The sequence below is a fragment of the Erpetoichthys calabaricus genome, chromosome 3, assembly GCF_900747795.2.
Source record: "Erpetoichthys calabaricus chromosome 3, fErpCal1.3, whole genome shotgun sequence".
Taxonomy (NCBI): Eukaryota; Metazoa; Chordata; class Cladistia; order Polypteriformes; family Polypteridae; genus Erpetoichthys; species Erpetoichthys calabaricus.
Window position 1 is genome coordinate 310243835 of NC_041396.2, and position 72089 is coordinate 310315923.

The window sequence follows — 72089 nt, forward strand, 5'->3', positions numbered from 1 at the left end:
AGATGGCGCATCACAAACATTAGCACTACTTTTATGTGTCCCATACCAAATGTCTTATAGCAGAGATATAGCAACCTGACAGACTGACAGAAAAATTATCTGTTTGAATGACTAATGTGATGCATTGTATTTCTATAAATGCTTTTGAAGCACCATATGTTGGAATGACAGAGAAATAGTAACTGGATAAATAGAACAGATAGAAACTTTTATTAAGGTGGAGAATATGGCCTGTGCTGTTCTGTGCACAGAAAAAATTTTGTATGGACTGGTGCTGATCTGTGGACTGACAGTTTGTAAATCTGCTCTACACATCAGGGTGCTATATAACCTGACATTCTCTTAGCCATCTTAATGCCTTCTGGACACGGTCTGGAAGTTGATAGTGATGAGTCCATTATAACACCCAAGTCTTTCTCATAAGCAGTTTGATGATTTAAGAAAAGAAAGACGTCCAGAAAATCAGACAAAGACAATCAGCACAACGTCAGACTGACAGAGAGCAACGGGGGGAATACTGTTTGGAATTTAATGTGAGGGTCTGGAAAAGACAAAAACACAGAGCTGTTACTGTACACTGTATGTGTGTGTGTGTGTGGGGGGGGGGGGGGTTCTGGGGGGCCTCTCATGAGCACAGGGTGGTCCAGCACACTCCATGCAGGGTCAGCTCACAGGAGTCAGAGGGGCTCTGAGCAGCACAGGACAGCATGGAGTGTCAGAACACCACTGGGCACAACCTCAGCTCATCTGAACCTGCTGATTTAATGTGCTGCTCGCTGTGATGAGGAAAGAAAGTCAAAGTGACTGAGAACAAAAAAAACAAAAACAGCAGACAGAGGAGAAGAAGGAAACTGCAGAGAGCCAGCAGCTGGACCACTGTGGAGCTGTGAGGAGAGACCACCGCAGCCCTGAGCGGCTCCTGACAAACAAATATAATGAAGACATCTGAGATTTGATGAACTCATTAGTGAGTAAGAACTGAAATGAACAAACAAACATCCTGAGAGAATTTGTGAAGCACACACAGCAGAGAGACGCCTCATGTGAATTACGTCAGCAGAGAGAATATGGCAGTCGCAGGGCCTCAGTGTATAAACATCTCAGTGTGCAGGCAGGACGGCTCAGTCAGGGACAGACATGGAGTTTAACAGAGTGAAACGTGGCCGTTGCTTTCCATACAGTAATGCATCTTGTCATTTTTATAAACTGATTTATGAAACTGAAGTTTATGGACTTTATTACACTTTCTCGTGTCTTTTGCTTTTATCGACAGTCTTTGGAAATCTTCTTGTCATCATTTCTATTTCTCATTTTGTTCAGCTGCACACGCCGACTAATCTTCTGATCCTTTCACTCGCAGCAGCTGATTTCTTAACAGGTTTCTTTGTGATGCCCTTCTCTTTGGTTCTCCTGTTTGACACCTGCTGGTACTTTGGTGTTATTTATTGTTATTTGTATCAGGCACTTGCAAATATTCTTAGCATATCTGTGATATATAATGTGGTTTTAATATCCATTGATCGCTACATTGCTGTCTGCCATCCTTTCTTTTACAGCTCAAAAATAACTTTGATTGTTGCAAAGATCAGCATTGCTGTAGTGTGGCTGTTTGCACTTTTCATTACACTCATACTTTTATGTCTTAGTGATATTGTTACAGAGCTATGTGACGGAACTTGTGCTGCATACACTTATTATGAAATTATCATTTTTCTTTTACTCATTACTTTTTTTATCCCTTATTCACTGATGATTGGTTTTTATATCAAAATATTTGTAGTTGCAAGAAGCCATTCAAGAGCCATCAACTGTATGATAGAAAAGAGGCAAACTGTGAAGGTGAGTGACAGTAAAATATCAAAACCGTCTGAAAGAAAAGCCGCAAAAACATTAGGAGTAGTCGTGGGGGCTTTTATTATCTGTTGGCTGCCTATCGATATCTACAATCTGCTTACTGATAGCAGTAACCCAATCACAGTTATCATCAGGAATGTCTTTGTGTTGGTCAGTGAAGTGAACTTCGGAGTTAATCCAATTCTTTATGCTTTTCTTTATTCCTGGTTCAGAAAAGCACTGAAAATCATCCTGACATTTAAAATATTTAGTCCAGCTTCTTCAGTGCTCAATTTGCTGTAAATGTTAAAGAAAAAAATGCAAAAATATCTGTGTTTAGACATTTTAAATTACTTTTACAATATTCCTTTGCTCTTTTTCCTTATTAGCAATGCAATTTGTGGACATATTTCTTAACCATACAATCATTTTATATATTGATTTGATGGCTGTTTTTGTTAAAATTGTAATCTATTCATGTAGATTATGGACAGTTTATCAATATTGCTTATTTGATAAAAACATCTTCTTATTTGAATGTGTAATAAACAGTTCTGAAAATGTAGGAGTCTCCTGGCAATTCATACAAACACTTCATGGTTTCTTGGTGTCTTATAAAATAATTATTGTATTTTCCATTATTTTGGGACAGAATTATTTATTTTATCATAAATTCTTAAGTAATGTGTTGCATTTTATGTAAAATCTGTAAATATAAATATCTTTTAACATCTGGAGTTACAATTTACAGAGACTTTCAGATTTCACAGCTCAAAACCCCACAGCAGAGCTCAGATGACAGCTGACATTCTGTTCAGCAACAAAACTGTGATGTGTTTAATAATCAAATCCTACACAATACTTGTTCTTTTATTATTTTAGTTTTCATTTCAATCTTGAAGTTAATGTTTCCTCTTTCTGCACTTTAATCTGCACTCCTCCTCACTAAGGCAGCAGATGACAGATGAGTGCAGACGGAGCAGTCGGCCTTCACTCCTCACACTGCTGGCTCACTAAATGACACTGAGGTGAATGTGAAGAGCTGAAATGGACGACTGAGAAGGTCAAATGAGGTTTGATGTCCACAATTAAATGTAGGATTTGCTGCTTTAGACTGACATTTGTTAATATTTGTGAAGTCTCATTAGCCGTAGCTGCTCACCTCATACAGAACACAATTAATACTTCAGGAAACAGCATTGTGCTCAATTCTATAAAAGAGTGAAACTTAAACCTTTAATAAAGGAATTAGAGTTGGATCTGAAAAACTCTCTACCATCACTGATTAATAATATTTTAAATAATTGTTACAAAGTTCTTACTTCTCTTTATAATCCTCACTGCTCTTCTGTCTAGTAGGGTTACTGCACTCAAGTATTTGTGTACAAAGTTAGCACAAAATATTCATGCAGACATTTCTTCTTTACAGTGATCCCTCACTATATCGCGCTTCGCCTTTCGCGGCTTCACTCCATCGCGGATTTTATATGTAAGCATATTTAAATATATATCGCGGATTTTTTGCTGGTTCGCGGATTTCTGCGGACAATGGGTCTTTTAATTTCTGGTACATGCTTCCTCAGTTGGTTTGCCCAGTTGATTTCATACAAGGGACGCTATTGGCAGATGGCTGAGAAGCTACCCAGCTTACTTTTCTCTTTCTCTTGCGCTGACTTTCTCTGATCCTGACGTAGGGGGACTGAGCAGGGGGGCTGTTTGCACACCTAGACGATACGGACGCTCGTCTAAAAATGCTGAAAGATTATCTTCACGTTGCTATCTTTTGTGCAGCTGCTTCCTGAAATGACATGCTGCACGGTGCTTCACATCTTCACATACTTAAAAGCTCGAAGGGCACGTATTGATTTTTGATTGAAAAACAAACTCTGTCTGTCTCTCTCTCTCTCTCTCTCTCTCTCTCTCTCTCTCTCTCTCTCTGCTCCTGACGGAGGGGGTGTGAGCTGCCGCCTTCAACAGCTTTGTGCCGCGGTGCTTCGCATACTTAAAAGCCAAACAGCCCTATTGATTTGTTTGCTTTTCTCTATCTCTGTGACAGTCACTGCTCCTGATGCGCACTCCTTTGAAGAGGAAGATATGTTTGCATTCTTTTAATTGTGAGATGGAACTGTCATCTCTGTCTTGTCATGGAGCACAGTTTAAACTTTTGAAAAAGAGACAAATGTTTGTTTGCAGTGTTTGAATAACGTTCCTGTCTCTCTACAACCTCCTGTGTTTCTGCGCAAATCTGTGACCCAAGCATGACAATATAAAAATAACCATAAATAAACATATGGTTTCTACTTCGCGGATTTTCTTATTTCGCGGGTGACTCTGGAACGCAACCCCCGCAATGTAGGAGGGATTACTGTATTTTATTATCGTGGTTCAAGTTGTCTCTTTAGCAGTTTTTAATGATTTTACAATGGTGTAAGATTCCCTGTTATCAGATTGTCATTATCAGTAAATAATAAAAGCTATTGTGATTTATTCTTTAAGATATTTACCAGCACCCCACTCTGGGTGTCCCGTTTAGTCAATAAAACACAAGCAGGAAAAAAGCGTCAGTCAGTCTTCTTTCTTATCTCCGTCTCTCAGTAGGAGCACAAGCACCTTATTAGCGAGTGTTACAAAGGAGAGGCGCCTGTCTCACTCTATTTATACTCTTCATTGATTAGATCACAATGCCAAGGAGTTCATTACATAATCACAAATCCTTTAACCTGATTGGTTTATCCAGTTGCTAACAGGACGTCACTAAACATCGAGACCTTAGATGGTCACGCAGCCCACTCGGCTGATTGACCGTCCTGTTAACTCAGGAGTCTGTGACTATTTAGGTGTTTTTAAAAGTTCACTCCGCACATGACAGGCACGTCCATGTCATTCTCAGCCCTTTGGGTGACTTTATGTTTCCTTCTGTTCAGGCAGGTCTGTCAACAGGAAACAGCCTGAGCAGAACAACAGAGCAAGCAGCACACTTTAAAGATGACTTTTTCTTCTTTTATCAAGGCTTGCTTTTTTCTTTTCTTGCTATAAAGTCACTTAAAATGCCTTTTCTTAAAAATTCAAACGTTTATCATATAAAATATCAAAATAACACCTTCAGCCTGTAAGCATAAGCTCAGCAGAATATGAGACTCGGCACAGACCCGGCAAATCATGAAGCTGAGTTCCTTTGAAAATCACATACTAGGAGCACCTCGAACCAGGGTTCAAGTTCAACTCCTACAATATAACAATCCACACCACTTAATTAAACATCTCAATAATCCATGAAGACATAAAGCCAGCGCTGAGAATCAAAAGGCCGCTGAGCGACTGCCCATTCAATGTGTCCATGCAGAGCCTTCACGGCGGCCTCTCCATTCCAAAGCAGCCTGATAAATGTCTGCAGTTCTCAAATACAGTATGTTTTGTAAAATAAAAACAACTATTTTATATAAAGATAAGTTTATTTCTATTTTCATATGAGGTATGAGTACACCAGTAAACCTGACCCATAAATTGTGTTTGAAGGTATTATGGTCTGCACTGTATAAGACGATTCCTGACGGACTCTCAGCTCCTTTATTTCTGCTCTGCTCAGCTGACGCTTTACTTGTTCCACTTTAAGAGTTGCCCCCTCATTTCAGACCCCCTTGTGTGTTTATACAGGAGGTATTATGATGTGGTGGTCCGCACTTCTGCCTTTTGATTTAGTGTTCTTGTTCCAGTCCTTTGCCCGGTCACTGCCAGTGTTGAATCTCCATGTTCTCTCTTTGCATGTGTGGCTTTTACTCTTCAGGACAGCAGAAGACTTTTATTATCCCAGAAGACAGAGAAAAGTCCAGCAAAATGACACCATTTATTGGCTAACTAAAAAGTTTACAATATGCAAGCTTTCGAGGCAACTCAGGCCCCTTCTTCAGGCAAGATGTTTCCTTGAAAGCTGGCATATTGTAATTTTTTTTAGTTAGCCAATAAATGGTGTCATTTTGCTTGACTTTTCTCTACATTCATAATGGCTAACACGGTACAACACCATAAGACTTCTACAAATCAGAATAACGATTCTTGAACAATAATAACAAAGAGCACACAATAATAACTCAGAAGTTCGCAGGACTCCTGCAGCTACTAGAATTCAGAAGGCTGAGAGCTCTGAGATAAAAGAGGACTTCAGTCTGGGGGTCTTCACGCTTGAGACCCTAAATCAGCAGAGTGATGGCCACAAGTGACATTTTGGTGACAGAAGATGGCTGCTGTGTGATAGAATTGAATTGGCCTTCTTTACCACTTGTTTGTGATGGCGGTCAGTGAGAGAAGGCTACTCCGGACCCCCGCTTTCACTGCTTATTTTAATGCTGTTACTCACACAGTTTTTCTTCTTATACTAAGATTTACAGAACAACATTTCATCATCCATCTTCTTAAACTGCTTATCCAGTGCAGTGTGACGGGGCAGCAGGTGCCATTCCCAGCAAGCATTGGTCCATCGCTGGGTAAACACACACACACAGAGGCCAGTTATCCATTACCAGTCCTCTGCTGCACTCCTCCATTATTTTCTGTGAAGGGTATAAATTGTGACATTCTGTTGGTGAAATCTTCTAATATTCACATGAATGAACCAAAATGAAACAGAGAATGACAGTTTATTATAAACATTTCAATGTCTGGTTGGCTCTACGTTCTTCAACTGAATTATTAATTTACATTCCCTCCATAAACAGTGGATGGATTGGAGGCTTCTGGGAACCACAGAATAACACAGGCATTAATTGCTGGTAAATCTCATATAAACCTCCATGTGCCTATCTCTGCTTTCTGGACAGGGAAGATGGGGTGTTGCAATGAAGTTTATATGAAACTATAATTCTTTCTTAATCAGCAGCGTTATCACAAGATGCATGTCCTCTTTTTCTTCAGGTTTCAGAGGATATTAGTGGACATGAGGAGGGGGTTTATAAGACTACGCTGTAATATGGACAGGCTCCACAGAGAGCATCTCACTTTTAACACAACACTTTCATTGCCCAAACAAAAAGGCAAATAAAATGAATTGTGACGTTTCCTTCAAAAGTGCAGCAAAGAAGTATTTGGCGTCCAGGTGTGCTTTAACCCCCCCCCCAAAGTAAGTGGCAGTTTAAGGGTTAAGAAGTATCTAAGGGTGACACTGGGACAGATTAGCCATTTGCTAATGCAATGAATAGTCTCTCAAATTTGTCACATTTCTTATTTTCTCAGATCTTGTGCCCTGTGGCAAAGGCGCTATTTAGGCGTCGACACAACACAGACTCACACCAGAAACACATGAAAAATAAACAAAAAGATTTATTTTTCTTCACCTGTGCGACACGTTCTCCCTGTGTCCCACAGGCCCAACACAGTCCCAAAAGAACATACAAAGTAAATCACCCCAAACCACACTCTTCTTCCTCCACTACTCCTCCAAGGCCAGCTTCGTCCTCCTACTCCTGACTCTGGCGCCCTGAGTAGTGGCTGCAGGCTCCTCTTATAGCCCACCCGGAAGTGCTGTAGGTGCTTGTTGACCGAATTCAGGCTGCACTTCCAGGTGTGGCTGCGGTCCCGCCCAGACGGGCTCAGTAACCCATGAAGCTGTATGCAGCTCCCCCTGGCGGAGGCCACGGAGCCCAACCAGGATGAGCTCCGGTGTTCCACGAAAGTGGCCCCAACGCAACCCGGGGGGCTACCAACGAAGGTTCTGAGGGACATAGCATCGCTCCCATGGCTGCTTCCACGGATTTAGTGACAAAGGGGCGAGTAGTATAATGCAGGGACTTTCTGTCAAAATGATTGATGACCTTAAGCCCCACCCCCTTTTCTCTGATTGGTGGATTTGAATGTTGTCGCCGCCCCCTTTCGACTGATGACCGTAAGCCCCGCCACTTTCCTCTGATTGGTGGCTGGGAAGGATGCATCCCACCCCCTCAACCACCTGTTTACCCCAGGAAACTGTCAAGGGCCTTTTGATGGATGTCTGCCCCTTCCTTGAACCTGTTCCCACCCCACCCACCTGTTTGCCCCAGGAAACTGTCAAGAGCAGACTTGATGGATGTCTGCCCCTCCTTCACCCCGGCCCCCCTCTCCCGAGGACAAGTCCAGGCATGTTAGGGAAGGACCCTGCCATCCACACCTATTGGTGGCCCCTTCCATTTCCTTACCCACTTCTACCGAGGATATTTTATTATTTAAAATATCTATTACTTTAAATATCTAAACTTTGCGTTATCACTTGTAAACCGTATTTATTATTTTATCTAAGTCAAGCAGATCTATCTATCTATCTATCTAAAGACCCCAGACAGTCTCTGCACTGACAAGATATCCTGCTGTTAGCAGCCCATGCTCTCTACACAGTTGACACATGAGAGCTGAGCAGACAGCCTCTGCGTACGCCCCCCGAGATGACCAGATCTGAAGCTCTAAGCGTGTAGTTCGAAATACAAGCTGGCAGGATCTCTGTCTACACAGAGATTCTCAGAGCTGACAACCTCTGCGCGCCCCCGCTAGATCCAGCCAGTGTCAGCCACAGGCCTGGAAACTGACAGCCCCCTGCTGCGTTCTGCGCACGCACGTTTCTCAACAGTTGTGCATAAGTTCCCCCCACCCTACCCCCCGGAACGGGAGTGTGCACTAAGTTCGCTCGCGCACAGCACCTCAGTCCGGGAGAACAAGTTATGTGTGTAACTTTTAAAGTTAAGGGATTTTAAAAATCACACCCACACAGTTAAATAGTAGGCAACAGGGACCTTTTAAATCACGTCTGAGAAGTCTAAAAAAGATATCCACGAATGTATAATTTGTAATTATAATAATTAATATAATTATAATTTGTATATCTAAAACAATCCCATTTCTATCAAGCACCTCACATTTTAAATAATCAGCTGCCCTAAGGAAACACATTGCGAATAGTTTTCTAAACGTTAGAAGTGTACTCTGATAATCCCGAAGTGAACAGAACGCGTTTCTCGTCAGTCCATGAGACGCACGGAGTATGTTTCACTTATCTAGGTAAAACACGAGATAACTAGTTCGACATAAGACTTGTAAAAGTCACACACAGTTAAATAATAGGCATCAGCACCCTTTTAAAGAACGTTTGAGACGTATAAAATTCTAACCTTGGGTTTATAATTTGTATAAAAATCGATCTAAAACCTTTTTTCAAACCCTTTTAAATATAGTTCGATATAAGCCTTGCAAAAATCACACAGACTTTTGCAACAGTTCTTTTAAATTACATATAAAAAGCTATCCTCGGGTGTATAATTTATTTAAAAAGTATTTCCAATACATATATCAGCTGGTCCTAAGGAAACATATTCTGGAAGCAAGCGTTTAATTGTCTAAACGTTAGATTGCCTTCAACATGCAGTCATTCTGGGGATAGAGAAAGGTGCTTTAAAACAATCGCCACCAGCTCAGGCAGCCTAAAGCTAAGGGGAGATGGGGGGTGTGATTCAGCTGCTCAATCCTTATGCTGACACAAAAGATGTTCACACATAATTACTTTAACATAAGTTCGTACCTTCCAGGTTCAGTTTAAAACGAACTTAAAGTGAGGCCAGACATTTGCTAAAAGAAATCTACGCATAACAAAGGCTCCTTTTTTAAAAATACCGGACTTCTCGGTGTCCGCCCAAAGGTTTAGATGTAATTATTGTTCATGCAGACCATTCTGCACAGAGCACCGACAACCAGGATCACGGTAGGGCCTATGTTTGATTATTATAAACGTTAAAAGTCCGGATGATTTTTAGACATATCAAGTGTATTGTTGAATAATGGGGTAAATGAATAGTATAAGATTATACTATTAAGATTAAGATTATATCTTAATACACAGGGAACCTGAGACCTGGCTGTCTGTTTTAGTTATGTCTTTAGACTTTAAAAAGTTTGTATGTATACATTTTTCTGTGGTACCTGTTTCTTTATCCGCTTTTTTCACAAAGGTCGGGTATCTTTGCAAGACTGTCATATAAAGTTTTACTTTTGCATCGGAGGTCAAGCCACCACGTTCAAGTATGAATTTCATTTGTTTATTCAGTTCAATTTCCGTAGCGTTTAAAAGGTCGCTGGAAGCTGGAGCTTACATAATATCTATTATATGTGTTAACATAAGGATTAAAATTTTACTAAAACTGTGAGGTTTATTCTTTCTTTTATGTAGTCCAGGTTACATAGGACAGTTATCCTTGAAAACTGCTTTTCCCCTCTGTTTGTGAAAAAGCACCCTTTGTTTTAGTAGCATTCAGGGTGAAGGAGATGTAAGTTTGAACTGTGATTCCAAGAGTCAACAAGTGTCTGCAATCTTCTTGAATACGAGTCAAAGGACCAGGGTTTGTGTGGTGATCACAGTCAAGGGCAGAGTTAAGCTAGACATTATTATTCCAAAATGGGATATGGGCGAGTCAATGTTTCAAATATAAGATAGTAAAAACTAAAATTTACAAATACTAAGTCACAGAGGAGATTAAAAAACATATTAAGACCGGATCAACATGGGATCACCCCAAGCTCACATCACACTACAACAGAACCTACGTGTTCTGCGGTATATTATCAGTTAAACTGTCACCTGTTTAGGCAGTTCCACGGGGTTGCAAAGAGTTGGGGAAAACATTATTTAACATCTGCTAGTATGATGCTAATTAACATTAGCCTGTTATTGTTAGAATCTTATCTGGCACTAAAAGTGAGGCTTGTGTTCCTCCTGATTCAGGAAGAACATTAAATATTGGAGTTTAGAATATTAACTAGACCGGTAGTCTTGATGGTAAGGACATTTGTGCCAAAACAATTAAATAAATAAAATTAATTATGAAGTAAATAATCACATGAAAAAGTGGAGTTATAAAGGAGTTATTACAATTTGAAAAACTGCCGTGATGTATAAAAAACATTAATAGATGACAAAACCAGCATGAAAAGAAACCTTTTGAAATAAATAATAAAATGACATGTGCAGTCTGGAATAGTCTGAATATGTCTTAAAGAGTTATTTTTTAAATAAAACATATTAAAAATATTAAATATTAAAACTGAATAAAGCACAGAAGTAGCCTTTAGTGATATCCATTAGTGTTAAGTATTATCAAGCACTGGGTTCTGTTTATAAGATTTATTTAATTTAGTTATAAGCAAAATGATTGGCTGCATTTTCTTTGAAATTAACAATAGTTTGATACAGCTTTAAGAATCAGAATGCAAGACGAACCTATACACTTAATAACAAATGTTGCTGTTTCAACAGGGATATTTTGGATCTCTGATTTATTTTAACCTTTTGACAAGAAACCCCTGGACAGGGACATATACCACATATATTGAAAGTGAACAGGGCCGACATGCTAACTAAATAGATATAATCTAAGATATTTTAGAATAAAAAAAAAATCCCTTAACTTTAAAAGTTACACACATAACTTGTTCTCCCAGACTGAGGTGCTGCGCGCGAGCGAACTTAGTGCGCACCTCCCGTTCCGGGGGTAGGGTGGGGGGGAACTTACACACAGCTGTTAACAAACACGCGTGCGCAGAACGCAGCAGGGGGCTGTCCGTTTCCAGGCCTGTGGCTGACACTGGCTGGATCTAGCGGGGGCGCGCAGAGGTTGTCAGCTCCGAGAGTCTCTGTGTAGACAGAGATCCTGTCAGCTTGTATTTCGAACTACACGCTTAGAGCTTCAGATCTGGTCATCTCGGGGGGCGTACGCAGAGGCTGTCTGCTCAGTTCTCATGTGTCAACTGTGTAGAGAGCATGGGCTGCTAACAGCAGGATAACTTGTCAGCGCAGAGACATTCTGGGGTCTTTCTCTGCTTGACTTAGATAAAATAATAAATACGGTTTACAAGTGATAACTCAAAGTTTAGATAATAATAATATAGATAATAATATCTATTATTTAAAGTAATAGATATTTTAAATAATAGATACAGGATTTCTTACCCCAAAACAGTAGAGGCAAGAACGGCTATAAGGCAGATCGCTCCGGCTGAAACTTGTTCTGGGCCTGTCCTCAGTAGAAGTGGGTAAGGAAATAGAAGGGGCCACCAATAGGTGTGGACAGCAGGGTCCTTCCCTAACATGCCTGGACTTGTCCTCGGGAGAGGGGGGCCGGGGTGAAGGAGGGGCAGACATCCATCAAGTCTGCTCTTGACAGTTTCCTGGGGCAAACAGGTGGGTGGGGGTGGGGTAAATAGGTGGTTGGGGGCGGGGGCAGGACACATCCTTCCCAGCCATCAATCAAAGAATAGGGGCGGGGCTTAGGTCTTCAGTCAAAAGGGGGCGGGACAGCATTCAAATCCACCAATCAGAGAAAATGGGGCGGGGCTTAAGGTAATCAATCATTTTGACAGAAAGTTCCTGCATTATACTACTGGGGCGTACTGACCGGGCACGGGTCCCGGCCATCCGACACAGCCCAGAAATGTGCAGGATCTTGAACTAAGTGATCATGAGGTAAAAAGGGGCACACAAGAGCCGTGACTAATGTCCTCTCTGTAATTTGAGCCTTGGGTGCCAGAAATATTCAATCCAGACAAATGAACTGATTCTTGGTTTAGGATTTCTTAAATCATTTTAAGGTAGGGCGGCATGGTGGAGCAGTGGGTAGCACTGCTGCCTAGCAGTTAGGAGACCCGGGTCCTCCCAGCGTGGAGTTTGCATGTTCTCCCCATGTCTGTGTGGGTTTCCTCCTGGTACTCTGGTTTCCTCCCACAGACCAAAGACATGCAGGTTAGGTGCATTGGCGGTTCTAAATTGTCCTTGGAGTGTGTGCGTGCGGGCGGGCGCCCTGCCCAGGGTTTGTTTGCTGCCTTGCACCCTGTGTTGGCTGGGATTGGCTGCAGCAGACCCCGATGACCCTGTAGATAGGATATAGCAGGTTGGATAATGGATGGATGGATTTTAAGGTAACCCTCCGGGGTTCCTAATTAGATGTCATCAAAAGTAAATTTTTAAAATACATCTCCATTTACAAAGCAGGTCACTTCCTAACAGATTTGTGTTCCTGTGGAAAGTAAGAAGTCACATCTGTCTTTCAAAGCCCTCCACTAAACATGTCAGTCTGAAGCAGCTGGAGTCGAGTGCCTTGAACCCGTGTTACTGTGAAATGCTCATCTGATACTGGAACATCTTGTAAATCAGCTGCTCTGATAGAAGATTTCGTAGCCACTATGTAGAAATGGAAAACATGGGGCAGTGTGACCAACACTCAGCCAGCTCTCTTAACCTGAACTCCATTTCTTTGTACGTCTCCCTGTAAGCTTAGAGCAGCCATTGACCGCTGGCAGCTCCAGTGGATGTGCTCAGACACATAATTTTCAAAGGCTTTGTCCAGCCTCAAATGTGCAAGTTTCTCCATCACCGTTGATTTAAAGGCCAACAGATGTCTTTATGACAGAATATTTAGGACTTGCTACTCACAGCGCCTGGTTTCTCTTCTGAGTTTGATTGAGTCAGGAACTTAGGAGTTTAATTGATCATTTTAGAAATACATGGAAATCATTCAATCTCAAAATTACATGAAGGTGTCCTTGAAGTATTTTAAGAACTCGCTAATTATCTTAAGGTTTGTTTAAATGATTTAAAGATATTTTTAATTAAATTACAAATATCTATTAATGAATTATAGGCATATTTCAAATGCTTCTTTTTTGAATCAGATCTTTAAAGGAGTAACAGATATGTGTATATAAATCAGAGATATCTTTTTGCCATCTTCTCTTTAAATATATAAAGATAAATTATGGAGGAGAAGAATCTACTCCACGAAATGCTGTGACTATCACATACTCTCTCTTTCTTTCTTAGGACACGAAGTGGAAGAGGAAGTGAACAATGGCAAACGGTGAGATGCAGCACATTGTTGAAGAACTCCAGGCCCTTCAGAACCAAATTCAGCAACTCCTTAATAGATGGACACAGGTGATTGAACTGAAGGCTTGCCTGTTGAAAGAATCCTCTTCGGCAGCTGAAATCATCAGAGCTCATCCTGATTCAGCAATTTCGACTCCACGCCGTGCCACTCACTTTCAGGGCTAATTGAGTTTTACTCTTTCACCCTTTCGAAGCGATAACGAAGACAACGAGGCAATCGGCCTGTTTTAGCCATAAGGCTAGATCACCTCCATCGGCTCATGCAAGCATCTCCATCCAGAGCCGTTTTAACACTCTCCGCTCCCCCAGTGTGTCAGCAGCCCCACTTGATGTATTTATTATTGGGGATTCCACTGTACGAAATCTCAGTTGTTCTTTCCCTAAACAAAGATCTTTTGCTTCTTGTTTTCCGGGTATCTGTGTATGAGATATTACGAGAAGAGAGCAGACAGTTGTTGAGAGGCACAAGGAAAGGGCAGAGGGATCCATCATAATACATGTGGGAGTAAACGACATGCAATACCGACAGTCGGTGGTTCTTAAAGAGGGTTTCACAGCACTTATTAATGCCATGAAGGAGAGGACCCTTGCTGAGAGAATCTGCATTTCAGGTCCATTACCTCTGGCTAGAAGATCAGATGAATAATACAGTTGTCTGCTGGTATTAAACAACTAGATGAAAAGCTTCTGTGATGGAGAAAACATCAGGTTTGTGGACAACTGGAATCTCTTCTGGGATAGGTCCTGTTTCTTCAGCATCCTAATAGATTCAGCACCCGGATCCACTCCAAAAACATCTCAAAGGTAATTTGTCTCTCCTGACTATGTAATTCTAATCCAAATTCATTCCATAATTGCTTGCTAGAATAAGATAACTCTGTAGCCAGCTCTTCCTCAAAGGTGCACTGCATTAACACTATAATAATCAACCTCAGTCTAAGTAAAAAACCCAGACAGAGCATCATAAATGCGAAAAATTACCATTTCACCTCTAGATGATAGACTGTACTAAACTGTATTAAAACTTTAACAACAGACTATAGATTAAATTAAAAAACCTATGCAAAGAGGCATTAATATGAATAGATGGTTAGATAAACTGATATTCATTATCTGTCTCAAATCAACTTTAAATCCTTTAGTAATAACTAAATCCAACTTATGACCCTCGTTTGTTGACTGCCTAACTAGCTGGCTCAGATCAAAAGAGTGTAGGAGGTTCATGAATTCTTTTGCTTTCGAGTCACACTGTTTATCGATATGAAAATTAAAGTCGCCAATAATTAGGAACCCGTCATAGTTAGTAATTATAATTGATATTAAGTCTGACAATTCCTCAATGAAAGACACAACAGTATTTATTATATATATTATAGTATATATTTATTATATATAAACTCCTTGAATAACAATGAAAGATACTCAAAAGATGCAAACGTACCAAAGCTGGCATCTTTATACTTTAACCACCTTGAGTAAATTCTTGCTAAGCCACCACCTTTTTTACTTTGGCGAACCAAATAAGTAAAGTTGTAATTCAGAGGTGCCGATTCAATTTAAACACTGCACTATTCGCTTAATGTAAGAAAGTCAATTTTCCTATGACTAATAAGATCGTTGATGTGAAAAGTCTTGTTGGTTAATGCTCTAACATTTAATAAGAGCATATTTAAGGTCTTGGAAGAATGGTAATTAAGTTATTTGTGTTAAAGTAGAATGTCATACACTTCATCTTAAAATCGTTTAATTTACTAGTTTGTCAAACCCTATCGTAACTAAAGTAGCACATTAAATGCTTTTCGTATTGTATATGTTCTTCTATGTAGTCTATGTGTGTGAATCACTATGTGCTTCTTAATTGGGCTTTCTCTTCCTCCAACAGGACACAGAATGACTTGCATTACATGATATTATAGCTCTCTGAACAATTTAAATACTAAGATGTATACTTTATATCATTTTCATAATGATAGGAATTAAAGCATGTATTAAACATAGGGACACTGTGGCACAGTGATAGTGACAAGCTGGCGCCCTGCCCAGAGATTGTTCCTGCCTCCTGCAAGATGCTTGCTGCACCGTGCGCGACCTTCGATTAAATAATTTATTAATAATTTAATTTATTAACAGTTCCTGTCCTTCCTTTTCTTTCTCCAAGTAACCAATCACCACACGATCAGTAATGGATGCCAAGCCATCTGTATGCTTAGAATGCCGATTCTTCAAAACTTTTTTGGAACATTGAAACATTTTCGTAGTACATGTTGTGGAACATGACCCGGACACAGACAGGCAGACACGTTTGAATCACCCCACACATGTTTATTATATAAGTGCTCCATTATTTACAAGTGCTCACAGTCCCCAAGTCCCCAAAGTCCTGGCCAACACACACAATGCCTTTTCTTCAGGCCGCCTCCTTCTCTCCTCCAGAGACCTCGTCCTCTCTTCACTCCCGACTCAAGTCCAACGTATGAAGGGAGGTGGCCCCTTTTTATATGCACCTGGATATGCTCCAGGTGCTTCCCGGCAATCTTCCACCGGCACTCCCCAGTGTGGCGAAAGTGCCGGCTGCATACCCGGAAGCATTCCGGGTGTCCCTGCTCCTCTTCCCCCCAGCACTTCCGGGTGCCCCCCCAGCCACCTGCGACAATGTTTAATTATTCCATCCATCTATCCATCCAGTGTCGTGCCAGTCCCGGCTAGGCAGGAAGAATCATTAAGCTCGTCACTACCACTCTCCATCGTGTCCTCACATTTTTAATTATTAACAATATACATTATTTTAATGAAGTTTAAAACTTATCTGTATCAGTATTTCATTGTGAACTATCAATTTAGTTTTTCTCCATTTATGCTCAGCTCTCCAGCATGTTTGATTTAAATCAGACACTCTTTGGGTCTCCCATAGTGTAAAAGTGCTAGAGGATTTTTTTACTGTCTTTTCAGGAGAGACTATGTCAGTGGCAGCTCTCACTTTAGCATTAAAGTTTTCAACATTACTATATAAATTATTATCATTATTTTATTTACCATTACAAATGTACTGGTTGTTTAGATTGCTAGCAAACTTTGAAGCTGCAGATGTATCAAAATAGAGTTTTTTAACAATATGCTCCTTATTAGTTGTAGCTATCAGTATTTCTACATTAATTAATTCTTTTAGGGCGGATGTCAACTTTTGTCGACAGGAGGGGTTGAGGGCGCATGTCGACAAAAGTCGACATCCAGGGATATCAGCTGTTAATTGCGACAAATCTCACTGTCACGTCACAGGCATTCCCTCTGTGCTCGGAGGAATGCTAGGCTCATTGACTCTGCAACTAATCCTTGCGTGTGTGTGAGTTGCGAAATGTAAACAATGGCAAGATGGCATCGACATGTGACAAGGGAGCGAGGCGAGTGCAGAAAAGAAAACACTCGGCAGACGATGTTTTGCGCATTATCGCGGAGTTGGACTCAGAATCGGATTTTATTGACAGTGATCAGGAGATCGAGCAAGAGAGTGAGAAGCCAGCATCAGCTGATCAAACACCAGCCGATGCCGTGCCAGCGGATCTGCTGCCAGTTGAGCTCCTTCGCGCAGCCGATGCAACTAGGGCAAGGTTCGCATGGGATAAATACACAGACATTGATCCGTTGAGAGCCGATCTGGCTACAGGACTTCACAAGACGGCATGGCTTGCTGTTGGACACGACAGATCACCAGCTGCTGTACTTCAGGCTGCTCTCTCCTGATGCTGCTTTTCAGCTACTGTCAGACGAGACAAACAGGTAGGCAGAGAAATTTTTTGAATCGCGGGCTGCGGTTGCATCGCATTCTCGTTTTTCAAAGTGGAAACCCACAACAAAAGACGAGATGAAGCGTGCTGTGGCATTACAAATAGAGATGGGACAGAACTGGTGATATAACTTCAGAGAGCATTGGTCCAAATGTGCTTTGTCCCCTGGTGGCTTTGGACAGGTTATGCAGCGTGGTGATGCAAAGTTTTATTCACTTCTGTAATAAACAGAAGCAAATCCCATGGGGTGAGCCAGGCTATAATGCCATACATAAAGTTCATAAAGTTTCAGAAGATGAAAGAGGTGACAATATGGTTTTCATGCAGGCAGAAAACTTGGTGGCAGTGGCATGGCACGATGGCAGATGGGTCTCTTGTCTCTCTACAGAACACACTAACAATATATGTGAGAAAGTGCAGCAACAGACAATTGAAAAATAGGCACCAAAGCAACACATATTGTAAGGAGTGCAATGTGGCAATGACTGAAATTGGCTGCTTTGAGCGAGATCAGACTTTGCAGGACTTTGCTGTGTAAAATGTATGTGATATGTATGTAAAATCATAGAGTATGCAGGCTCATACAACATGCAAGACAGTAACATTTGTCAAAAGGAAATATTTTTTGTTGATTTGATATGTTAAAATATTGCTTTGTGTTCTTTTTTAAAAAATGTTAGTTTTTGGAAAAATATTCAGCCCTGGGAGAAAAGAAACAAAAAAAAAATTAGCCCTAAAAGAGTTAATGACAAAATAAACTATGTGATTAAAGTGGAAATTTCGAGATTAAAGTTGACATTTGGACATTTTTTTCAACTCTGTCCCTATTTTGTTTTTCTTTTCTCTTCACCCTAATACGATTCCATATGACGCTCAGACGGTGGGCTACGACTTGCCTTTTCGCGGTGATTTTGATACCTGACCACTTCTTATTTATTTCGGGCACTTTGCAACTTTCTGAACTTGAACTTATGAATTACTCTGCCACTGTGTCACTCGAAATAATTCCTTTTGTTGATTATATCACTGCTATTGCTGTATTTTTCAATCAAAAAATTAATGATATTAGAAATAACATAGTAATCTCCCCAACACTAAGGATCCTCCTAAACCCCAGTATTCCGTTATAAACAAATTAAACTCTTTCACTAGGCTAGATTTACCTGATTTACATAAAATAATTTCTCAAATAAAACCCTCCACCTGCGTCCTTGACTCAATACCAACAAATTTTTTCAAAGAGGTATCGGGCGTGCTAATTGATAATGTTCTTGACATAGTAAATTCGTCATTAGATACAGGGGTCTTCCCAGACTGTCCTAAGACTGCTGTAGTTAAACCCCTACTCAAGAAAAATAATCTCGACCCCTCTGCTCTTGAAAATTTTAGACTCATCTCTAACCTGCCTTTCTTAAGTAAAATTCTGGAGAAGGCAGTCATTATGCAGTTAAATGAGCACCTCAATAAACCTGCTATTCTTGATAAATTTCAGTCAGGTTTTAGAACAAATCACAGCACAGAAACTGCACTTGTTAAAGTAGTAAATGACTTGCGGGTAAATGCAGACAGAGGCCATTTATCTGTTCTCATCCTCTTAGATCTGAGTGCCACATTTGACACCATCGATCATGATATTCTTAGAAATCGCCTTAGTCAATGGGTGGGCCTCTCTGGCAGGGTCTTAAATTGGTTTGAATCCTACCTGGCAGGGAGAAAATTCTTTGTTAGTTGTGGTAATTACAACTCAAAGACACATGATATCCGATATGGTGTTCCACAAGGCTCTATCCTGGGTCCGCTGCTCTTCTCAATCTACATGCTTCCATTAAGTCAGATTATCTCAGGGCACAACGTGAGCTACCACAGCTATGCTGATGACACACAGCTGTATTTATCAATAGCACCTGGTGACCCCGATTCTCTTGATTCACTAACACAATGTCTAACTTGTATCTCAGAATGGATGAATAGTAACTTTCTCAAGTTAAATAAAGAGAAAACTGAAATCTTAGTGATTGGCAATAATGGATACAATGAGGCTATTAGAAATAAACCGGTTACATTTGGACTAAAAGTCAAAACGGAGGTAAAAAGCTTAGGGGTAACTGTTGACTATAATCTAAATTATAAATCGCATATTAATCAAATCACTAGGACAGCATTTTTTCACTTAAGAAACATAGCAAAAGTTAGACCTCTTATATCATTGAAAGATGCTGAGAAATTAGTTCACGCGTTTGTTTTCAGTCGGCTAGATTACTGTAACGCACTCCTCTCAGGACTACCCAAAAAAGACATAAATCGTTTGCAACTAGTACAGAATGCTGCTGCTAGAATCCTAACCAGGAAAAGAAAATCAGAGCACATTTCTCAAGTTTTGATGTCACTACACTGGTTACCTGTGTCATTCAGGATTGACTTTAAAATTCTGCTTATGGTTTATAAAGCCTTAAATAATCTCACCCCATCTTATATATGGGAATGTCTGACATCTTATATTCCAAATCGTAACCTCAGATCCTCAACTGAGTGTCTCCTTAGAATTCCAAGAGCAAAACTTAAAAGAAGTGGTGAGGCGGGTGGCCTTCTGCTGTTATGCACCTAAAATCTGGAATAGCCTGCCAGTAGGAATTCGCCAGGCTAATACAGTGGAGCACTTTAAAAAACTACTGAAAACACATTACTTTAACATGGCCTTCTCATAACTTCACTGTTAATTAAATCCTGACACTCTGTATATCCAATTCATTATAATAACTTTTCATGGTGGCTCTAAAATCTGTACTAACCCCTACTCTCTCTTCTGTGTCCTTTTCCGGTGTCCTTTTGGTGGTGGCTTGCGCCACCACCATCTACTCAAAGTACCATGATGTTCCAACAATGATGGATGGATTAAAAGCCAGAAGTCTGTATGACCATCAGCATCAAGTGATTCTGTGAGAACCCTAACTACAAAGAGGACTATTTAATTTATGTTAGGTAGAATTCCCAGAGGGGACTGGGTGGTCTCGTGGCCTGGAACCCCAACAGATTTTATTTTTTTCTCCAGTCTTCTAGAGTTTTTTTTTGTTTTTACTGTCCACCCTGGCCATCGGACCTTACTCCTTTTCTATGTTAACTAATATTGTCTTATTTTAATTTCTTATTTTGTCTGTTATTTTTCTTTTCTTCATTATGTAAAGCACTTTGAGCTACTTTTTGTATGAAAATGAGCTATATAAATAAATGTTGTTGTTTTCACAGAAGGCTGAGTTTAAGGGCTATTTATATTGATTTTCATATTCAAAGAGGTGTAATTCTGGGAGGAGTTGGGGAGTAGCAGCAGACGTGTGCACGTGTATTACTTTTCACGCTGAACGGGATTTATGTAGCGGAAGAATGTGCAAGTTGGCGTACGCACAGAATTATGCATCCGGATTTTTTTGTGTGTATGCACATTTCTGCTTTTGTTCGTACACCATGTTTTAGTGTAAATTCTAAGCACAGTGTTATTAATTAGGCCCCAGATTACTATTGTGCCATGTATGCAACAAAACTGATGTTATAAGCTGAAATCTCGCTACTGACAATGTGTGACTATGAGTAATCACTTCAGCTGCCTTGCTCCAATTGGAAAAATTAAAAATGACATTAAAAATGAATTGTGTGTAAAATGTTGCAAGTAATGTTAGATAAAGGTATCAATCAAATAAGTAAATATTAAAGTAAGTAATAAAGTAATAAGTAAATAATAATAATAATAATAATACAGTGCCTTGCATGAAATTAAAATTAGTTTTCATGCCATTGCAGACATATGCTTATTCCTATTCATACTCCCAACCCAACCTCATAAATCCCATCCATAAAAGGGTTCTTAGCATTAAATGTTCAGGGGCCTCATGTATAAATGTTGCAGACGCACAAAAATGTTGCGTACGCCCATTTCCTCACTCACTTTGAGCTGTATAAAAACTAAACTTGACGTAAAGTTGCACACATTTTGACAGCATCCTCCTGCCTTGCATACGCCAGTTTCTGCTCGGTTTTCTAAACTGGCAGCTCCCAGCGTCAAAGCAGTGCTACTGTTTCTGTGTGGTCTCCATTTTTTCAGATTTGTACAATAACTGGGAATTTATCAAATACACTGAAATTAATTACACATTGTTTACAAATTTAAGGCACTTGATTGTAATCATTCAGTAACAATATAACAGTGCACGGAAAGGCCAAACTATTCCAACTACCATAGCTACTTTAGCATTGTTAGAAGACATTGCAAATGGAAGAATTAGAAAAGAGCACACATTTATAGATGATGATGTCTGGCTTCTAAGTCGATTTTGATTTCCAAGCGCTCTCATCTTGGTGCTGGGTGCTGAACTGGTGCTGGCTTTACAAAGGCAGATTTTGAGGAGTTGTGCTCTACCTCCTCCTTTGCAAGTTCAATCCACTCAGGAGCTTTTCGACGTAAACCGATTGGGTATTTCACAAACATCACAGAGTCGTGCCATGACAGCTGTATAAGATAGTATTATCTGCTTGTCAATCAGATATATAAGATTTCCTTACACTGTGGTTGAACTGGGAATCATAAAAGATCAATTCATAACAACATCCAGTTTTCCAAATGTAATCAGAGAGTTCAACTGCATGCACATTGCTATTACAAGTTACATCAGACAGGGATGAATCACCAAAAGAATGAGCCGGCATTAGATCATCTATAGCAGGAGAGACTATAAAAACAGCAGCTCTGAACAGCTGCAAGTGCGTTTTCCAATTTGTGCGGCAAAAGGCAAGCAGTCCTTTAAAAGCTAGCAAGTCACCTGAAAGAGCCATGTAAAGAGTAGAGAATCGATCTGTTGTGGCACTTGGCGCAGATACTTCACTGTAAAGGCACCTTCAGAGAATGAATTTGGTTATGTAAATAGAAAGCAAATCCTCCATTCCACTGCATTAATGTACTGCTTATGGTCCACAGAAAGTGTATCGCATTGTTCAAGCATATAGCAGGCGACAAAATATGGCACACAATCGTGGCTTGCCTGTAGAGATGCGATATGATGAACCTGACCCTGACCCACCAAATGATCGGCCAAATCAGACAGCGATACAACTTCATTTGAATATAATTAGTAGAATATAAAAAACAGGTAATTAGAGGCAGCATTTATTTTTTAACCAATTCAATTTTAATTCTCTTTCTCTCTTTCAGGCCACACCTCTTCGGAGTAGCAGTGGAAGCAGAGAGCAAACACCCAAGTAAGTTCAACTGAAGTAAACCCGACAGCAGACCAGGTGAAATAACTGGCAGTGAGAAATGAAAGTCGATCGCTCAGTGGGTGGTGGAAACTTAAACCCGAAAGTCTCTTAGTGATTCAGCTGAACACGGAAAACGCCGAAGCACTGAAGTTACTACAGAAACGGAGAAGATGATATCAGCGCTAAACGTAAGTTCTATCTGCTCTCTGCCCGTTGAGGGCACATTTATATGTTGTGTGTCCTGCAGTATGTACAGTTCAGGTTTTCCGTCTGACAGTGTAGACAGCTTCACCTGCCAAAAGTGTTTAGTTAATTTAGAGTTTGTCTGGAAAATATGCAAATTGGAGGACCGCGTTAGGAACCTGATAGCACTTAGGCAAACCAGAAATTGGACCGACTCGGTTTGTTTAGACAATTCGGCTACTTCTGATTTGGCTTCAGTCTGTCCAAGTCCCACTGTAGTCAGTGCCCGGCCGAAGTCAGCAGCACCAATTCAGCCACAGGGCGAGTGGGTAACAGTAAGATGGGGGTCTAAGAAGCCAAAATTTAGTCCCTCGGCACCCAGGTCACCAATTCAGACCCAGAACAGATTCTCAGAACTCCGCAGCGCACCTGTGGAATCTGAGAATAAGAAAGTGCTCATAATTGGCGATTCCATAGTGCGGAATGTTAGATTTCCAAACTATGTTAAACCAGCAGTTAATGTTAAATGCCTCGCAGGGGCCAAGATTTCTGACATAGAGAAGTATCTACCTTATTGCTGCATGTCGGCACTAATGATATTTATTTACAGCAATCTGAGGTATTAAAGAGGAACTTCATCTCTCTATGCACCAAAGCTAAAAGATCATGTCGGAATTTAGTTGTATCTGGCCTCTTACCAAGATTATATAGAGAGGATGTGATTTATAGCAGATTGCATTCCCTTCACTGCTGGCTCGAAACCTGGTGTGCAGATAAAAGCATAGCCTTTGTGAACAATTGGGATGATTTTTGGGAAAGGCCTGAATTTTTCAAAAGAGATGGTCTTCATCCTAACTGGAGGGGATCTTATGTGTTATCCTAAAATATGGCAGCAAAACTGCCTGGCTGACTGATTAGAGCACCATCCAGGCCGCAGTCATGTAATCTTAAATCACAGGCTGTTGTTTATCCCACCTGTTACTATCCTGAAGCTGTTACCCATAATTCCTGCTGTGGAGCATCCAGTAAATTTAGTCTTGATGCAAACCTTAAATTACTTGATAACCAAAAAATAAGGTGTATAATTAGACCAAGAGATAAAAACAGACCCTCCACCAGGGGCATCTGTAATAGAAATTTACTTCAAATTAAAACAAAAAATATATCAGCAGTTCAGAAAGAAGAATGCAGTTTTAAATGCTGCTTATTGAACATTTGCTCTCTTGGCACTAAAGCTGTTTTGTTAAATGATATTATATTAAGTACAAAATCTGATCTGTGTCTTCTCACTGAAACCTGGCTTAGTAAATGTGACACTGTCCCCCTAGCTGAGGCGTCACCAGATGGCTACTCATTCCTTCATAAGTCTACAGAGTCTGGTCGAGGAGGAGGACATGGAATAATTCATTGTAACAAAATGCAAATCACACCTAAAAATTTAGGCGACTTTACATCCTTTGAGGCATTTATATTAAATATTAAAACAGATTACAACACAATTATAATGCTAGTCTACAGACCACCAGGGCCATATTCATTGTCCATGACTGAATTTATCAACCTTCCATCTGCTTTGGCTATAAATTATGATCACGTAGTACTGATGGGGGATTTTAATGTACACATTGATGTGGAAACTGACACTTTTAGCAAATGTTTTACTTATTTGTTAAATTCAGTAGGATTTTGTCAGATTGTCAAAGGTCCAACTCATAATCATAACCACAAATTAGATTTAATTATAACTTACAAAGTTGAAATTCAAAATTTAAATATTACTCCATTAAATTAAGTTATTTCTGATCACTACTTAATTACATTTGATTTAGTCCTGCCCTTGCCAACACACTCACAGATTAAATCAAAGACAGTACGACATCTAGATTGTAATTCTGCTTCAAAATTTATAGGTACTTTGAGTAAGTTGAGTGTAATTGTGGAAAACCATTTAGATCAGTTAACATCAAATGTAAACGTGGAAAACAATTTAGATCAGCTAACATCACATTATAATGTGACCTTGAGAGATGCTCTGGACACAGTGGCTCCCCTTAAAACAAAAGTGATCAAAGCACATAGAAACTCTCCCTGGTTTAATGAAAACACTCGAGCTCTTAAATTAGAGTGTTGAAAACTGGAGCGCAGATGGAGAACAACAAAGCTACATGTCTTTCAAATTGCATGGACAGAGTGTGTTAAAAAATATAAAAAAGTTCTCTTTAAAGCTCACTCAGAATACTATTCTACATTAATAGATAGCAATAATAAAAATCCTAGAGTACTGTTTAGAAATGGAAATTCAGATCAACAGTGCAAAATACCAACAGATATTAGAAGTACAGACTTTATGAACTTCTTCAATGAGAAAATTAAAAATATAAGATCCCAGATCTCAGTATCACAGTACAAACCAAATACTAGCTTAGCAGACCCTGTCTCACATTGCATTCAGCACTTTAGTAATTTTAATCCGTAACTGAGCAGGAAGTCTTAACTTTAATTTCTAAAATGAAGCCCACTACTTGTTCCCTGATCCAGTGCCAACAAAACTAGTAAAAAGTGCAATGGATGTTCTTGCAGCGCCTATTCTAAACATTATCAATAGTTCATTATTGCATGGCACAGTATCTGATGCACTTAAAGTGTCAGTCATTAAACCATTACTTAAAAAGTCAGATCTAGACCCACACATACTAAATAATTATAGACTTATTTGAGATTTACCCTTTCTCTCTAAAATACTAGAAAAAGTACTCACCAATCAGCTCCAGTCACACCTTATGCATTACAATTTATTTGAGAAATTCCAGTCTGGTTTCCGCACTGGTCATAGTACAGAAACGGCACTAATGCGGGTTGTAAACGACATTCTGATATCCTCTGATGAAGGAAACTCCACTGTAATTATGTTGTGAGACTCAAGTGCAACATTTGACACCATTGACCATTCTATTTTACTGCACAGGCTAGAAAATGATGTTGGGGTTAAAGGCACCGTGCTTGCTTGGTTTAATTCTTATTTATCAAATTGATTCCAATATGTACAGAAATGTGCTGACAGGACTCCATCGTTATATACAGAAGTTCAATATGGTGTCCCACAGGGCTCAGTACTGGGACCTTCACTGTTTTCACTTTACATGCTTCCACTGGGATCTCTCATTAGGAAACATTAATGTTAATTTTCACTCGTATGCAAATGACACCCAGTTATACCTTTCATTTAAATCAGATGAAGTTTCTCTGATGTTGTCTTTAATTAGTTGTGTTAGTGAATTAAAGGAGTGGATGAATGAGAACTACTTGTCTTTAAACACAAATAAAACAGCAGATGTTTATTGTTGGAGGGAATGACGCTGATCATAACAGTATTTTGTCATCATTTAACTCAGTTGGAATCCCAATTAATTTTACTAAATCAGCCCGCAATCTAGGAGTTATCTTTGACTCTAGCATGTCAGTTAAAACACACATTACAATGTTGTCCAAATCATGTTTCTTCCATCTTAAAAATGTTTGGAAATTAAGGTGCTTTCTAAATAAACAGGATTCTGAGAAATTAATTCATGCATTTATTTCTAGTAGGATTGACTACTGCAATGCGGTGTTCACTGGGTGTTCAAACTGTTCTTTATACAGCTTCATGTTAATCCAAAATGCTGCTGCAAGAATTAGATAGATAGATAGATAGATAGATAGATAGATAGATAGATAGATAGATAGATAGATAGATAGACAGACAGACAGACAGACAGACAGACAGACAGACAGACAGATAGATAGATAGATAGATAGATAGATAGATAGATAGATAGATAGATAGATAGATAGATACTTTATTAATCCCAATGGGAAATTAATTATTACAAGAACAAGAAAATACGGACACATAACTCCAGTTCTTAAATCCTTTTAACATATAATGCATTAAATGGCCGAGGTCCGGCTTACCTGTCTGAACTTATCATGACTTACAAACCAGAGCGCACATTAAGATCTCAAGATGCTGGTCTGCTTCTGATTCCAAGGATTAATAAAATAACAGTGGGAGGTCGAGCTTTTAGTTACAGGGCCCCTAAACTGTGGAGTGGTCTGCCTGCTACAATAAGAGATGCCCCTTTGGTCTCAGCTTTTAAATCCCAGCTGAAGACTCACAACTTCAGTTTAGCACACCCTGACTAGAGCTGCTGATTAACTTTGCAGACTGCATCTCTCTGTTGTTAGTCATTAGCACTAAAACATAAGTAACATGATAGTTAGAATTGGATTCTAACCTTCACCTATTCTTTTTCTCTTCTCGGTACTCAAATGTGGCTGGTGCCACGGCCCACCTGCCAAGTTGTTTTGCCTGCCTAAGGTAAAGTCATCCCTGATGGAGGACCGCAGGAATCATGGGGTAGAGAGGTCCTTTCATCGGATTGGCTGGTCCAGCGCTGTTTCAGCTGTGGAATGGCCACATGGGGGAGGCAGCTTAATGGCTGTGGTCTCCAGGGGCCTCATGTATAAACGGTGCGTACGCACAGAAATGTTGCGTACAAACGTCTCCATGCTCAAAACCTAAACTTGCCATAAAGCCACGCACATTTCCACGGTACCTCATACCCTGGCGTACGCAAGTTCTCCGCTCGGTTTTGCAGACTGGCGGCACCCAGCGTCAAAGCAGTGCTACTGTTCCTGTGTGGATTCCTTTTCTTTTTTAGATCCACATCCCTGATGCGGCTTTATAAATACACTGAAATTAACCGCATATTGTTTATTAGTTTAATGCATCTGATTGTAATTAACCAGTAACAATGTAATAGTCCACGGAATGGCCAAACTATTCCAAATACCATAGCTGCTTTAGCGTTGTTACTCTCACTGTACCTTCTTCTTCTCCTTTCAGCTGCTCCCGTTAGGTGTTGCCACAGTGGATCATCTTTTTCCATATCGCTCTCACTGCACAACTCAGAGCAGCTGATTGGAAAGAGAATTATCGGTATACAGCATCAAGCACACGCTACTTCAGCCATGTTTCCTATATGAACTGCTTCTCACACGGCAAATGTTTCAAAACCGTTCCTGTACGGACCTTGCGGTTCAGAAAGAGTTTCATCCCAAGAGCTCTAAACGCACTCAATCAGTCCATCAAGTGCTCTTTGTAGAACTGTTTATACTTACAAGTATAATCACCTCACTGTAAACTTGCACTACAGTTATAATACTGCACAACCTGAGCCACTTTATTAAGTGCGTATTTACATATAATGATGATATCATTTTTAAGATGAACTGCAGCACAATATGTTTATTATATTATACAGATAAAACTTTAACTTCATTTAAATAATCTATATTATTAATAATTAAAGGACACGGTGTCACTACGGTAGCAAGGATCTGGCGCTCCGTTCAAGGATTGTTCCTGCCTGCCTCGCACTGTATGCTTCACTGGGACTGGCGTGAAGGATAGAATAATTAAACATGTACTAGGAAGATATTTCAACGTTCCTTAAAAGTTTTGAAGAATCGGCGTTCTAAGCTTACAGAAGGCTTAACTTCTATTACAGAGCTGATTGTGTGGTGATTGGGTATTTGGAGAAAGAAAAGTAAGGACAGGAATTGGGGGTTAGTACATTTGAAAGAGAGAGTACTGCTGCAATAAATTATTTCATCAAAGGTCGCGCACAATCACTGCGCCACCGTGTTCCCATGTTTAATAACATGCTTTAACTCCTATCATCATCAAAATTATATCAAGTATACATCTCAGTATTTTAATTATTCAGAGAGCTGTAATATCACGAATGTAATGGATTACGTGTCCTGTCGGAGGAAGAGAAAGCCGGTAAGCACGTAGTGATTCACACACATAGAGCACATAGAAGATCAAAAACAAAACAAAGCATTTAATGTGCTACTTTAGATACGATGGGACTTAAGAAACTAGTAAATTAAATGATTTTAAGATGAAGTTTGTGATGTTCTACTTTAATGACAAAATAAACTACATGATCAAAGTGGACACTTCGATATTAAAGTTGACATTTCGTGCTTTTTTCCCACTGTGTGCCTATTTTTTTTTTCTCTGTACCCTAATAAGCTTTCATATGAAACTCACACAGTGGGCTATGACTCGGCTTTTCACAGCGACTTTGATATGTGACAGCTTCGTTTTTATTTCGGGCACTGTGCGACTTTGTGAACTTTAGCTTTCGAGTTTCTCCAACACTCTCTGTCACTCACTCAACTTCCTTTTCTTGTTTATACCACTGTTTAAACCAACAAATAGTACATTTTTCCTTGCCTCCACTTGGTATTCGCTGAAATTCTTCTGTTTTCCTCTGTGCTTTTCCCATTGCCTTTTCACAGAAGGCTGATCTTAAGGGGTATTTATATTGATTTGCATATTCAAAGAGGCATAATTCTGGGAGGAGACGGGGCGGGACAGAAGGCGCATGCACGTGCGTTACTTTTCACGCTGATCAGGATTTATGTAGCGGAAGAATGTGAAAGTTTGCGTACGTACAGATTCCTGCATCTGGATTTTTCTGTGCGTACGCACATTCCCACTTTTGTGCTTACGCCATGTTATAGTGTGAGTTCTACACATGGCGTTATACATGAGGTCTCCAGAACTCTAAACAAATCTAAATCATATTATGTGATATCATCTACTGTTCAATTCTGGTCTGTACTTTAAAATTTTTGATTTTTATACTGTATTGAGGATTTGTCCTGTTCTGTATATTGTATTGTATTGACCCACTTCTTTTTGACACCCACTGCATGCCCTTCCTACCTTTTTGAACTGCCTTTCCCAAAGTTTCTTCCATTTTTCCCTACAAGGGTTTTTTCCTTGTCTTTTTAGAGAGTTAAGGCTGGGGGGCTTTCAAGAGGCAGGACCTGTTAAAGCCCATTGTGGCACTTCTTGTGTGACTTTGGGCTATACAAAAATAAATTGTATTGTATTATAAATAGTATTTAATTTGCCATAACCATTGTCACTGGCATCTGCAAAATTGTGCATTTGTGCTGACTTTACAGTTCCAAAGCCTACAGCTTTGATGCATCTTCTAACTCTGTAGTTCACCAGTACCTGTAACTCATCCATCCATTTTTTCCATTTCTGCACATACTTGACTTCTACTTCTTCATCCCATTGGCATTTCTCTTTGCATTAGTTTATTAAGATAAGCTTTAATGGCAGCATAGTGGGTGCTAGAAATCTGTGGGGGTCATAAACTGAACTGACCACAGACAATACCACACCTTGTACCGTTCTTGTTTTGTAACTTTATCTGAAATCTGAAATTGTCAATTTCAGTGCCCCACTGGACACCCAGGGTGTGTTCTGTTGAGAGCAGACTATGGCTCAAGTCTAAGTTCTTTTGTTCAAGAGCTCTGTCTTCTTCAGGAATAAACAATAAAACTGTTCTGCTGTTACTCACACACTTGGTCAGGTGGAATCCCCTTCTGAAGTACAGGGCTTGGAGGGCTTTTGCCAGTTTTATTGCTTGTTCTGTTTTCACTGACTTTAAACAGTCATCTACAGAGAAGTTTTTGAGTACGGTGCTAACAGCTTCTTCAGGAAACATTCTTGCGTCTTCGGCTGTTCTACACAAATCATAAGAGGCACAACTGGGTGAAGAAGTAGAATCCAAAAAGATGTACTGTTATTTTAAATTCTCTGTAGTCTTTAATCAGATTACCTTCAGGCCACCATAAAAAGCAAAGACGATTAGTGTCTTTATCGGAGACTTTAACTTAGTGGAACATTGATTTGATGTCTGCCAATAATGCTACTGGCTCCTCTCTAAATCTTCTAAGGATGCCAATGAGTTTGTTACTTAAGTCAGGACCTTTCAGCAGTTGTTCATTAAGGGAAATCCCTTGGTAGGTAGCTGTACAGTCAAAGACCACTCAAATTTTATTTTTCTTTGGATGATACACACCATGATGTGGCATGGACCACACCCTGCTTTCATTGCAATTCAGGCTTTCTTTGTGTACCTTTACAGTGTAACCCTTCTCAATAATGTCTTTCATGAAAGCTTTATAGTCTTCGTGGAAACATGAGAACCAAACAGCATGCTGTTCTGCAATACAGCGATTGTTTGGTGTTTTAAGTGTTTCTTCTTTTAAAGGCAGATTTAAGCAATAGTGGCCACCTACCAGTCTTACTGATTCTGAGACTATGCACATGAACTTGATGTTCTCCTGTAACATTTCTTCTTTCTCTAAACAGCTGCGCTCTGGAAAGTCTGAATTGTACTGCTTGTCCAACATTTCTTCTATTTCGGTTATAGAAACACAATTGATTGAATATTTAGGCAGCTTACCACTTGGCTTTGCAAAGTTATCTATTCCCTTATTTGGGACACCGACCATCCACCCAAGTGCAGTCTTCACAGCATGACGTCCCTTTTCTTCGCTAGGTGTGATTCGATACAGCTCGAAGATTTTTGGGTTGTTGATACATATTAACAAATTAACTCATGAGGGTAGGGTAGGGTAGACATACCTCTGAAGATATGTCCACTTCACAATGTACTCTTGTCATGGTATATTTTCTCTGGTCACTGGAATAGAAACTTTTTCTGGCATGTGAAGATTTTAACCATAATGAGAAGCTTGGATATATCCCTTGCAATTTCAGTGTGACCTCAGAGAACAGCCAGTGACTTGCCTTTTGGAAACTAGTGCTGATATCTTCTGAAGGGAGGATTGACACCTACTATCAGCAAGATAGCTGTTTGTTTTAATGCAATAAAGATAGTAACCTAGTTTAAGACCACAGCTGAGTTATAAATTGGGGCAACTTTGTGGATAAGAGCATGAGAATACAAGTATGGTTGTGTGTATAAGGACTCTTATCTCAGGTCATTGTTGTACACAACATTGGCAACATAAGCCTAGAAACTAAAGTTTTTGAAGTAAATACTTGTGCTGTCTGTGTCCCCACCAACAGTATTATTAACACTAGAATTACCAAAGCCTACGAAAAAACTCGTAAACCCAGCCCACCTTAAATCCATTCTCACCTCTCTGTCAGCGTCTTTCGTCTTGTAAATGTGTCTATAAGCACAAGCAGCTAGCAGCCTACTATACCATCCCCCCAACGCCTCAGAACGGGCAAGAAGTTCTCCCAGTTCAAGCCTTGATTATCTGGGAGTGAGCTACCTAGAGTAGTATAGGGGAAATAATTTCATGTATGTTCAGTGTCTGCAACAATCTATGTAAATACATCATTAAAACAGAAATATTTTTCATGTTTTAGGAATAAATGACAAAATGTAGACATGAACTGTATAATGTGTGAAGGCTGATGTCCAAATATCACATAAACACTTTCACAAAAGGGTCAAGTACAATACGACAGCTTTTGTGGTGCAGCGGTAAAAACTGCTGACTTGCAAACCAGAAGTTGCGGGTTCGAAACCAGCTACCTTTTAAATTTACCGTTTTGAGTAGTGGGCTGCTGTTATTATTAATATTATACAATAAAAACATACATTTGATTTGTGTCTGTAACAGCCGTTAGAAATTTATAAGTTAGCCTTTTCTTTTACTTTTATTCTCTCAGTCATGATCACGATACATACTACCGTCCCTGCCCCAGAACTGACGCTCTTAGTTTTTATCTGAAACTGCGAATAACTGTAGATGTGAGTGGTGTTTTGAGACAATGGAACTGGACATTCTCTGATCTGGATGCATAAAAGCTGACACACAAACGCTGGTGAATTTGCCTTCTTTGTATCTCACCGTCACTTGATTTTTTTTTTCTATTCAGTTTTATTGAGTATTCCTGCTCACGCTGAATTAGTATGCACCTTATGGTACATGATGTCAAAGCCACACTGACAAAAAAAGAGACATAGGTATATATGATATTTGGAATACAGTGATCCCTCGCTATATCGCGCTTCACCTTTCGCGGCTTCACTCTATCGCGGATTTTATATGTAAGCATATTTAAATATATATCGTGGATTTTTTGCTGGTTCGCGGATTTCTGAGGACAATGGGTCTTTTAATTTCTGGTACATGCTTCCTCAGTTGGTTTGCCCAGTTGATTTCATACAAGGGACGCTATTGGCAGATGGCTGAGAAACTACCCAACTTACTTTTCTCTGTCTCTCTTGTGCTGATTTTCTCTGATCCTGACGTAGGGGTTGTGAGCAGGGGGGCTGTTCGCACACCTAGACGATACGGACGCTCGTCTAAAAATGCTGAAAGATTATCTTCACGTTGCTACCTTCTGTGTGCAGCTGCTTCACATACTTAAAAGCTCAAAGGGCACGTATTGATTTTTCACTGTTTTGTTTTTCTCTGTCTCTCTCTCTCTCTCTCTCTCTCTCTCTCTCTCTCTCTCTGCTCCTGACGGAGGGGGTGTGAGCTGCCACCTTCAACAGCTTTGTACCGGCGGTGCTTCACATACTTAAAAGCCAAACAGCCCTATTGATTTGTTTGCTTTCCTCTCTGTTTCTGACAGCCTGTGCTCCTGATGCGCACTCCTTTGAAGAGGAAGATATGTTTGCATTCTTTTAATTGTGAGACAGAACTGTCATCTTTGTCTTGTCATGGAGCACAGTTTAAACTTTTGAAAAAGAGACAAATGTTTGTTTGCAGTGTTTGAATAACGTTCCTTTCTCTCTACAACCTCCTGTGTTTCTGCGCAAATCTATGACCCAAGCATGACAATATAAAAATAACCATATAAACATATGCTTTCTACTTCGCGGATTTTCTTATTTCGCGGGTGGCTCTGGAACGCAACCCCCGCGATGGAGGAGGGATTACTGTAACTCATTTTATGACCTGTATAGTACATTTTGGAAAATATTGTGGCACGGATGCAACATTATTCATATTATTCATATTCATTCACATAACGTCTTGCGGTTGTAATCAGTGACCACATTTTTTTTTTCCGATTTTGCCCAGTCTCCACATTTTGGTGCACGGTGCTGTTTCTTTTGTATTCCAAGACACGCAGAGGAAAGAATAGTACAGAGAGATCAGTTCAGCGCTATATGCAGTCATCAGATTCAAATGTTAACAGTTCACACACATCTAAGGACCGTCCTTCCTAAATTTACGACATGTGTACCTGTTACAATGTACACACTTCTCTCTGTGCTGTGCCTCCTATACGGGTGCCTGACACTGAGTGAACTTGCTTTCCTGGTGGAAGCGGTGGTCTTGGAAAAGAAGCTTGTCGATGTTGCATCCTCCTTTTCTTTATCCATCGCCTTTTCATGTAAGAAGTGAGGACGAAGTTCCTCTGCAAGGTGAGCCATGAACGCTCTTCTTTTCTCAGTGGACCCCCAGCATGCCTTGCACAGTACATGTGCGTTGATCGCTGCCAGGTCAAACATGTTGTAGCACACGGCCAACCGCTTGCTCCTGCTCGCAATGAAAACACAGCACCAGGCAAAAAAGAAAGAGAGAAATATATGTGACATTTTGAAGAAATCATTTTCTGACCTATATAGTACCAGCCAGAAAGCATCGTCGCACTAATGCAATATTATTTGAAAACGAAGAGCGTCAGATCGGGTGTGAATTTATACTGGCGCTGTTAGGTAAGATCAGATCAGGAAGGGGGGGGGGGGAGTGTGAACGTGACTGAGAGAATAAAACTTTAAATAAAGCTAACTTTTTCAAGTACCATAAATGAGACACCCACTGCACGCCCAACCTACCTGGAATGGGGTCTCTCTTTAAGTTGCCTTTCCTGAGGTTTCTTCCATTTTTTTTCCTTTCAAGGATTTTTTGAGAGTTTTTTCTTGTCTTCTTAGAGAGTAAAGGCTGGGGGGCTGTCAAAAGCCCATTGCGTCACTCCTTGTGTGATTTTGGGCTATACAAAAATAAATTGTATTGTATTATATAGTTGAACTAACTTCCCAGACTCCTGCTATGTTCGTCCCTACCATCCCTGTTTTGTAATTTAAGGCAATCTTGTGAGTTGTGGTAAGATTTGGGGCTCCCTTGACCCTATGCCTCTGTGCCCTCCGACGCTGAACATCATACTGTTGTTGCTCTGGTTGGTTTTGGTGTCTCCTGGACCCGCACTGTTGCAATGGCCACGGTATTTTTATGATTTCACTCCCCATGTTCTTATGGGTTTTCTACTGCATTGCGTGTGCACGGACATCCTTAATAATTTGCACATCCATATCCTCCAGCAATTCATCATCCCAGGTCTGATGCATCATATCTTGATTTTTTTACACCAGATTTCCTTAGCTGTGGGTGTTTTGCTCTGTCTCATCATTCATTTATGCTTTTAATCTCTTTCTCTCATTGAAGCTCATTCCTCTTCAGATACAGCTGCCTGTTTTTGTCCGTCCGGCTGTAACTCACTGTTAGACATAGTTTGTGTTAACATTATCAGTGCAGCACCTATTGAAATGTGTTTTTGTAATTCAGGTAACAAGAAAGTGCACTGCATTTGTCATTTCAACAGATGGTGCATCACAAACATTAGCACTACTTTTATGAGTCCCATACCAAATGTCTTATAGCAGAGATGTAGCAACCTGACAGACACACAGATACACAGAAACACAGACAAACACTTCATATGTCTCTCTTATATGCCTTGTTGTACAGTAATCTGTTGGAATGACAAATTTGATGCATTGTATTTCTATAAATGCTTGTGAAGCACCATATGTTAGAATGACAGAGAAATAGTAACTGGAAATGGAGAACAGATAGAAACTTTTATTAAGGTGGACAATATGGCCTGTGCTGTTCTGTGCACAGAAAAAATTTTGTATGGACTGGTGCTGATCTGTGGACTGACAGTTTGGAAATCTGCTCTACACATAAGGGCGCTATATAACCTGACATTCTCTTAGCCATCTTAATGCATTCTGGACACGGTCTGGAAGTTGATAGTGATGAGTCCATTATAACAGCCAAGTCTTTCTCATAAGCAGTACTTTCAAGTTTCAGACCTGCCACTGTGTATTCAAACCTAACATCTGTACTTCTTGTGAAGACGTGCAAGTGTCTGACGATGGGTGGGCTCCCTGTACAGAGTTGGTTTAGGACTTAAAGCCTGCTGAGCTCTTGTCCCCCAAAATGCATTGTACTATGCAGACAAATAACATAAATATGTGACTAGTGACACTATAAGGTGCTTTATCGACACAAGGAGAGACGAGGGGACCTCATGTGAAGTTTGAATTAACAGACCACCTGTGTGTCACGTATGAACTCGTGTGGTGAGGACCACTTCACTGTCTGCGTCGATGAGGAGGGGAATGACAACAACACGACACACACAAACTAATGTAAAATCGTACGTCTGTCATCATCGAACAGCTGCTGCCAATTCAATCAAAATTGACATCACATCACTTGCTGTTACTGTTTAAAAGAGCAGATTTAACACAACTGTAATATAAATGTAGAATAGTGAGTCTGAGCGTTAAAATCAAATAGAAGATTGTTTTGGAGAGATCTTGACATCATTTCTATCTTTATTAAGAACTTTTATTGTCTTTACAGTGATAACGGCTAACAGACTCATGCAGTGTGCGGTGCTCCTCAGTGCTTCAAAACCCCACAGAAGCTGTAAGTGTCTTCTAAATAAAAAGCATATTAGTCCTGCTGTATTTGAATTCCCAAAATGTACTTATGAGAGGTACTTTCTGCAAAAATGAAAATGAAAATTATAAAATGCAATCTCTCTTTTGCAATTTCATTTTCAAAGTCTGTACGCAAAAATGAAACTGAAATAATCCCATTTGCATTTTCATTTTCAGCCAGAACCGCAATGAAGCTGCAAAAATGAAAAGTAAAACGCAAATAAGCACTGGTGCCACCGGCTGCTCCTTGAGTTTTCTTTTCCACTTTGCATTTTTATTTCAAGTTCTCATCATGCAAATAGTGAGGGTCAGGTGGGGGGGCTTTGCACTTCGATTCTTTGTCCTTTGTCGCTGTAGAGCCCCTTTGATCAACAGAACACGTCTCACTTCAAATGCAGAAAATACCTCACAATGTCTTCAAAATAAAAAAGCACATCAGTGAGCGCTGCTGCATTGGAATTCTGAGAGTTTACCTGCCGCTGCCACAGAGAAATGCATGTTGGGTGTTTGATGATTTAAGAAAAGAAAGACGTCCAGTAAATCAGACAAAGACAATCAGCACAACGTCAGACTGACAGAGAGCAACGGGGGGAATACTGTATGGAATTTAATGTGAGGGTCCGGAAAAGACAAAAACACACAGCTGTTACTGTACACTGTGTGTGTGTGTGTGTGTGTGTGTGTGTGTGTGTGTGTGTGTGAGGGCCTCTCATGAGCACAGGGTGGTCCAGCACACTCCATGCAGGAGTCTGAGGGGCTCTGAGCAGCACAGGACAGCATGGAGTGTCAGACCACCACTGGGCACAACCTCAGCTCATCTGAACCTGCTGATTTAATGTGCTGCTCGCTGTGATGAGGAAAGAAAGTCAAAGTGACTGAGAACAAAAAAACAACAACAGCAGACAGAGGAGAAGAAGGAAACTGCAGAGAGCCAGCAGCTGGACCACTGTGGAGCTGTGAGGAGAGACCACCGCAGCCCTGAGCGGCTCCTGACAAACAAATATAATGAAGACATCTGTGATTTGATGAACTCATTAGTGAGTAAGAACTGAAATGAACAAACAAACATCCTGAGAGAATTTGTGAAGCACACACAGCAGAGAGACGCCTCATGTGAATTACGTCAGCAGAGAGAATATGGCAGTCGCAGGGCCTCAGTGTATAAACATCTCAGTGTGCAGGCAGGACGGCTCAGTCAGGGGACAGACATGGAGTTTAACAGAGTGAAACGTGGCCGTTGCTTTCCATACAGTAATGCATCTTGTCATTTTTATAAACTGATTTATGAAACTGAAATTTATGGACTTTATTACACTTTCTCGTGTCTGTTACTTTTATCAACAATCATTGGCAATCTTCTTGTCATCATTTCTGTTTCTCATTTTGTTCAGCTGCACACGCCGACTAATCTTCTGATCCTTTCACTTGCAGTGGCCGATTTCTTGGTGGGTTTCTTTGTGTTGCCCATGTCTTTGACTGTCCTGTTTGATACCTGCTGGTACTTTGGTGTTATTTATTGTTATTTGTATCAGGCACTTGCAAATATTCTTAGTATAGTAGTTGAATATAATGTGCTTTTAATATCCATTGATCGCTACATTGCTGTCTGCCATCCTTTCTTTTACAGCTCAAAAATAACTTTAACTGTTACAAAGATCAGCATTGCTGTAGTGTGGCTGTTTGCACTTTTCATTACAGTCGTACTTTTATGTCTTAGTGATATTGTTACAGAGCTATGTGACGGAACTTGTGCTGCATACACTTATTATGAAATGATCATTTTTATTTTACTCATAACTTTTTTTATCCCTTATTCACTGATGATTGGTTTTTATATCAGAATATTTGTAGTTGCAAGAAGCCATTCAAGAGCCATCAACTGTATGATAGAAAAGAGGCAAACTGAGGAGGTGAGTGACAGAAAAATATCAAAACCATCTGAAAGAAAAGCCGCAAAAACATTAGGAATAGTCGTGGGGGCTTTTATGATCTGCTGGCTGCCTGTTAATATCTACAATCTGTGTACTGATATTAATAACCCAATCACATATATTATCAGGAATGTCTTTGTGTTTGTAAGTGAAGTGAACTTCGGAGTTAATCCAATTCTTTATGCTTTTCTTTATTCCTGGTTCAGAAAAGCAGTGAAAATAATCCTGACGTTTAAAATATTTAGTCCAGCTTCTTCAGTGCTCAATTTACTGTAAATGTTAAAGAAAAAAAATGCAATAGTATCTGTGTTTAGACATTTTAAACTATTTTTACAATATTCCTTTTCTCCTTTTCCTTATTAGCAGTGCAATACTTGGACATATTTGTTAACCATACAATTATTTCATATTTGCTGCATTGTTTTGAAGGATGTTTTTGTTAAAATTGTAATCTATTCATGTAGATTATGGACAGTTTATCAATATTGCTTATTTGATAAAACATCTTCTTATTTGAATGTGTAATAAACAGTTCTGAAAATGTAGGAGTCTCCTGGCAATTCATACAAACACTTCATGGTTTCTTGGTAACTTGTAAAATAATTGTTGTATTTTCCATTATTTTGGGACAGAATTATTTATTTTATCATAAATTCTTAAGTAATGTGATGTATTTTATGTAAAATCTGAGTATAAATATCTTTTAACATCTGGAGTTACAATTTACTAAAACTTTCAGAGTTCACAGCTCAAAACTCCACAGCAGAGCTCAGACGACAGCTGACATTCTGTTCAGCAACAAAACTGTGATGTGTTTAATAATCAAATCCTACACAATACTTGTTCTTTTATTATTTTAATTTTCATTTCAATCTTGAAGTTAATGTTTCCTATTCCTGCACTTTAATCCGCACTCCTCCTCAATAAGGCAGCAGATGACAGACGAGTGCAGACAGAGCAGTCGGCCTTCACTCCTCACACTGCTGGCTCACTAAATGACACTGAGGTGAATGTGAAGAGCTGAAATGGACGACTGAGAAGGTCAAATGAGGTTTGATGTTCACAATTAAACGTAGGATTTGCTGCTTTAGACTGACATTTGTTAATATTTGTGAAGTCTCATTAGCTGCAGCTGCTCACCTCATAGAGAACACAATTAATACTTCAGAGAACAGCATTGTGCTCAATTCTATAAAAACAGAGAAACTTAAACCTTAATAAAGGAATTAGAGTTGGATCTGAAAAACTCTCTGCCATCATTGATTAATAATATTTTAAATAAATGTTACAAATCTCTTACTTCTTTTTAAAACCACTTTTATGATCATCACTGCTCTTCTGTCTAGTAGGGTTACTGTAGTAAAGTATTTGTGTACAAATTTAGCACAAAATATTCATGCAGACATTTTCTTTCTTTATTTTATTATCGTGGTTCAAGTTGTCTCTTTAGCAGTTTTTAATGATTTTACAACGGTGTAAGATTCCCTGTTATCAGATTGTCATTATCAGTAAATAATAAAAACTATTGTGATTAAGGCACCTGTTGTGATTGAGGTGCCTGTCTCACTCTATTTATACTCTTCATCGATTAGATCACAATGCCAAGGAGTTCATGACATAATCAGAAATCCTTTAACCTGATTGGTTTATCCAGTTGCTAACAGGACGTCACCAAACATCGAGACCTTAGATGGTCACGCGGCCCACTCGGCTGATTGACCGTCCTGTTAACTCAGGAGTCTGTGACTGTTTAGGTGTTTTTAAAAGTTCACTCCGCACATGACAGGCACGTCCATGTCGTTCTCAGCCCTTTGGGTGACTTTATGTTTCCTTCTGTTCAGGCGGGTCAGTCAACAGGAAACTTAGCCTGAGCAGAACAACAGAGCAAGCAGCGCACTTTAAAGATGACTTTTACTTCTTCTACCAAGGCTTGCTTTTTTCATTTCTTGCTATAAAGTCACTTAAAATGTCTTTTCTTAATAATTCAAACTTTTATCATAGTGTATATCAAAATAACACCTTCAGCCTGTAAGCATAAGCTCAACAGAATATGAGACTCAGCACAGCAAATCATGAAGCTGAGTTCCTTTAAACAGTTCAACTGCATGACATGATTGGAGCCCATCGAACCAGGGTTCAAATTCAACTCCTATCAACATATATATATAACAATCAACACCACACCATAAAACACATCAATAATCCATGAAGACACTGAGAGTCAAAAGGCCGCTGAGTGACTGCCCATTCAATGTGTCCACGCAGAGCCTTCATGGCGGCCTCTCCGTTCCAAAGCAGCCTGATAAATGTCTGCAGTTTTTGTGTTCTCCCTATGGCCTGTGATGGACGAGCACCCAGAGCTTTGGTGGAGGTTTGGGGCTCTGGATTGTCCACTCCAAGTCTGCTTCATCCCTTTATGGTGGACCTGAGAAGATAAAATGGTCCTCTGTGGTGATGTGAACAGCAAGCAGCTGAAATGTTTGTGAACAAATACAGTATGTTTTGTAAAATAAAAACAGCTATTTTATATAAAGGTAAGTTTATTTCTGTTTTCATGTGAGGTATGAGTACACCAGTAAATGTAAATTGTGTTTGAAGGTATTATGGTCTGCACTGTATAAGACGATTCCTGATGGACTCTCAGCTCCTTTATTTCTGCTCTGCTCAGCTGATGCTTTACTTGTTCCACTTTAAGAGTTGCCCCCTCATTTCAGACCCCCTCGTGTGTTTATTCAGGAGGTATTATGATGTGGTGGTCCGCACTTCTGCCCTTTTGATTTAGTGTTCTTGTTCCAGTCCTTCACTCGGTCACTGCCGGTGTTGAATCTCCATGTTCTCTCTTTGCATGTGTGGCTTTTACTCTTCATGACAGCAGAAGACTTTTATTATCTCAGAGGGCAGAGAAAAGTCCAGCAAAATGACACCTTTTATTGGCTAACTAAAAAGATTACAATATGCAAGCTTTTGAGGCAACTCAGGCCCCTTCTTCAGGTAAGATGTAAGGACTGGTGTCCTTTTTGCTTGACTTTCATCTACATTCATAATGGCTAACACGGTACAACACCCTAGTACTATTATCCCAGGGGGAAATTCGTCTGCAGCAGGAATCTGTGACACGTAGGATATTGTTAAATAGGGACAAGAAAATAATAGAAGAGACCACACATGACAGCCATTGTTGTAATCAGCAGACACACCATAAGACTTCTAAAAATCAGAATAACGATTCTTGAACAATAATAATGAAGAGCACACAATAATAATTCAGAACTCCTCAGGACTCCTGCAGCTACTAGAATTCAGAAGGCTCTGAGATAAAAGAGGACTTCAGTCTGGGGGTCTTCACGCTTGAGACCCTAAATCAGCAGAGTGATGGCCACAAGTGACATTTTGGTGACAGAAGATGGCTGCTGTGTGGGCGGCACGGTGGCGCAGTGGGTAGCGCTGCTGCCTCGCAGTTGGGAGATCTGGGGACCTGGGTTCGATTCCCGGGTCCTCCCTGCGTGGAGTTTGCATGTTCTCCCCGTGTCTGCGTGGGTTTCCTCCGGGCGCTCCGGTTTCCTTCCGCGTTCCAAAGACATGCAGGTTAGGTGGATTGGCGATTCTAAATTGGCCCTAGTGTGTGCTTGGTGTGTGGGTGTGTTTGTGTGTGTCCTGCGGTGGGTTGGCACCCTGCCCAGGATTGTTTCCTGCCTTGTGCCCTGTGTTGGCTGGGATTGGCTCCAGCAGACCCCCGTGACCCTGTGTTCGGATTCAGCGGGTTGGAAAATGGATGGATGGATGAAGATGGCTGCTGTGTGACAGAATTGAATTGGCCTTCTTTACCACTTGTTTGTGATGGCGGTCAGTGAGAGAAGGCTGCTGTGGACCCACACTTTCACTGCTTATTTTAATGCTGTTACTCACACAGTTTTTCTTCTTATACTAAGATTTACAGAACAACATTTCATCATCCATCTTCTTAAACCGCTTATCCAGTGCAGTGTGACGGGGCAGTAGGTGCCATTCCCAGCAAGCATTGGTCCATCGCTGGGTAAACACACACACACACAGAGGCCAGTTATCCATTACCAATCCTCTGCTGCACTCCTCCATTATTTTCTGTGAAGGGTATAAATTGTGACATTCTGTTGGTGAAATCTTCTAATATTCACATGAATGAACCAAAATGAAACACAGAATGACAGTTTATTATAAACATTTCAATGTCTGGTTGGCTCTACGTTCTTCAACTGAATTATTAATTTACATTCCCTCCATAAACAGTGGATGGATCGGAGGCTTCTGGGAACCACAGAATAACACAGGCATTAATTGCTGGTAAATCTCATATAAACCTCCATGTGCCTATCTGTGCTTTCTGGACAGTGAAGATGGGGTGTTGCAATGAAGTTTATATGAAACTATAATTCTTTCTTAATCAGCAGCGTTATCACAAGATGCATGTCCTCTTTTTCTTCAGGTTTCAGAGGATATTAGTGGACATGAGGAGGGGGTTTATAAGACTACGCTGTAATATGGACAGGCTCCACAGAGAGCATCTCACTTTTAACACAACACTTTCATTGCCCAAACAAAAAGGCAAATAAAATGAATTGTGACGTTTCCTTCAAAAGTGCAGCAAAAAAGTATTTGGCGTCCAGGTGTGCTTTAACCCCCCCCCCCCCCCACCCCCCAAAGTAAGTGGCAGTATCTAAAGGAGACACTGGGACAGCTTAGCCATTCGCTAATGCAGTGCTCCGCAACCTTTTCTCACCTACGACACACCAAAGTTCTTCCTAGAATTCCGCGGCACATCAAAAGCTAAAATATATAGCAGTGGCTTAGCTGGGGTTTGGGGGGGGGGGGGGGGGGGGGGTCCGCTCCGAGCGCCAGCTATTTAGGGGCGTCCAAACTACGGTACTTTCTTTTTTTTTTTTGTTCCTTGAGGAGGCGCAAAAAAAAAAAAATTCTTTCAGCTTTGGGGCGTCAAATTTTTCACCGCCCCGGGCAACATGATCTCCAGCTACGCCACTGATATATAGATATGAATTTAATACACAAATATTACAATAAATTTTCATTTTTTATTATAAGTATACTTTTATTATAAGTATACATACATAAAAACTATACTATATTAACTTTTATGCAATCTTAATAATTATTATAACATAATGACTGATTAATGTGATACCTGCGCTTGTTTCAATGAACACAGAAGTTTTATATTCGGCTCAATATTTGACAGCGCAACCCGAAGTTCTTGGTCAAGATCTTTTAAGCATGACCGCTTATCATTTTTAATTAACACAAGAGTTGTTTGTCTTTTTTGGCGTAACTGGGATGGTTTGAATTTAGCTGGCGATTTAGTTTACTGGGTGCCATTGCCTCGTTTGATAGCTGATCGCCGCAAATGATGCATTGTGGCTTTGGAGCCGTTTCGTCACCACACCACGAGAATCCATATCGAATGTAGTCTTCGTTGTACTTCCTTTTCACAATCTTCTTTGGGTTTTTTTTGCAACACTTGTGCTGGGTTCTTCATCATCTGTACGTGAAGACGAATCTTTTCCACGTAAAAATTTATCCATATTTAAAGGGGTATAAAACTAAATATGAATCACACGAAGAACGTTAACCATACACAATTCAGCAACACAACTAATAGTAATGAATGATAACTACTGTCGCAAGACGAGTGAATGCGACGTAGCACGACTAATACGTCAGCTTGAATTGAATCTAGCTGAGGGCACGGAGCGATCTGCCTATCAAAGCATACTACGGAGTTGTCTGGCGACTACGTAGGGCCTACGTCGTAGGCGACAGGCGATGGGATTTATTATTTCAGAGAAATGACACATAAAATTATGAAACCTTTAAAAGGCTATTTACGCGAATATTTCATTGCACGTATTCTCATTATTGTGTTTCTAAGGAGGACCGTTGAAATATTATTTAGTTAGAAAATTGTCTTATTTGACCGCGTCACACCTGTATCGGCTCAAGGCACACCAGTGTGCCGCGGCACACCGGTTGCGGAGCACTGCGCTAATGGACTGAATGGTCTTCTCACATTTGTCACATTTCTTATTTTCTCAGATCTTGTGCCCTGTGGCAAAGGCGCTATTTAGGCATTGACACAACACAGACTCACACCAGAAGCACATGAAAAATAAACAAAAAGATTTATTTTTTTTCACCTGTGCAGCACGTTCTCCCCGTGTCCCACAGTCCCAACACAGTCCCAAAACAACATACAAAGTAAATCACCCCAAACAATACAATACAATACAATACAATCTCTCTCTCTCACACAGGCGGAAGCACGAGCGTAGCAGCGAGCGGAAGCACCGAGCAGAAGAATAGAGCAGCGGCGTCTCCCACAGGCGCGTAACCCTTCGCAAACACCCGAGCAAGTTCATCGGAAGTAAAGCCGGCAGCTGACCAGAAGAATTAACCGGCAGTGAGAAACTTGAAGCCGACAGTCTCTGAAGCAGAAAGCACTTAAGTAAACTACAGAAAACGGAGAAGATGACATCACCACTAAACATAAGTTCTATCTGCTCTCTGCCCATTGAGGACACGTTTATATGTTGTGTGTCCTGCAGCATGTACAGTTCAGGTTTTCCGGCCGACATTGTAGACAGTTTCACCTGCCAAAAGTGTTTAGTTAATTTAGAGTTGGTCGGGAAAATACGCGAATTGGAGGACCGCGTTAGGAACCTGATAGCGATTAGGCAAACCGAAAATTGGATCGACTCGGTTTGTTTAGACAATTCGGCTACTTCTGATTCGGCTTCAGTCTCTCCAGGTCCCACTGTAGTCAGTGCACGGCCAAAGTCAGCAGCACCAATTCAGCCACAGGGCGAGTGGGTAACAGTAAGACGGGGGTCTAAGAATCCAAAAGGTAGTCCCCCGGCACCCAGGTCACCAATTCGGACCCAGAACAGATTCTCAGCACTCCGCAGCGCGCCTGTGGAAACTGAGAATAAGAAAGTGCTCATAATTGGCGATTCCATAGTGCGGAATGTTAGAATTCCAAACTATGTTAAACCAGCAGTTAATGTTAAGTGCCTCGCAGGGGCCAAGATTTCTGGCATAGAGGCCGCATTGGACCGTGTCGCAGACGATGAAGTATCTACCTTATTGCTGCTTGTCGGCACTAATGATATTTATTCACAGCAATCTGAGGTATTAAAGAGGAACTTCATCTCTCTTTGCATCAAAGCTAAAAGAAAATGTCGGAATTTAGTTGTATGTGGCCCCTTACCAAGATTATATAGAGGGGATGTGATTTATAGCAGATTGCATTCCCTTCACTGCTGGCTAGAAACCTGGTGTGCAAACAAAAGCATAGCGTTTGTGAACAATTGGGATGATTTTTGGGAAAGGCCTGGATTTTTCAGAAGAGATGGTCTTCATCCTAACTGGAGGGGATCTTATGTATTATCCCTAAATATGGCAGCAAAACTGCCTGGTTGACTGATTAGAGCACCATCCAGGCCACAGTCATGTGATCTTAAATCACAGGCTGTTGTTTATCCCACCTGTTACTTTCCTGAAGCTGTTACCCATAATCCTTGTCTTGGGGCATCCAGTAAATTTAGTCTTGATACAAACCTTAAATTAATTGATAACCAAAAAATAAGGTGTATAATTAGACCAAGGGATAAAACCAGACCCTCCACCAGGGGCATCTGTAATAGAAATTTACTTCAAATTAAAACAAAAAGTATATCACCAATTCAGAAAGAAGCATACAGTTTTAAATGCTGCTTATTGAACATTCGCTCTCTTGGCACTAAAGCTGTTTTGGTAAATGATATTATATTAAGTACAAAATCTGATCTGTGTCTTCTCACCGAAACCTGGCTTAGTAAATGTGACACTGTCCCCCTAGCTGAGGCGTCACCAGATGGATACTCGTTCCTTCATAAGTCTAGAGATTCAGGTCGAGGAGGGGGCCTTGGAATAATTCATTGTAACCAAATGCAAATCACTTCTAAAAATTTAGGCAACTTTCCATCCTTTGAAGCATTCATTTTAAATATTAAAACAGATTCCAACACAATTATAGTGCTAGTCTATAGACCACCAGGGCCGTATTCATTGTTCATGTCTGAATTTAGCAACCTTTTATCTGACTTGGCTATGAATTATGATCACGTAGTACTGATGGGAGATTTTAATGTACACATTGATGTGGAAACTGACACTTTTAGCAAATGTTTTACTTATTTGTTAAATTCAGTAGGATTTTGTCAGAATGTCAAAGGTCCAACTCATAATCATAACCACACATTAGATTTAATTATAACTTACAAAGTTGAAATTCAAAATTTAATTATTACTCCATTAAATGAAGTTATTTCTGATCACTACTTAATTACATTTGATTTAGTCCTGCCCTTGCCAACACACTTCCAGATTAAAACAAAGACAGTGCGGCATCTAGATTGTAATTCTGCTTCAAAATTTATAGATACTTTGAGTAAGTCGAGTGTAATTGTGGAAAACCATTTAGATCAGTTAACATCAAATGTAAACACGGAAAACAATTTAGATGAGCTAACATCACATTATAATGTGACCTTGAGAGATGCTCTGGACACAGTGGCTCCCCTTAAAACAAAAGTGATCAAAGCACATAGAAACTCTCCCTGGTTTAATGAAAACACTCAAGCTCTTAAATTAGAGTGTCGAAAACTGGAGCGCAGATGGAGAACAACAAAGCTACATATCTTTCAAATTGCATGGACAGAGAGTGTTAATAAATATAAAAAAGCCCTCTTTAAAGCTCGGTCAGAATATTATTCTACATTAATAGATAGCAATAATAAAAATCCTCGGGCACTGTTTAGAACAGTGGCTAAATTAACAAATGGAAATTCAGATCAACAGTGCAAAATACCAACAGACATTAGCAGTACAGACTTTATTAACTTCTTCAATGAGAAAATTAAAAATATAAGATCCCAGATCTCTGCATCACAGTACAAACCAAATACTAGCGTAGCAGACCCTGTCTCACATTGCACTCAGCACTTTAGTAATTTTAATCCTGTAAGTGAGCAGGAAGTCTTAAGTTTAATTTCTAAAATGAAGCCCACTACTTGTTCCCTGATCCAGTGCCAACAAAACTAGTAAAAAGTGCAATGGATGTTCTTGCAGCGCCTATCCTAAACATTATCAATAGTTCATTATTGCATGGCACAGTACCAGATGCACTAAAAGTGTCAGTCATTAAACCATTACTTAAAAAGTCAGACCTTGACCCACATATACTAAATAATTATAGGCCTATTTCAAATTTACTGTTTCTCTCTAAAATACTAGAAAAAGTAGTTGCCAGTCAGCTTCAGACACACCTTATACATTACAATTTATTTGAGAAATTCCAGTCTGGTTTTCGCACTGGTCATAGTACAGAAACGGCACTAACACGGGTTGTAAATGACATTCTGATATCCTCTGATGAAGGAAACTCCACTGTAATTATGTTGTTGGACTTAAGTGCAGCATTTGACACCATCGACCATTCTATTTTACTGCACAGGCTAGAAAATGATGTTGGGCTTACAGGCACCGTGCTCGCTTGGTTTAGTTCTTACTTATCAAATCGATTCCAATATGTACAGAAATGTGCTGACAGTACTCCATCATTATAAAGAGAAGTTCAATATGGTGTCCCGCAGGGCTCAGTACTGGGACCTTTACTGTTTTCACTGTACATGCTTCCACTGGGATCTATCATTAGGAAACATAATGTTAATTGTCACTCGTATGCAGATGACACCCAGTTATACCTTTCATTTAAATCAAATGAAGTTTCTCCAATGTTGTCTTTAATTAGTTGTGTTAGTGAATTAAAGGAGTGGATGAATAAGAACTACTTGTCTTTAAATACAGATAAAACAGAGATGTTAATTGTTGGAGGGAATGATGCTGATCACAATAATATTTTGTCATCATTTAACTCAATGGGAATGCCAGTCAATTTCACTGAATCAGCCCGCAATCTAGGAGTTATCTTTGACTCTAGCATGTCATTTAAAGCACATATTACAAAGTTGTCCAAAACATGTTTCTTCCATCTTAAAAATGTTAGGAAATTAAGGCGCTTTTTAAATAAACAGGATTCTGAGAAACTAATTCATGCATTTATCTCTAGTAGGATTGACTACTGCAATTCGGTGTTCACTGGATGTTCAAACTGTTCTTTATACAGCCTCCAGTTAATCCAAAATGCGGCTGCGAGAATTATTACAAGAACAAGAAAATACGAACACATAACTCCAGTTCTTAAATCCTTACACTGGCTCCCGGTTAAGTTTAGGGCAGATTTCAAAATCCTTCTTTTAACATATAAATCATTAAATGGTCGAGGTCTGGCTTACTTGTCTGAACTTATCATGACTTACAAACCAGAGCGCACATTAAGATCTCAAGATGCCGGTCTGCTTATGATTCCAAGGATTAATAAAATAACAGTGGGGGGTCGAGCTTTTAGTTACAGGGCCCCTAAACTGTGGAATGGTCTGCCTGCTACTATAAGAGATGCCCCTTCGGTCTCAGCTTTTAAATCCCGGCTGAAGACTCACTACTTCAGTTTAGCATATCCTGACTAGAGCTGCTGATTAACTGTACAGACTGCATCTCTGTTGTTAGTCATTAGCACTTAAACATAAGTAACATGACAGTTATAATTGTATACTAACCCTCAATTATTCTGTTTTTCTTCTCGGTACTCAAATGTGGCACTTGGTGCCATGGCCCACCTGCCAAGTTGTTTTGCCTGCCTAAGGAAAAGTTATCCCAGATGGAGGATCACAGGAATCGTGGGAGAGAGGGGTCCTTTCATCGGATTGGCTGGCCCAGCACTGTTTCAGCCGTGGAATGGCCAAATGGGGGAGGCAGCTTGAAGGATAAGGTCTCCAGGACTCTATACAAATACAAATCTTATTATGGGATATATCATCCATCCATCCATTTTCCAACCCGCTGAATCCGAACACAGGGTCACGGGGGTCTGCTGGAGCCAATCCCAGCCAACACAGGGCACAAGGCAGGGAACCAATCCCAGGCAGGGTGCCAACCCACCGCAGGACACACACAAACACACCCACACACCAGGGCCAATTTAGAATCGCCAATCCACCTAACCTGCATGTCTTTGGACTGTGGGAGGAAACCGGAGCGCCCGGAGGAAACCCACGCAGACACGGGGAGAACATGCAAACTCCACACAGGGTGGACCCGGGAAGCGAACCCAGGTCCCCAGATCTCCCAACTGCGAGGCAGCAGCGCTACCCACTGCGCCACCGTGCCGCCGCTGGGATATATCATTTACTGTTAAATTCTACTCTGTACTTCTAAAATTTATATATTTTTTTTTTTATTTCTTACTATATTGAGAAATTGTTCTGTGTACTGTACTGTACTGTATTGTATTGACCCCCTTCTTTTGATACCCACTGCACGCCCAATCTACCTGGAAAGGGGTCTCTCTTTGAACTGCCTTTCCCAAGGTTTCTTCCATTTTTCCCTACTAGGTTTTTTTTGGGAGTTTTTCCTTGTCTTCTTAGAGAGTCAAGGCTGGGGGGCCGTCAAGAGGCAGGGCCTGTATTGTACAGTTTATTTTTGTATAGCCCAAAATCACACAGGAAGTGCCGCAATGGGCTTTAACAGGCCCTGCCTCTTGACGGCCCCCCAGCCTTGACTCTCTAAGAAGACAAGGAAAAACTCCCAAAAAAAACCTAGTAGGGAAAAATGGAAGAAACCTTGGGAAAGGCAGTTCAAACCACACTCTTCTTCCTCCACTACTCCTCCCAGCCAGCTTCGTCCTCCTCCTCCTGACTCTGGCGCCCTGAGTAGTGGCTGCAGGCTCCTCTTATAGCTCACCCGGAAGTGCTGTAGGTGCTTGTTCACCGACTTCAGGCTGCACTTCCTGGTGTGGCTGCACCCCCACCCAGATGGGCTCAGTAAGCCGTGCAGCTGTATGCAGCTCCCCCTGGCGGAGGCCACAGAGCACAACCAGGATGAGCTCCGGTGTTCCATGAAAGTGGCCCCAACGCAATCCAGGGGGGCTGCCAACAAAGGTTCTGAGGAACATAGCATGGCTCCCATGGCTGCTTCAACGGATCTAGTGATAAAGGGGCGTACCGGACACAGCCCACAAATGTGCAGGAGCTTGAACAAAGTGAGACACAAGAGCCGTGACTAACTAGATAGATAGATAGATAGATAGATAGATAGATAGATAGATAGATAGATAGATAGATAGATAGATAGATAGATAGATAGATAGATAGATAGATAGATAGATAGATAGATACTTTATTACATCTTGCCTGAAGAAGGGGCCTGAGTTGCCTCGAAAGCTTGCATATTGTAATCTTTCTAGTTAGCCAATAAAAGGTGTCATTTTGCTTGGCTTTTCTCTCAAATCCCAAGGGGAAATTCACATTCTCCAGCAGCAGCATACGGATACAATAAACAATATTAAATTAAAGATTGATAATAATGCAGGTAAAAAAACAGACAATAACTTTGTATAATGTTAAATGTTAACGTTTACCCCCCCGGGTGGAATTGAAGAGTCACATAGTTTGGGGGAGGAACGATCTCCTCAATCTGTCTGTGGAGCAGGACAGTGACAGCAGTCTGTCGCTGAAGCTGCTCTTCTGTCTGGAGATGACATTATTTAGTGGATGCAGTGGATTCTCCATGATTGACAGGAGCCTGCTGAGCACCCGTCTCTCTGCCACAGTTGTCAAACTGTCCAGCTCCATGCCAACAATAGAGCCTGCCTTCCTCACCAGTTTGTCCAGGCGTGAGGCGTCTTTCTTCTTAATGCTGCCTCCCCAGCACACCACCGCGTAGAAGAGGGCACTCGCCACAACCGTCTGATAGAACATCTGCAGCATCTTATTGCAGATGTTGAAGGACGCCAGCCTTCTAAGGAAGTATAACCGGCTCTGTCCTTTCTTGCACAGAGCATCAGTATTGGCAGTCCAGTCTAATTTATCATGCAGCTGCACTCCCAGATATTTATAGTTCTGCACCATCTGCACACAGTCATCTTTGATGATCACGGGGTCCATGAGGGGTCTGGGCCTCCTAAAATCCACCACCAGCTCCTTGGTTTTGCTGGTGTTCAGGTGTAGGTGGTTTGAGTCGCATCATTTAACAAAATCCTTGATTAGGTTCCTATACTCCCTCCTCCTCCCCACTCCTGATGCAGCCCACGATAGCAGTGTCATCAGCAAACTTTTGCACATGGCAGGACTCTGAGTTGTATTGGAAGTCCGATGTATATAGGCTGAACAGGACCGGAGAAAGTACAGTCCCCTGTGGCGCTCCTGTGTTGCTGACCACAATGTCAGACCTGCAGTTCCTGAGACGCACATACTGAGGTCTGTCAGTAAGATAGTCCACGATCCATGCCACCAGGTATGAATCAACTCCCATCTCTGTCAGCTTGTCCCTAAGGAGCAGAGGTTGGATTCTGTTGAAGGCGCTAGAGAAGTCTAGAAACATAATTCTTACAGCACCACTGCCTCTGTCCAAGTGGGAGAGGGATCGGTGTAGCATATAGATGATGGCATCCTCCGCTCCCACCTTCTCCTGATATGCAAACTGCAGAGGGTCGAGGGCGTGTTGAACCTGTGGCCTCAGGTGTTGAAGCAGCAGCCTCTCCATGGTCTTCATCACATGTGATGTCAGAGCAACAGGCCGAAAGTAATTCAGCTCACTAGGACATGATACCTTTGGGACTGGGGTGATGCAAGATGTTTTTCAAAGCCTCTGGACTCTCCCCTGTTCCAGGCTCAGGTTGAAGATGCTCTGTAAAGGACCCCCCAGCTCCGATGCACAGACCTTCAGCAGTCATGGCGATACTCCATCTGGACCCGCTGCTTTGCTGGCACGAAGTCTCCTCAGCTCTCTGCTCACTTGCGCTGTTGTAATTATGGGTGGGGATGTCTTTCCTATGCTGGTATCAGCAGAAGGATGTGTGGAGGGTGCAGTACTCTGAGGTGAGAGTGAGAGTGGGTTAGGGTGGTCAAACCTGTTAAAGAAGTTGTTCATTTGGTTTGCGCTCTTCACGTCTCTCTCGATGGTGGCACCCCGCTTCGAGCTGCAGCCAGTGATGATCTTCATCCCATCCCACACTTCCTTCATGCTGTTATTCTGCAACTTCTGCTCCAGCTTTCTCCTGTACTGCTCCTTCGCCGCCCTGAGCTGGACTCGGAGTTCCTTCTGCACGCGCTTGAGCTCATGCTGATCACTGCTAATGTCCTCTCTGTAATTTGAGCCTTGGGTGCCAGAAATATTTAATCCAGACAAATGAACTGATTCTTGGTTTAGGATTTCTCAAATCATTTTAAGGTAGGGCGGCACGGTGGAGCAGTGGGTAGCGCTGCTGCCTCACAGTTAGGAGACCCGGGTTTGCTTCCCGGGTCCTCCCTGCATGGAGTTTGCAATGTTCTCCCCGTGTCTGCGTGGGTTTGCTCCGGGTACTCTGGTTTCCTTCCACAGACCAAAGACATGCAGGTTAGGTGCATTGGCAATTCTAAATTGTCCTTGGTGTGTGTGTGTGCCCGCCCTGTGGTGGGCTGGCACCCATCCCGGGGTTTGTTTCCTGCCTTGCACCATGTTTTGGCTGGGATTGGCTCCAGCAGACCCCCGCGGCCCTGTAGATAGTATATAGCAGGTTGGATAATGGATGGATGGATTTTAAGGTAACCCTCCATGGTTCCTAATTAGATGTCATCAAAAGTAAATTTTTAAAATACATCTCCATTTACAAAGCAGGTCACTTCCTAACAGATTTGTGTTCTTGTGGAAAGTAAGAAGTCACATCTGTCTTTCAAAGGCCTCCACTAAACATGTCAGTCTGAAGCAGCTGGAGTCAAGTGCCTTGAACCCCTATTACTGTGAAATGCTCATCTGATACTGGAACATCTTGTAAATCAGCTGCTCTGATAGAGGATTCCGTAGCCACTACATACACATGGAAAACATGGGGCAGTGTGACCAACACTCAGCCAGCTCTTTTAACCTGAACTCCATTTCTGTGTACGTCTCCCTGTAAGCTTAGAGCAGCCATTGACCGCTGGCAGCTCCTGTGGATGTGCTCAGACACACACGATTTTCAAAGGCTTTGTCCAGCCTCAAACATGCGAGTTTCTCCATCACCGTTGATTTAAAGGCTAACAGATGTCTCTATGACGGAATATTTAGGACTTGCTACTCACAACGCCTGGTTTCTATTCTGAGTTTGGTTGAGTCAGTTTAATTGATCATTTTAGAAATTCATTGAAATCATTAAATCTCAAAATCACATGAAGGTGTCCTTGAAGTATTTTAAGAACTTGCTAAGTATCTTAAGGTTTGTTTAAATGATTTATAGATATTTTTAATTAAATTACAAATATCTATTAATGAATTATAGGCATATTTCAAACTCTTCTTTTTTTAATTAGATCTTTAAAGGACTAACAGATATGTGTATATAAATCAGAGATATCTTTTGACAATCTTCTCTTTATATAAATAAAGATAAATTACGGAGGAGTAGAATCTACTCCATGAAATGCTGTGACTATCACATACTCTCTCTTTCTTTCTTAGGACATGAAGTGGAAGAGGAAGTGAACAATGGCAAACGGTGAGATGCAGCACATTGTTGAATAACTCCAGGCACTTCAGAACCAAATTCAGCAACTCCTTAATAGACACGTGATTGAACTGAAGGCTCGCCTGTTGAAAGAATCCTCTTTGGCAGCTGAAATCATCAGAGCTCATCCCAATTCAGCAATTTCGACTCCACGCCATGCCACTCACTTTCAGGGCTACTTGAGTTTTATTCTTGCGCCCTTTCGAAGCGATGACGATGACAATGAGGCAAGTGGCCTGTTTTAACTATAAGGCTAGATCACCTCCATCGGCTCAGGCAAGCATCTCCATCCAGAGCCGTTTCAACACTCTACGTTCCCCCAGTGTGTCGGCAGCCCCACTTGATGTATTTATTATTGGAGATTCAACTGTACGAAATCTCAGTTGTTCTTGCCCTAAACAAAGATCTTTTGCTTCTTGTTTTCCTGGTATTTGTGTATGAGATATTAGGAGAAGAGAGCCAACAGTTATTGAGAGGCACAAGGAAAGGGCAGAGGGATCCATCGTAATACATTTGGGAGTAAACGACGTACGATACCAACAGTCGGTGGTTCTTAAAGAGGATTTCACAGCACTTATTAATGCCATGAAGGAGAAGACCCTTGCTGAGAGAATCTGCATTTCAGGTCCATTACCTCTGGCTAGAAGATCGGATGAACACTACAGTCGTCTGCTGGTATTAAACAACTAGATGAAAAGCTTCTGTGACGGACAAAACATCAGGTTTGTGGACAACTGGAATCTCTTCTGGGAGAGGCCCTGTTTCTTCAGCATCCTAATAGATTCAGCGCCCGGATCCTCTCCAAAAACATCTCGATGGTAATTTGTCTCTCCTGACTATGTAATTCTAATCCAAATTCATTCCATAATTGCTTGCTAGAATATGATAACTCTGTAGCCAGCTCTTCCTCAAAGGCGCACTGCATTCACACTATAATAATCAACCTCAGTGTAAGTAAAAAACCCAGACAGTGCATCATAAATTCGAAAAATTACCATTTCACCTCTAGATGATAGACTGTACTAAACTGTATTAAAACTTTAACAACAGACTATAGATTAAATTAAAAAACCTACGCAAAGATGCATTAACACGAATAACTTAATTACCATTCTTCTAAAACCTTAAATATGCTCTTATTAAATGTTAGAGTGTTAACCAACAAGACTTTTTACATCAACGATCTTATTAGTCATAGGAAAATTGACTTTCTTACATTAAGCGAATGGTGCAGTGTTTAAATTGAATCGGCACCTCAGAATTACAACTTTACTTATTCGGTTCACCAAAGTAAAAAAGGTGGTGGCTTAGCAAGTATTTACTTGAGATGGTTAAAGTGTAAAGATGCCAGCTTTGGTACGTTTGCATCTTTTGAGTATCTTTCATTGTTATTCAAGGAGTTTATATATAATAAATATATAATATATATAATAATTACTATTGTGTCTTTCATTGAGGAATTGTCAGACTTAGTATCAATTATAATTACTAACTATGACGAGTTCCTAATTATTGGCGACTTTAATTTTCATATCGATAAACAGTGTGACTCGAAAGCAAAAGAATTCATGAACCTCCTACACTCTTTTGATCTGAGCCAGCTAGTTAGGCAGTCAACAAACGAGGGTCATAAGTTGGATTTAGTGATTACTAAAGGATTAAAAGTTGATTTGAGGCAGATCATGGATATCGGTTTATCTAACCATCTATTCATATTAATTAATGTAGAAATACTGATAGCTACAACTAATGAGAAGCATATTGTTAAAAAACGCCATTTTGATACATCTGCAGCTTCAAAATTTGCTAACAATCTAAACAACCAGTGCATTTGTAATGGTAAATAAAATAATGATAATAATTTATATAGTAATGTTGAAAACTTTAATGCTAAAGTGAGAGCTGCCACTGACATAGTCTCTCCTGAAAAGACAGTAAAAAATCCTCTAGCACTTTTACACTATGGGAGACCCAAAGAGTGTCTGATTTAAATCAAACATGCTGGAGAGCTGAGCATGAATGGAGAAAAACTAAATTGATAGTTCACAATGAAATACTGATACAGATAAGTTTTAAACTTCATTAAAATAACGTATATTGTTAATAATTAAAAATGTGAGGACACGGTGGAGAGCGGTAGTGACAAGTTTAGTGATTGTTCCTGCCTAGCCAAGACTGGCGTGACACTGGATGGATAGATGGAATAATTAAACATTGTCTCAGGTGGCTGGGGGAGCACCCGGAAGTGCTGGGGGGAAGAGGATCAGGGACACCCGGAGTGCTTCCGGGTATGCAGCCGGCACTTCCGCCACACTGGGGAGTATCAGTGGAAGATTGCTCGGAAGCACCTGGAGCATATCCAGGTGCATATAAAAAGGGGCCACCTCCCTTCATACGTGGACATGAGTCGGGAGTGAAGGGAGGACAAGGTCTCTGGAGGAGAGAAGGAGGCGGCCTGAAGAAAAGGCATTGTGTGTGTTGGCCAGGACTTTGGGGACTTGGGGACTGCGAGCACTTGTAAATAATGGAGCACTTATATAATAAACATGTGTGGGGTGATTCAAACGTGTCTGCCTGTCTGTGTCTGGGTCATGTTCCACAACATGTACTACAAAAATGTTTCAATGTTCCAAAAACGTTTTGAAGAATCGGCATTCTAAGCTTACAGATGGCTTGGCATCCATTACTGATCGTCTGGTGATTGGTTACTTGGAGAAAGAAAAGGACGCACAGGAACTGGAGGTTAGTATGTTTGAGAGAGACAGTACTTCTGCAAGGCAGGAACAATCTCTGGACAGGGCGCCAGCTCGTCACTATCACTGTGCCACAGTGTCTCTATGTTTAATACATTCTTTAATTCCTATCATTATGAAAATTATATAAAGTATACATCTTAGTATTTAAATTGTTCAGAGAGCTGTAATATCATGTAATGCAATGGATTCTGTGTCCTGTCGGCGGAAGAGAAAGCCCGATTAAGAAGCACATAGTGATTCAAACACATAGACTACATAGAAGAACATATGCAATACGAAAGCATTTAACGTGCTACTTTAGTTACAATAGGATTTGAGAAACTAGTAAATTAAACGATTTTAAGATGAAGTGTATGACGTTCTACTTTAATGACAAAATAAACTACGTGATTAAAGTGGAAATTTCGAGATTAAAGTTGACATTTGGACATTTTTTTCAACTCTGTCCCTATTTTGTTTTTCTTTTCTCTGCACCCTAATACAATTTCATATGAAGCTCAGATGGTGGGCTACGACTTGCCTTTTCGTGGCGATTTTGATACCTGACCACTTCTTATTTATTTCGGGCACTTTGCGACTTTCTGAACTTGAACTTTTGAATTAATCTGCCACTGTGCCACTCGAAATAATTCCTTTTGTTGATTATATCACTGCTTAAACCAACAAATAGTACTTTTTCCCCTGCCTCTACCTGGTATTCGTTGAAATTCTTCTGTATTATCCCATGCTTTTGCCATTGTCTTTTCACAGAACTCTGAGCTTAAGGGCTATTTATATTTATATTGATTTGTATTTTCAAAGAGGCGTAATTGTGGGAGGAGTTGAGGAGTGGCAGCAGAGACATCCATGTGCGTTTCTTTTCACACTGATCGGGATTTATGCAGCAGAAGAACGTGGAAGTTGACGTCCACACAGATTTATACATTTGGATTTTTTGTACGTACGTACATTTACTCTTTTGTCCATACGTCATGTTTTAGTGTGAATTCTAAGCACAGCGTTATGCATGAGGCCTCAGATCTGTACTCTGTCTATCTGCTCTATGCTCCCTGCCTGGCCATAACACTTATTCTATTTCATAGACCCCATTGTCTAAGGTGTGGGGCTGCAGCTAAGGCTGGAGTGTTCCCTTTTACTCTGAAGAGTAACCTGGTGTTTGACTGGAAGAGTGGAAGACTGGAGTTATTTGAGGTGGCCACAAGTCTAAACATTGCTAAAGTAAAGCAAAATGCACAAGCAAGAGAAAGAGAGACACTTCGTAAAAGCCACATATTTGTTAGAAGCAACAAAGCATCACCTTCATTTTGAGAACTACTCATTGTAACTACTTAGTAGTTAGGATAAAGCTGCCTAATGTGTTATGGTATTATAACTGAAAAGTAATAACCTTGGTGAATTGAAACATTTTTAGCTGTTATAAGTTTGTCTTCTTAAATAAAGCAGGGAAGTTCAGAGCAGCATTTTGCACACACACACACACTGAAAAAAGTTTGTGTTGAGGAATGAACCAGTACAGACTAGCTGTGAGCAAATAAACATCTCCATCAAGATAATTATCTAAAGAAGATAACCAACTTGACCACATGAATGGAAAGATCAGAATTTATAAGTTATGTGACTTTAGGTATCAGAGAAAAGAAGTTTACCAAACAAACATAAATTATGTTTTGTGTTGTTTGTTACTGTCCTTCATTAATCTATCTATATATCTATATTTCTACATATTTATTCCTGTATCTATTCTATATTATCCTCAAATTATTAATAAATTATGTTATTTGGTTTAATGCAGCAGACATGTTTGGGGTATGTCTTGAAAAACAGTCTATCACCACGTCCGAACCACAACAGATTTTCTGCTGCGGCCTCAAAGCGTTAATCCTTCATGTTAACCCTGATCTTTAGCAGGGTAGTTTCAAAGCATTTCCTGTACCAATAACTGAGTTGGAGTTTGTCAAATCTTTCTTTATGGAAGAGGCAATTCCTGATCCTGTTCCAAAAAGCAGGATTAGCGAGTTATCCATATATTTGGCCTCACTGATCACTTAAATGATCTCAATCAGTCCTCATGGTTTTCCGGCTTCACGTGGAAGAATTAGATGGTGATGGTCATGCGGACATGTAGGGACTGCATATTGCCTTCATCAGGAGGTGGTGCAGATCACCACCACAGAAACACTTGATGTGGAAAAATAATTTTAGGGTTAACATAGCATTCATTTTAAAGAAATAGCATAAAGGCTTAATAAATATCAGAAACCTGTTCAGGCACACCAGGAAACCAGATAAAGGTCAAGTGAACAACAAAATGTACACTGAAATATAACAATTGATTTAGGAAAAATATTAATATGGTAAATGAAATAATGTACCAAAAAAAGTTGATGTAACATAAAGAATGTACGGAAGGATGACTAAGAGATGACCAAGAACTCAGCAGATGTCCTATCAACAAGAAAACAATCCTGACACCTCATGAGACACTATTTTTAGGAGTAACGTAAGAAACATTTAAAAATTTACAGATAAAGTATTGCAATGCTGAATAATATGGAACAAAACTTTTAAGTCTTTACACCTGCAGGTAAAAGCTATTTTCCTAGTACGTTGTTTATGACAGTACTTGAATTTGAACCTGGAGACTGAGCTGTGCTAAAGATCTGGGGGGTATTTTTCATACATGGATTAGTCGTTTAGCCGGATGTAATTGTTGACGATTTGGCCTGATCTTGGATCTGTCGCTTTTTCGAAACTCTTGCTGGATTGCTCCCCCTCTTGTTGTCATAGCAACACATCCTAATCCTCAGACCGCTCGGAGCAGGTTTGTTCTACATAAACAAGGATTAGTTTACACACGTAATCAGTGACAGTGCGTGGAAGTCATCCAGTCATGGCTTCACCGTTCATGAATGAGCGACCAATTGATATTGGTGCACAAATTATAAGAGAATTTCATATAGAGAGGGTTTTGCGCAATCGGCAAGATCCTTTATTGCTCCTGGAGGAAATTCTTTTCAAAAGATACCGCTTTAGCCGAGGGGGAATATTGTACCTCAAAGATTTATTAGCACCTTATATTCGAAGTCAAACTCGGTGAAGTCGGGCTCTCACAACCACACAGACAGTATGCATTGCTTTGAGGTTTTTTGCAAGCGGCACTGTTTTATATACTGTAGGCGATGTGGAAAATCTATCTAAAAGTGCAGTTTGCCAGGCAATTCATAAAGTCTGTTTGGCTCAATATTTCCTTCAGGTTTTCATGGTGTTTCCTGGACACCTGCGTGTGCAGACAATTAAAGAGGCGTTTCATGCCATTGCAGGTAGGTAATACACAGGCAAAAACACCCACAGTTCCATAAAGAATCTCACAATCAGTCTAACATTCTCATTACCAGGATTTCCAAATGTGATTGGGCCACATGGGACTGATCAGAGTGGAGTTTGATCAAACATTATTTAGAAAATGTACCTCTCCTCCTGATGAATAATCAGACACAGTGTCTTCATCAAATATTTGACCTTCGTCAATATCTCGTTGGTCAGACACAGGTTCAAGGGATATGACATTCCCTGCAACTGACCCAACAAAAAAGAGGGCTATATGGAACATACCTATGGCACACATCGATGACAAATATATGCAATGACCATCCTTTACCTGAAATGAAGTGACCACTGCATCCTGCCACTGGTTCTGAGGAGGAGCTTCCCCCTGGAATGCCCTCAGAAACAGGGCGATGGGCATTTTGCTGGAGAGCCAACTCTTCTGCAGCAATGTATTTAAAGGAAGATTTGAACCATGGAGTTATGGATGGTATAGGAGGAAAGACTAATTATCTGCAAGCACTGCAAGGCAAATGAACTCCTTTTCATAAGGATTATGTATTTATTGAATATTTGTAACTGTTTTATTAATGGAAAAACTGCACAATTATTATCTAAATTGTTTAATAACCTGTATAGCAATTGTAGTATAATTGAACAAGTTTAGAAAATGTGATTAGCATAAAATGGTCAGTACTTAAAGTAAAGAGTAAATATTTTTAGGTAGATGTTTCTAGTACATCTGAATCTATTGATACTGGGTGGAAAAAAAAGTTTTAAGGATTAATGTTGGTATGTAATCTGGACTGCTAATCAAAATGTAACATATGATTATTAGCATTTGCAGCATTACCAGTAAAATGTCAGTCCAATTTTAAGCTTTCTTGGTTACTGATTTTAATAACAAAATGAATAATACAGTTTAACATAAAGGGAAATTCGTTAACTATGAAGAATGGTAGTAAACTTGAGGGTCAGTCAAGTGTTTAGGGAATAGAGGAACTCAAGGACAAAATGTCTAAATCTATTAATTTAAGGTGAAGAGAAAGTTTAAACTGTAAGTCTCTGGACACAAGTAAAATGCACCATTTGTTTGACTATTATTTTTCATGAAGTATGTGAATTTTATTGTGTAACTGTTATTGATACTGAAGGATGGAACAGATGTGAATGTTAATGTATTAGGAACTTTTTATTAGGATTAGATGCAACATTAGGACACAGATACTGGGTTTTAAGTTTTAAATGTGCTAAATTAGATGCATGGTAGAGTACAAACCTTTAACGTTTGGAGAACATGGTATAAGGGAAAATAAGTTTGTTGGATAGTGCTAACAGTGTTTTTAGGAACTGGGGTAATTAGGGCCATATGGACAGAAATAATTGGTGGCAATACAGGACAAATAATTACTATGGCTTTTTGGGCCTACGTAATATAGAAGTTAGCAAAACAAAGTAATAATTCAGCACAACAGAGATGGAGTGTCTTATGTATGGAGTGGTGAGTGTGTAGTTTGTGAAATTGGGAAGCCGAGATACAAACCAAGGATCCCAGCTGGTGGCAGAAGAGTTTAACATCAAGAAGAAGCTTGGGTACAACCCTTGCAATTTTAATGTGATCTTGACATGAGCCAGTGGGTTGCATTAATGAGAGTAGTGGTGACATCTTCTGAAGGGAGGATTGACATGGGTGCATCGGGTCCTCCAAAATTCTGGTGTCTTTGCGGATGCAGCATGTAGTGTATGTGTCCATGATGGAGGGAAAAGTGATTCCAATGTTCTTCTTAGCTGTCTTCACTATCCTCTGTAGAGTCTTGTGGTCCATGACAGTGAAATTCTGTGGAAGAAAAATTAGACTTAGTGGTCACATAATCATTAAGGATAAAGTGTTTTGATATACTTTCCATATTTAAAATATAGCATCCCTCTTAGAAGTATAAAAAGATTAATACCAGTGCCGGATTAACCAATAGGCACATGTAGCATATGCTACGGGCCCCGCAATTTTGGGGGCCCCCAAATGGTGGACTCAATATTTAATGAAAAAGTGTAGCATTGAAAAACTGGTCTTTAAAAATATTATCTTTACGTTTTTAAACTTTAGGGGCCCAACACACAAAATTCACATAAATATTATAAGATTCTTATTATAATCGAGAGTAAAATAATTATTTAGTCTGGTTTGAACTGTTCAGAATCTAAACTTCAGATGATGCAGACCAAAAGGGCCCCCAAATTTGAAATGTACATATCAGAAACCTGTTCAGGCATATCAAGAAGCTAGATAAAGATCAAGAGAAGAACAAGACAAAAATGTAATTTAAAAAATATACTGAAGGATGAGAAAGAGATCAGATGACCCACATTCAATAAGTCTGGACAGTTGTTATATATACAGACATTTCAAGGGTGGTGACTCAACCCAAAGAGTATATGAAGAACCAGAATGCATCAAAATAGACTTTTATTTTAAATAGAACAATTTGGATGTAAACCATCAAACCATCGAGTAAATGTATGCATTGATTGACACTGTTATGTAAGTTCACTTGCTTATAAAATAGACCTATACCTTTATTATTTGACTATTCTGATCATGCTGTAGAAGAATGCTCCCTGTTCAAGCATGAGCTGAAGAGTAAAACATGACACATATGGATAAGCTTTTCTTCTGCCTAAATACTGATTTGTCCTGTTAGAGGATAAGTTTTTTTCTTTAATTAAGATATTGATTTGTACCACAATTCCCAATCCAGTCAGTGGTGCAGTAGCACAAGATGCTTTCAAAAGTCCCTCTGTAGAAGGTGGTAAGCATCGGTGGTGCAAGATGGACTTTCCTCATCCATCACAGGAAATAAAGACGCTGCTGGGCTTTCTTGGCTATGGAGCTGGTGTTGAGGGAACAAGTGAGGATCTCCACTTGTGGAACACCAAGTAATCTGAAGCTCTTGACGATTTCCATGCTTGAGCCATCGATGTACAGTAGAGAGTGGTCGCTTGTAGATCTTTTGAAGTCAACAACAATCTCCTTTGTTTTGCCTATGTTCAGAGACAGGTTTTTGGCTTTGCGCCAGTCCCTTAACCTCTGCACCTCCTCTCGGTCTGCTGACTTGTCATTCTTACTGATGAGGCCCATCAGAGTCATGTCGCCAGCGAACTTCATGATGTGGTTTGAACTTTGTTTTGCTGCACAGTCTTGAGTCAGTAAAGTGAACAGCAGTGGACTAAGCACACAGACCTGTGGAGCACTGGTGCTCAGTTTGGTGTTTGCTGGAGGTGCTTTGTTCCAGTCCTGAATGACTAACTGAGTCAGGAAGTTTAGGATCCAATTACAGGGGATTCTCTGCGGATTCTCTGGGTGTGGATACGCTTTGCTACTCTGATGGCCTGAGATAGTTTGGCCTTCGATGTTTTCAGGGCCGCCTTATCACTTCATCTAAAAGCAGAGTCCTGGGACCTAAGTAGCGCACGCACCTCTCCAGTAATCCACGGGTGTGTGGTGATGAACTTGGAGACAGTAACATCATCAAAGCACTTGCCAATTTAGATGGATACTGATGCCATGTCCTCCTCCAAGTTAGTGCAGTCACCGTTGGTTGCAGCCTCCTTGGAACACATCCTAGCCAGTGTGCTCAAAACAGTCTTGAAGAGCTGCGATGTCTCCTGCTGGCCAAGTTATCATCTGCCTCAGAATCGCTTGACAAGTGGTCTGTATGCTGGGATTAGCATAACAAAGTGTTGTTCTGAATAGACCCCGCCCGATACGTGTCAGAAATGTTTATGTAAATAAGATCAGGTGTGTTCACTCCTCTTGTTGCAAAGTCCACATACTGATGGAATTTTGGGAGCACTGATTTGAGAGTTGCATGGTTTAAATCTCCAGTGACAATAAACAGTACATCTGGGAGCTCATTCTGCAATTCTCCTTTAGCGCTGTATAGATCACAGAGTGCTTCCTTAGCATTTGTGGTGGGGGGAAAGTAAACTCCAACTACAAACACAGTAGTAATTTCCCATGGTAATAAAAATGTCTGCGTCTAACAGTCACAAACTCCACCAGCAGTGAGCAGTAGCTAGACACTAACACAGAGTTCTTGCACCATTCGGTGTTGATGTAAACACACATGGTGCCGGCGAGAGCCTTACCCCACTGAGCAGCATTTCTGTTGGCACAAAACAGAACTTGTCCATCCAGCTGAACAGCGGCATCTGGGACGCCGTCACATGAAAACAAAGATGCAACAGTTACTAAACTCACACTGGGTAGTCAGATGAAGTTGAGTTTATTATCCAGGGAACAAACAGTTGATAGTAGAATGGACAGGGGAGCCAGCTGGCTATGGCTTGCTATTAGCCTTACATGGACTCCATCCCACTTTCCGTACTTCCGTGTCCTTGCACACCGCTTCTGCTTGCCCCTTCTTTTGCCATCATCAGTCGACACCAAAGTCCGAGGTCATGTGGCTTCTCCTGCAGTTCATCCTTTGGTCTGAATTTTGGATGCTTTCTGTACAGGAAGAGTGTCTAGCGATGGCAGACATGAACACCAGCTGTTCTGATGTCCATTTAATGCAGAAGGTCTAGCCAAGAGACAGAATAATAAGAAATAGCACCATTTGGCTTCCAGAGAGGACACTGCTACAGAGGCTACTGCTGTGCCACCATCATCCTACATCTAATGAATCTAAGGTAAATTTTAAAATACATCCCCATTTACAAAGCAGGGCTCTTCCTAACAGATTCATTTGTGTTCCTGTGGAGAGTAAGAAGGCATGTCTGTTTTTCAATGGCCTCCATTCAACATGTCAGTCTAAAGCATCTGGAGTCGAGTGCCTTCATCCCCCCTTACTGTGAAATGCTTATCTGACACTAGAACATCTTTTACGTCAGCTGCTCTAATAGCACATTTTGTAGCACCTGCGTCCACTAGAAATGGAAAATGTTTTCCATTAACTGTTAAGATTATTTGGGGCTCATCTGAAACATTCTGACTGTTATATGGCCCAGCAGTTTGTGTGACACCTCACAGCTCTAAGGACCTGCACTCAGGGTGCTGTCGCTGCATCTTGGAGGGTTTGAAGTTTTCATCTCTTTTGACATCTTTAGGTTTTATCACAGACGTCAGTTACATGTAAGTTAATTTATTTGACAGTGTGGTTGATAGCAGGTGAGCATACACGTGTTTCTTGGACTGGCCAACAGAGACATTCCATCTTCAATGCACTCCTGCCTTTATTCTGATGCCACATGACCAGCAGACCGAAAATTGACATACAGACGTTGGTTCAGAAAACAGATGGGTGAAGCTCTGCTCACTGAGGAAAATCAACAGCAGGTGAGAACTTCAACTCGCCCTGTCACTCTGTCATTCTGGCTGCTTTCAGTGACATGACTTGCCACAAAGAACTGTGTAGATGTTTTAAAATAACAACCTAAGCTTTATTTAATGCATGAATATAAATCATCTAATCTTGGCCAAGGGCCAATTAAATTGGCACCTGTGTTGAAATCTTTACTAAAGCATTTATTCAAAAAACAATAATGAATCAAAACACACTGCATTCTGCACTTGTTGCAATCGATTGATGTTTTTTTTAGATGGTCCTGAGAGGAGTACATTACAGTAATCTACTCGACTAAAAACAAAACTGTAAACTAATTTTTCAGCATCTTACAAAGTGGTAAGGGATCTAACTTTGTTATATTTCTTAAGTGAAAAAATGCCGTCCTAGTAATCTGATTAACATGTGATTTCAAATATAGGTCAGAGTCAATAATAACTCCTAAATTCTTTACCTCCGTCTTGACTTTTAAGCCTAATGGATCAAGTTTATTTCTAATAACCTCATTATATCCATTTTTGCCAATCACTGAGATTTCTGATTTCTCTTTATTTAGTTTGAGAAAATTACTACTCATACACTCATGAACACCAGTAAGACATTGTGTCAGTGAATCAAGAGAGTCGGGGTCCTCAGGCGCTATTAATAAATACAGCTGCGTGTCATCAGCATAGCTGTGGTAGCTCACGTTATGCCCCGAGATAATCTGACCTAATGGAAGCATGGAGATCAAAAAGAGCAACGGACCCAGGATAGAGCCTTGTGGAACACCATAAAGAATATAAGGTGTCTTAGAAGTATAATTACCACAACTAACAAAGAATTTTCTACCTGTCAAGTAGGACTCAAACCAATTTAAGACACTGCCAGAGAGGTCACTGACTAAGGCGATTTCTAAGAATATTGTGATCAATGTTATCAAATGCGGCACTCACATCTAAAAGGACAAGAAAAGATATATGGCAGTGCAGTTTCTGTACTGTGATTTGTTCTGAAAGCCGACTGAAACTGATCAAGAATAACAGATTTATTCAAGTGATAATTTAGCTGTGTAATGACAGACTTTTCAGGTAAATCTATCTTGGTAAAATGGAATACCGGGGTTTAAGAGGATCAGTATTGGGGAGATGTACAATATTATTTCTAATATCTTTAATTTTGTGATTAAAAAAATACAGCAAATGCCTCACAAGTTTCATTGGAAGTTTTTCGGAGGCATTCCATTGAGAGACTGAACATTCTAATTTTGGACATTAATAAATCTTATTGAGTTCATCTTATTTCCTGATTATGATGTACTGACATGTTTTGTAGTGAAATGCCATCACAGACATCACAACTACTGTCACACTTAACTTTCATTTTGTCTCTGATGTCAAGTTCTCCTCTCGGTTTTCTGTAGCGTGTGCTGAACTTCATCACTTTTTAGCCCTGCCGTTTCTCTCAGCCTTTTATTCTTGTTATTGATGCTCAGATTAATATTATGTAAGTTCACATTAATTCCTTTTTATAGTCAAATCACAGATTGTTCAGACTTTCTTTCTTTTTCATTATTCCAATGGCTGCAGGGTTCTTGTAGAGCACAATGGCTCCTACTACTTCATACACAGAAAGTGTTCAGTTATCTTGGTAAGACATTTAAAAATATAACAACAGAATACAGAGGGGTGCGCTCATTCATGTGTTTTGATATTTTATTTATTTGTAATGAATGCTTTAGTGAGGATTTGAACACAAGTGTCTCTTTAAGTGATTATTAACAAAGACCTGATGGTTTATATCTGTGCGTTTAGATAAACCTCAGCATGTTGATTTCAAACACATGAAGTTCTTTGTGTCAAGTCGTGTCACTAATCCCAAACAATGCTGTGACTGTCCACTCAGGTCCTACATTTGTTTCAGTGCATCGTATTTCCTGATTGTGATGTCTGTTCAGGTGAAATGCCATTATATAAATACACACAGCTGAAGTCATTTTGTGGTTAAATTCCTTGACTTTGCTCTCTGGTGTCAGCTCTCATCTCAGGTTTCTCCAGTTTGCACTGAGCTTTATTTAATTTATTCCCTTGACGTCTCTTCTTTTCCCCTAACCACAGGCTGATGAGTTGCTGGTTACACAATCTGCTCCTTGGATGAAGTTGTTGAAAGTGTCTCCCTTCAGAGAATTCTCTTTATTTGCTGAGTGCACTAATGTGGATGAGGAATTTGTCTTGGTGGAATTCATGCAACACACAAGGAGAGCACAAAATATAAAAAGAACAAATATGACAGACTGTAAAGGGATTTTTTTATGGTGTATAACTTCTTCTTTCGGCTGCTCCCGTTAGGGGTTGCCACAGTTGATCATCTTCTTCCATATCTTCCTGTCCTCGTCATCTTGCTCTGTCACACCCATCACCTGCATGTCCTCTCTCACCACATCCATAAACTTTCTCTTAGGCCTTCTTCTTTTCCTCTTCCCTGTCAGCTCTATCCTTAACATCCTTCTCCCAATATACTCAGCATCTCCCCTCTGCACATGTCCAAACCAACACAATCTCGCCTCTCTGACTTTTTCTCCAAACCGTCCAACTTGAGCTGACCCTCTAATGTCCTCATTTCTAAACCTGTCCATCCTCGTCACACCCAATGCAAATCTTAGCATCTTTAACTCTGCCACCTCCAGCTCTGTCTCCTGTGTCACCGTCTCCAGCCCATATAACATAGCTGGTCTCACTACCGTCCTGTAGACCTTCCCTTTCACTCTTGCTGATACCCGTCTGTCACAAATCACTCCTGACACTCTTCTTCACCCATTCCACCCTGCCTGCACTCTCTTTTTCACTTCTCTTCCACAATCCCCATTACTCTGTGCTGTTGATCCCAAGTATTTAAACTCATCCACCTTCGCCAGCTCTACTCCCCTCATCCTCACCATTCCACTGACCTCCCTCTCATTTACACACATGTATTCTGTTCCTACTGACCTTCATTCCTCTCCTCTCTAGATCATATCTCAGTTTCTCCAGGGTCTCCTCAACCTGATCCCTACTATCGCTACAGATCACAATGTCATCAGCAAACATCATAGTCCACGGGGACTCCTGTCTAATCTCGTCTGTCAACCTGTCCATCACCATTGCTAATAAGAAAGGGCTCAGAGCCGATCCCTGATGTAATCCCACCTCCGTCACTCCTACCGCAGACCTCACCACGGTCACACTTCCCTCATACATATTCTGTACAACTCTTACGTAATTCTTTGCTGCTCTGGACTTTTTCATACAATGCCACAGCTCCTAAGATCTTTAAATTCCCCAAAGGATAATAAACAATTTCATTTTTTGTATTATCATTGCTGTATACTTTAATTGTAAGCATTCTTTCTGTAGCCACCAGAGTGTAAAGTGAGTTCATGTACGGGTAAAACGCACGCCAAAAGAAATCTCTCAGTCCAAAAGTTTGTTTTAAAATATTTAGTGAAAATTCAAAGCAAATAATCCACACAAGAATAAAGAAAAAAGTTGTTACACATGTAGAATAAAAGGCAAAAAAAGGAAAAATGTATCTTCTCTAAACTTAGATTTTTCTTGTAAAACATAAATTATTTCTATACTTAAGAGTTCTTAACTTCTTATTCTGTACGCTTTAAACGTTCGGAGCAACACTTTCAATTAAGTGCTTTGTCTTACATGTTACTTGACACATAAAACACGCACACAAAGTACGCAAGGCACAAAAGGCACAATTTAAAACCATGTGCCCTCTACACCTCACACATGGCAAGGCTGATCACGAAACTGAGAATAGAGACAGTCAGAGCATTTAGAAATAGCTAGAATATCCCAATTCAACTCAACTTATGGGGTTATAGGAACCTCCCATAGATTATGCACTATCACTTAGTAAAACAATTATATTTCTAATGTAACTATATAATGTCTCTTGCATATCTGGCCCCTAATTATTTATGCTAGGGCAAAAATCAATTACTTTAACATTACTTAGTAAGAGCCTTCACTATTTTTATGAACTTAAACCAAACTTATGAAACTTAAAACTTAAATTCTACTGTAAAAGCACAAACACAATTAAAATTAATCATTTCAATCATTTGCTGCTTCCTGGAGCAGGCACAGTTTGTTCACAGGTCTGTCCAGTGTGCTGGTCTTGGTCTGCACACTAACTCTTCTTACTGCTCCTTTCACATCTGCCATTGTCTTGATGACTCTCCCCATTACCCAGGAATAGCGAAGTGTAGCTTTATCTACAATTGAAAACAACGTCCACTGGTTCAAAATGTATTTTTAATGCAAACCATTTTTGAAATTCTTTAAGTATTGGCAAATACTCTTTAGTCCATCTTTTCCAAAACAATCTGCCATGTATAGAACTTGCTTCCAGCGTCTTCGAGAGTATCGTTCATTTTCAGAAACGAGTTCAGGTGGCATTTCAGGTTGTGTCTTCATTAACAGCAAGTGGTTGGGTGTGAGTGGCTGCAAATCATTTGGATTGTCTGATGTTTTTGTGAGTGGTCTGTTATTGATTATTGATTCCACTTCACACATCATTGTATGAATACTTTGATCATCGAGTGTTTGTTGGTTTAGTGTTGAGTGTAAAATCTTTCTTATACTTCTGATTTGTCTTTCCCACACTTCATCTTGATGAGAGTCTAATGGTGGATTGAAAATCCATTTGATTTCTTTTTTCTTCATAGCGTTGTTGATTTTTTTGTGTTCTAAATATTTTGTAGCTTCTCGCAGCTCTCTTTTTGCTCCAACAAAGTTTGTTCCATTGTCTGAACGCAGGATTTTAACTTGTCCTCTTCTGCACATAAATCGACGTAAAGCTTGGATACATGAATCTGTGCAATCTCTATGTGCGCAGCTCTGGTTGTTAAACAATTGAAGATTACTCCGTATCTCTTGACCAAACTTTGTCTGTTTGTTTGACTTGAAAGGGTCCGAAATAATCAACTCCAACATTAGTGAACGGTGGTTGGTTGGGTACTGGGCGATCTTCTGGCAAATCTGCCATCTTTTGCTCACCAGCTTTTGCATTGTATCTTCTGATCGTTGTGCACTTTGAAATTATTTTTCTGATAGCTGAGTTTGCTTGAGGTATCCAGTATTTCTGACGTAACTGTGCTAACATGTAGTTACGTCCGCAATGTCTATGCTCTTTCTGAATGTGTCGGATAATGAGAGTAGCAATATGTCAATTCTTATGAATGATTGCAGGGTGTTTTGCCTCTTCTGGCATAGCAGATTTGCAGAGTCTTCCTCCAACTCTCAATATTCCTTCTGGCAGGACTGGGTCCAGTTTGTTGATTTTACTTCCTTTCTTCACAGGCTGATTTTTACGTAAGGCTTTAACCTCCTCTGGGTAAGCTTGTAGTTGACTGAGGCGAATAAGTTCGTCTTCTGCTTTAGACAAGTCATCTAGAGACAGTAGCTTCAGCCTCGTTGTTGATTTGTATTCCTTCATATGTTCTGTGATTTGTGTTTTTTGTGTTTCTGGGCTGTGTCCAGATTGACTGACTGTATATTGAATTGCCTTTCTCTGTTTTTTCAGATGCAGTAGCACTTCTTTGAACCTAAGGAACCACGCTACTGCTTTCTTTAAATTGTACCATTCTGAGTAGTACTCCACATGTCTTTTTACTGGTTCGATTTTTTCTTCTACACTTGTAAGATTTACTACACACCTTTTGATTTCTGGATCGTCGCTAGCAGACGGGTCCACTTCATCTGGTCTCTTAGGCCATTCATCTTCTGTCTGTAGCAGGAAGTTTGGACTTTGAATCCAAGTCTTACTTTTGATGAAACTCTCTATTGTCAATCCTCTTGATGCCTGATCTGCTGGATTTTGTGCAGATGCGACGTACCTCCATTGCGAGGGTTGTGTGTGCTCTCTTATCACTGCAATTCTTTTGGCAACAAATGTTTTGTAGCGTTCCCTTTCATTTGCAATGTACCTTAGTACAGTGGTGCTGTCAGTCCAAAAGATTGACTCTTACAGGGGAATCTGTAGTTCTTGTTTTAACATTGTGTCCATTTTGACTGCCACCACTGCTGCTGTAAATTCTAACCTTGGTATAGTGACAGGTTTTAGTGGTACCACTCTTGATTTCCACATTATAAATGAACAATGTCTCTTATGTTCTGTATTAGTCAGGAGGAGGTAGGACACAGTGCCATACCCGTTTTCTGAAGCATCTCCAAAATGAAGCATTTGTGCAGTCATTATTTGACCAAATCCAGGCGGTTTAATGCACCTGTCTACATTATAATCCACAAGTAGTTGCAAATCGTCCATCCATTTTTTCCATTGCTGGACATACTTAACCTCCACTTCTTGATCCCATGCATATTTCTCTTTACACAGTTCTCTTAGAATAAGCTTAGCAGGCAATATGACTTGTGCTAAGAATCCAAGTGGGTCGTATATTGAACTGACCACTGACAGAATACCACATCTTGTAGCAGAATTATCTGGCAGCTTTACCTGGAACTTGAAACTGTCTGTCTGTGTGCACCATTGAGCACCTAAGACTCTCTCAACTGGTAACAAAT

General features: G+C 40.3%; 1 protein-coding gene across 1 annotated transcript; it reads left to right on the forward strand.

The window, feature by feature from the left end:
- Positions 1-22800: 22800 nt before the first annotated feature.
- On the forward strand, positions 22801-46128 carry LOC127527259 (uncharacterized). Its single transcript, XM_051925371.1, has 2 exons — positions 22801-23007; positions 45054-46128. The coding sequence occupies exons 1-2, from the start codon at positions 22917-22919 to the stop codon at positions 45911-45913; spliced, it is 951 nt and encodes a 316-aa protein (XP_051781331.1). The 5' UTR covers positions 22801-22916; the 3' UTR covers positions 45914-46128.
- Positions 46129-72089: the final 25961 nt, after the last annotated feature.

What these genes read in the sequence shown, in the direction of transcription:
- LOC127527259 (XM_051925371.1), top strand. Translation starts at nt 22,917, where the DNA reads ATGATATCAGCGCTAAACGTAAGTTCTATCTGCTCTCTGCCCGTTGAG. An exon ending in CTGCAGTATGTACAGTTCAG is followed by an intron (nt 23,008 to 45,053) that starts GTTTTCCGTCTG and finishes TGTACAGTTCAG; the next exon opens with GTTTTCCGGCCGACATTGTA.